Source organism: Oncorhynchus masou, chromosome 6 (genome assembly GCF_036934945.1).
Source record: "Oncorhynchus masou masou isolate Uvic2021 chromosome 6, UVic_Omas_1.1, whole genome shotgun sequence".
Classification (NCBI taxonomy): Eukaryota; Metazoa; Chordata; class Actinopteri; order Salmoniformes; family Salmonidae; genus Oncorhynchus; species Oncorhynchus masou.
In genome coordinates, this window is record NC_088217.1 from 58,133,406 (window position 1) to 58,205,494 (window position 72,089).

The 72,089-nt window shown below is 41.5% G+C and overlaps 1 protein-coding gene across 4 annotated transcripts; it reads left to right on the plus strand.

Annotated features, from left to right (window-relative positions):
- The first annotated feature begins 23,722 nt into the window (after positions 1-23,722).
- oser1 (oxidative stress responsive serine-rich 1) lies at positions 23,723-47,508 on the plus strand. Of its 4 annotated transcripts, none has more exons than XM_064969249.1 (5): positions 23,723-23,817; positions 31,374-31,545; positions 36,956-37,065; positions 37,245-37,355; positions 46,408-47,508. In XM_064969249.1, exons 2-5 carry the CDS (start codon positions 31,534-31,536, stop codon positions 47,144-47,146), a joined length of 972 nt encoding a protein of 323 aa, XP_064825321.1. In that variant the 5' UTR covers positions 23,723-23,817; positions 31,374-31,533; the 3' UTR covers positions 47,147-47,508. The 4 variants fall into 4 exon arrangements, with proteins under 4 accessions (XP_064825321.1, XP_064825320.1, XP_064825322.1 ...); XM_064969248.1 differs by having other exon boundaries at positions 23,728-24,098; XM_064969250.1 differs by lacking the exons at positions 23,723-23,817; positions 31,374-31,545; positions 36,956-37,065 and adding an exon at positions 43,367-43,497 and having other exon boundaries at positions 37,269-37,355.
- The last annotated feature ends 24,581 nt before the right edge of the window (positions 47,509-72,089 follow it).

Consider the following 72,089-nt stretch of genomic DNA (forward strand, 5'->3'; position numbering starts at 1 on the left):
ATATTTCTCCGCTATGTTGGAGTCAACAGAAACACAAAATTACAACATAAATATTCCCTTACCTTTGATGGTCTTCGATCAGAATGTAGTGGAAAGAGTCTTACTTACCCAAAACATTGTTTGGTTTCAAGTCGTGTGTCTTTGTATTACCAAATGCGACAAGTTCCAGCTGAAATGCATCCAAAATGACTTCTGGTCCTGAGGGGTTGCACTTCAAAATTTCAAAATTACATATTATATGTCGACTAAATTGGTCAAACTAAGTGCAGAATCAAGCTTTAGGATTTTATTAACGTACAAAACAATTGGCGATTCAACCGGACAAAAGCAATTCCTCTCAGACAATCTGGAACGGAGGAATGACTGTACAATTCGCGCCAGTACGTGCATCTATTTTCTCGCGACACCCAGTATTTTGCCTGCCAAAGGGTCAAAGCTCGCGGGATTTGCACAATTAAACACTCTACTGATAGAAGACATCTCGCGGAAGACATAGAAACTGTTCCCAGATCCATAGCTGGTTGGGAAGGGTGGGGGCGATGACGTCAAAGTTGGCCCAACTTTCCTGATGAGAAAACTAGTTTGGGAGATTGGCTGCCCTGTGAGTTCTGCTATACATACAGACATAATTCAAACGGTTTTAGAAGCTTTAGAGTTTTCTATTCAATAATAATTATTATATGCATATATTAGCAATTTTGGACAGATTTTTTTTTTACTATGGGCACGCAATTCATCCAAAGGGGGCAGTATTGTCCGAGCCTTAACAGGCTAAGTCCCGCGGCATAAGGTCGCAACTTTTAATGGAGGAACCACTGTAAGGTAATAAGATAGTAAATGTATGACGGTTATAGCGTACAAGTCTTAACTCACCTGTAAGATGCATTCACTTTTGAAATGACCTGTTTTTGATTTCAATCCAAGAACCTAAAGGAAGTCAGATGTTTAGAATCAACACAAACTATTTTCCAATGTCGTGGTAATTATGACTGTATAATGTCCATGTCCCAAAGTGATGCTGTGTTCTCCAAACTCCACCATCTTAAAGGTTAAATAAATAAATATAGCCGGATCAATTCTGATTTGAACAATTACATACAGTATTTTAATGTCAATTAATGGCCTTTAGTCTCTCAGATCTCAATATCAAGGGGCTCAAATGATTGTTTATTTGGGATTGGAGGAAACTAAAAACCAAATCCTGAAGAATGGATGGTGATTTAGGCAGCAATAGTAATATAGTCAGGGAAAGGAACTTCCTTCCTTGAGGAACTGCCATAGCATTTTTAGCAGATGTAAGAAGACTGTCAGACGTCCTCATCTACATTGTAGAGTGGTACTGGTATTACTGTAAATGTTGAACATGCTTTATTTGTTTTGTTTTACCTTTATTTTTACAATTCGAGCCTTAAATATATTACATTCAATAGAAAATACATGCTGTAATAGTCAAAAAAATAATAATAATTGTCCTCAAAAGCCCTAGGAATTTCTGGGTAATACACTAAATATATTGTCCTCAATCATTTAAGTAACCACAAAAAAGTCGTTAGTGTTAGAATGTGATTTTACTTATTTCAGTTCCAATGCCTGGTTTTCTCAAATCCATACATCCATATACACCATGCCTTGAGAGATTTAAAGGGTAGGCAGAGAAGAAAAGTTTGACATTGTCTTAAAGAATAGAGAACTGTGTATAGTGTGTTGCCATCTCTATAAATTGAGTAATGGCACACCATGAAGTGTGGGTTTGTTTTTGCAGGACTTTCCAGTCTGCAGATATGTGGAACCCCTCAGAGGTTTGGAGACTGCCAATGCACCAAGTGTCCTTGGCTGGCCTAGAGGATGTTAATAACAGGCCAACACACATACAAACATGCACACCTTATGCACACATTATTTGCAAAAACAGTCATCTTTTGTAAAGTATTTACTATTTTTAATAGATTTCTACTTGATATCCATTCTCACGTGTCCCTTCTGGACGAGCTCACAGCAACCAGGTGAACTGATGAGGCCTCATATTCAGAACAGTGGCGCCACCACTGTCTGGTAATGGGTGGTAGGAACTCTCTTTCTTACTACCCTATTAAAACTCCATCCCACCAAAAACAGGTGAATATTTTAAAAAGTTTGAAATATCCAATAGATGTCGTTCCACTTCATGATTGTGTCCCACTTGTTGTTGATTCTTCACAAAAAAATACAGTTTTATATCTTTATGTTTGAAGCCTGAAATGTGTCAAAAGGTCGCAAAGTTCAAGGGGGCCGAATACTTTCGCAAGGCACTGTATATCATAGGCTTTTTGCAGGTGGAAATCTGCAGTTCATCCGATTAGTCTCAACTCATCCAGAACAGACATGTGAGACAGTCTAATTTATAAGATATTCCACAATTAATTAAGGTGTTTGATTTAATATACGAATTCCGATATTTCATGTGCCATCTTAAATCTTTATTAAAAGTATTATCTTAGATTTGACACAAAACAGACTCCAATTAGTGATTTTGGAAATTATTATGGAAAGTCTACTGTGCCTTTTATGCCACACAGATACAGGTACGTCTGTCAAGGTCAAACAACGCAACCCACATACTCATGCCACATGTAATGTTGTAATCAGGGGCGAAAATCTGTTATCAACTTTGGAGGGGACAAATACATTACATTTTCTCAACTGAAATTCCTGAAGGGGACACCAAAGCTATTGCTGTAACACAGTCTACGATGTAATATGTTAAATGTATATTGAGGATCCATAATTACTACTACTGGATAATTTATAGGTAGTTAACTGAAGGTTTGTCCAAACTTGTTAAAAATTTTAAATCATTATAATACTACTATGACTATTATAATACTACTGCTAATAGTTAGCAGTGTTCCTTATCAGTCCAGTATGTATGCAGGTATTTTGTATTTACAACCAGCAACACCAAGATAGGTCAATTGGTGGCAATGATACTGTCCACTGTGTAAGGGTGCAGTTTTCGTAAATAGTATGAGCATGGTGCGATCTCACCTCAAAGAATCTCCATTGAGAACCATCACAAAGTTGGTCTCAGTATTGAATTTACCTTTTTATTTGACTTTTATATAGTCATTAAATATGTGCCACTATCCTGAGTCTACCACAATAGCTGTATAAGAACAAAAAGCTCAAAATAAGTATGGTTCTAAAAGTGAAAGAACTACTTAATTGAATAACCCAAATATATCAACCAAAATATCCTTCAAAAATATTTATTATTTATTGTTCAGTCACTGTCTCAACTCTTCAAACAACAGCTATGGACAAGTATGTCACACAAAGTATGCAATTTTAAATAAAATAACATAAAATAAATAATTAGTATCCTGTCATGTACTAAAAACTGAAAATTACTAAACAAATATCATACTATACACCAGAGGTTCTCAAATAGTGGTCTGAGGACCCCTAGGGGTCCTTGGTGCAATTGCAAGGGGTCTGTGGAAAACAAAACATGTCATGAATGTATTTAGTACCACAAGGTTTCCAGTAACTTTACATATAACATAGAGGGGATTGGGGTCTCTGAAGACCGATCAAAACCTTGCCTGTCTTGCCTCAAAATATGCAGTGGTTCCAGTACCCAAAAAGGTTGAGAACCACTGCTATATACACTACTGAACAAAAGAACCAAACATATGTTTGCTGTTTTCAATGGATCCAACAATTTTCTGGCCGATATTTTCCCTCGAGACTGTCCATCTGTCTTTAAGTACATTACAGACAACTCCACCATTCAGTCTCTCTTGGCCCATGCTAGCCTGTAGCCAAGTCTTCAACCTGCGAAGTGCACTGAAACTCCTCTCAGCCTCACATGAAGACACTGGCACCACATGAAAAATTCTGATCAGCACCTCAACTTGGTTAAACAACCCTAGCACCTCCACTGGAAGTCTCCTGAGAACTGTCGTGGAAACATTGGTTCAATAATATCTCTCAGATACCGGAGCCTGTGAATTCAAATAGACTTTATTACAAAGTAACAGGCCGAGTTGGTCCATTGTGCAACTGACGGACTCCGTCTCAGTCCACTCCTTTTTATACAGTTTCATGCTTATACAAGTTTCATCGTCCCTCCACTTTATGCAATTAACCATATCTCCTCAGATTTACTCCACCATTGTTTCCAAATCTAAGTTCCTTACTCTAGGTGGGGTTTCCCCCCTCTCTAGTTTCTTGGATCAATTATATTGGTGTATTGGTGGCGCGTCTATACATTATTTCCAACAAATAATAAGTACAGATTACTATAGGCAATTATAAGACTGCTACATGCCATTATCGGACTATAATATTACTATGGGCTATTATAGGATTAAGTACAGATTACTATAGGCCATAATAGAATTATACCAATAAATACACTTAATCACAGGATTACACATAGTGCCCTTGCTTACTCCCTTTAGTGCTATTCAACCTTTAACCTCTTACACCTATGGTGGCGCTATTTCATTTTTGGAAGAAAAACGTTCCCGTTTTAAACAAGATATTTTGTCACAAAAAGATGCTCGACTATGCATATAATTGCTACTGTTCGAAAGAAAACACTCTGACGTGTCCAGAAATACAAATATCTTCTCTGTGCGTGCCCTTTAACGTGAGCTTCAGGCAAAACCAAGATGACTTGGCATCCAGGAAATGACAAGGATTTTTGAGGCTCTGTCTTTCATGATCTCCTTATATGGCTGTGAACGCAAGAGGAATGAGTCTGCCCTTTCTGTCGTTTCCCCAAGGTGTCTGCAGCATTGTGACGTATTTGTAGGCAGATCATTGGAAGATTGACCATAAGAGACCACATTTACCACGTGTCCGCCCGGTGTCCTGCGCCGAAATTGGTGCGCAAAAGTCACCTGCCAGTATTTTTCCATGGGGCACAGAGAGAGAAGCAAGCTTCCACGAACTGCATGTCAATGAAGAGATATGTGAAAAAACACCTTGAGGATTGATTCCAAACAACGTTTGCCATGTTTCGGTCGATATTATGTAGTTAATCCGGAAAAAGTTTGACGTTGTAGGTGACTGCATTTTCGGTTCGTTTCGGTAGCCAGGCGCAATGTAGAAAACGGAACGATTTCTCCTACACACAGACGCTTTCAGGAAACACTGCGCATCTGGTATGTGGCTGGGAGTCTCCTCATTGAAAACATCAGAAGCTCTTCAAAGGTAAATGATTTTATTTATTTGGTTATCTGGCTTTTGTGAAAATGTTGCGTGCTACATGCTACACAAAATGCTATGCTAGCTTAGCATACTCTTACACAAATTAGTCAATTTCTATGGTTCAAAAGCATATTTTGAAAATCTGAGATGACAGTGTTGTTAAGAAAAGGCTAAGCTTGAGAGCAAACGCATTATTTTAATTTTATTTGCGATTTTCAGAAATCGTTAACGTTGCGTTATGCTAATGAGCCTGAGGCTTAGTCACAATCCCGGATCCGGGATGGGGAGTTTCAAGAGTTAAAAAGAAAAACATTCTCTTAACAGAAAGCACCCATATATTCCCCCCTTAAACCCTTAAATTTGATCCAGTACAAGTGAGAAGGAGAAGCACCTTCTGTATGTATTGCTATGGATGCAATCTGCCTCTCTTTCTCCTGATCAACCATTGCTCCTCTTCCTCATCCATACTGGCGAATCAGGACCAAACATCTCCTTTCACATATAGCTAGAAAGAAGTAAAAGATCCATCCTCCAGCCAATTGTCCTTTAACACACTGTGTATAAGCATGTGCATGCATTGCTTTGCCTTGCCCAAGGTTCTCAGTTATGTACAATACAATAAAAAACAATCAACTCAACCTCTTAAATCCTGATAACATAATTATCAATATGACACCTAAACATGTGGCCCTCCCTCACGGACACCTCTCCAACAACCATTTTAGCACAAGTTATAAATCTGTCAGAGGATTAAGGGCATGGTCCAAGGACTCTTGTAACTGAAAAAACCCTGTTACATGTTTAGATGAAACAAATACTCAGAAGGTCTAACATCCTTTATATTGTCATTCAACAATTGATATACTGAATATATGTATATTCACTAAACACACCCTTCATCACAACACAATGGGTAATCACCCCTTTGACACATTGCACAATCCAATGGTTCAATATGATGATAATGTCCATCTCTTTCTTTCCATCCCTTTGAGCACCACTTACAATACCCTCTTTTAGGGCACTAAACATTCTAGATTTTTGTTTGGTGCTTTCCAGAGAAATATTGATTAAAATCCTGACTTAACCTCATCTCTCTCTTTGTATTCCTTGGGGATTCCTCTAGGTTGGCCTATTGCATCCAAATAGACCTTGGGGTCAGACTTATATTCTCTCCTTACTCTATGTTTTGTAGTTTGTTGCAGTTTTCCTAGTGATACTCTAGGATTCCATTCAGTGACAGTTATCTGTTGAATCAACCTAACCCTTGCACAAAGGCCTGTCCATCCTTTTGCTAATGTTGCCCTTAATCTTTTCACTCCACATATCCAGAAAAATCTGCCTCGACCACAGTCTGTTTTTCATATGGTGCAATTAATGGTAGTGCTAGAGTTTGATTTTGACAACTATCGTGAGTAATTACTTTTCCCACCCAACTTCCGGCTGCTTGATTACGTAGCCATTTTTGGTGTGTCTGCATTTCATTTGGTGTTATTAGTTAAGTGCCATGTGGTCTCACATGTGCCTCTAAACTTCCTCATCTCATGCTGTCCTTCTGTGCTGTTAAAACATTCATATGGTTGTTTGTAATCTATTAAATATTTATGTGGGGTCTCTAACTTATTTGCTTCCACCTGTACATCCAATTTTTAACATATTTTCCCCAGCCTGTTTGGTTGTATTATCTTTGATTGTGTGGATTACCCAAATATGACAAACATTCAGCTGGACAATAAGGCCTTTCTGATCTTCTCAAATAGCAAGAGTTTTGATTAAAGTCAGCACAATCCCTATAATCATAAGGATTAGGTACCACCATTAATTATTTCAGTGGAGAAGGCGCAATTTGTCTATCATAATTTAGACGCTGTATAATGAGCCCGTTCATACCAGTTGTTTTCTTCTGCTTCACTCCATAGTTGTTATTTTACCAGATCCCTGTTAGGGGGACCATGAGAGGGCAGAGAAATCGATGGTGGGGAAATCCCATTCATGTCCTGTTGTTTCTCCTTCTCCTGTATCATTGCCTGCGTTTGGGGTATCTGCCAAAGTAGATATCCCATCAATAACAGTGCACATGTCACTATCCCCCCTCCTCTGATTCTCTGGGTGTTCAGGAAGGAGTGCCTGTTGACTCTCGGTAATTGCAGTTTGGTCCTCTTCTCCCTCTGCTTCTTTCTGGCTCCTGTCTGGTGTATCAATATCCTCAGCTTCCTCGTGGCTCGCTGGTGTGCCGATTCCCTCCGGATCTCTGGTGTAGTGGTTTAGATGGCACCATGTAGTGCCTCCTTTCACCTGGATGGCTGTTGGTGTGGCTAGGACCACCTTGTAGGGACCCTCTCGCCTTGGCTTGTTCCACTTCCTCCGGAACACTCGGATGTAGACCCGATCTCCTGGGATCACCGGACCGGGAACCTCTGGTCCTGTTTCAGGTTCTCACTCTTTTTCCTGGAGATAAATAACTTAATGTATAGCAGTTAGTTGTCTCACATATGCTTTTAACTCAATTTCTAATAGCTCTAATGAGGGACCTTTATAGGGCCCTCTTAGACCTGGCACTGGCATGGGTCGACCCGTAAGCATTTCGTGCGGGGTTCGAAGCATATTTCTGTCAGTTTGCATGCGGTAACTCATTAGAGCAAGTGTTAGTGCATACACCCAATTAAGCTTCGTGCTAGCACAGATTGTATTCAGTTTAGCCTTGAGGGCTCCATTTATTCTGGGTATTACTACTCTGGTAAAAACAATATCACTGTTCCTGATCCCATATCTGCTGATGGTACTGCTTCTACCCATCTACTAAATCTATCTATTTTAACCAACATGTATCTTTTACCATTTACCTTATTTATCATATCCACAGAGTCGTTTACTAAGTGTCGGAACGGTCCGTCTGGGACTGGTATGTGGCCTATGGGTGTGGTTATCCCTATTTGTACATTGTTTTGCACACATACTTCACATCTCATTAGTGCATCATCTACCATTGCCTGTAAATAGATATGGTGACCAGTATCCTTGTTATTTAATTTTTCTTAGCACTTCTATCACGTCCCACCTTGCGCAATGGTCAAAACCATGTGCATCAGTAATAAGCAAATTAAGCAACATAGTAGGTGCTATTATGATTCCTTCATGGGATCTCCATAGTCCCTTGCCATCTTTGTTTGCCCCCATCTGGTGCCACATGGATTGCTCATAGGTTCCAGCTTGTTCCTGTATTCTAATTATGTCATCTGGCTGAGGTGTAGATTCAATGATAACCATTGGGTCTGTTAATATTGGAATGGTGCATTTTGATACTTTTTAAGCCACTTCATCTGACACATTATTACCTCTAATAAAATCATTACCCTTTTTATATGCTTGACACGTCACGATCACCAGTTTTGTGCTGTACATTAATGCAGTCATTCATTTAACAATCTGTTTGTGGTGTTGTATGGGTGTTCCATCACTTTTCTGAGTTAGTATATATGTTTACTGTTTTTTCTTTGTACGTAAACGCAAACAGATGCCTGCATTCCTTCGCCAGGGGCACGCAAAAAAATGCTCAACAGAAATCAATCACTGTAAGATACTTGGCATCTGAGGGAACATTGGTCAGCAGCGTATTAGTGTTTGGAACTTCCGCAAGCCAGTCCTGTGTTATGTCATTTATTTCTCTTTAGTCATGTACCAGTCTCCATATCTTTCCATCTGTTTTAAGGACTGGCAATAGAGGTGTATTACAGCAGCACTGTGTTTCTATTAATACCCCTTCTTCTATTAGCCCTTCAATAGTCATGCTTATACCTTCTTCCACTTCAGGTTTCATATAGTATCGGGCTTTCCACGGGGGGTTAGCGTCTGGTTTTACTTTAATGCACACAGGACTTGCTGATTTTACCAATCCAACATCTGTATCATGTTGTGAACATACCTCATTAGGTAAACTTTCTTCCATTCCCTGCCTTTGCTGGTTATCTGGTGCGATCTCCTAATTGTACTTGCTAGTTAGCTGTAACTTCGACCTCCTTTGGGTCCCCATTCCTTACTGTTGTGACCAGTATTTTAATAAAGGCTTCATCTGTGGAGTGATAAATCAGTGGATTGTATGTTTTGTTCCACTTGCTTATTTTTGGTTGTTTCATCATGGGACCTAAATCATTTTCTATAGCTCCCTTACTTTCTAGCAATGTAATGTGTGGAACAGAATCAGAAATAGTATACAATTTTTTCACCAAGTCTGCTTCCCCCTGTTTCCCAATAATTATGTACTGGGACATAATTGGTACTGACATTCCATTTACATTTATTATCCAAAGTTGTTCTAATAAATGATCTACTGCATTGTGCACTCTGATTTTGCTTCCGCTATCTGAACCTGGATAAACCGTCCCCATTTCTTTACATTCATCTATTTCTGTCTAAATTTCTCCTAACCAATACACATTTGCTGTTCCTTCTGTCATTACCATTTGTAGGTTTAGTCCTGTTTTATCTGTAATTGCCCCTTCAGGAGAGCACTTAATGTGTATGCCCATTTTGCATAGAGCATCCCTTCCCCGTAGATTAATTCGGGTATGTTCTGACACTAATATAGGAAGGGTCTGTTTGGGATAGGGGGCAGTATTTTCACATCCGGATGAAAAGTGTGCCCAAAGTTAACGGCCTGCTACTCTGGCCCAGAAGCTAGGATATGCATATAAAGATATTGGTAGATTTGGATAGAACATACTCTAAAGTTTCTAAAACTGTTAAAATAATGTCTGAGTATAACATAACTTATTTGGCAGGCGAAGCCCCGAGGACAAACCATCCAGGGAATTTTGTTTTAGTTCACTGTGTTTTCAATTGTTTTTCTATGGGAAACTAGAGATCTGAGGCACCTGGTTGAAATTCCTACATCCACTAGATGTCAACAGTCTTTATCAATTGGTTGATGTTTTTCTTTTGAGTAATAAAGAAGTAGTCCTGTTGTTTCCATGTGTCAAGCCAAAAGGACCATTTGTGATGTTTCTGGGACATTTTGGAGTACCAACAGAAGATCTTCAAAGGTAAGGCATGAATTATATAATTATTTCTGACTTTCGTGTCGCACCTCCCTGGTTGAAAAATATTTGTCATGCATTTGTATGATGGTGAACTATCCAGATAATCACATGGTTTGCTTCGCCGTAAAGCCTTTTTAAAATCTGACATGGTGGCTGGATTAACAAGAAGTTAAGGTTTAAGTTTATGTATTACACTTGTGATCTCATGAAAGTTAAATATTTATATTTAATTTGAATTTGGTATCCTGCCATTTCACCGGATGTTGTCAAATCGATCCCGCTAAAAGGATTTGATCCCTAAGAAATTTTAAACGGACTGGAGTTGTCATTGGAATTAGTTTGTCCCGAGAATCCAATAGTTTTGGCATATTTACTAGACATGGTGAAATGAGAAGCATAATTTGGATTTACACATGTGTACCGTAAGTGGCTCAAGTATCTATCATCATGGGTTTGCCTCTGTTCTATATTTGAACCTGCAGCATAGGTTCTTGATCAGTCAAAGATTAAATCCTTCCAATAGAAATAAAAAAAACAATTTAGTTACGAATTGAACTTTAATTAAATTATTTGATTTCACATGGGATGATTTCACTGAACAACAAAATAAAGAGAATATTGAATAATCCCTAATGATCCATCGCATCTATCAAAAACATTTCAAGCATACATCTGTAAAATGATAGTCTAGAAAAAAAAACTTTGATTGTCTTCCTCTCAGGCTTCCATGTCTTCTCCCTGGGGCTCCTCAATGTCCACCTCTTGAACATCAGACTATTTTAGTTAACAGAAAGTCCTAAAATATATTCACCCCACCCAGTATTATAATCAAAACTTACCAGAAAGCATGTAGTCCTTGGCTCAGACAGTGTAGTAGTGTGGGCTCAATAGCATCTCATTAGTGTGCAAGATCTTGAGAATCAGCTGTACATGTGATGGAAGAATGCACTGGACATGTGATGGAAGAATGAACTGTGCATGCAGAGGGTTGCAATTCCATTAAATCAGGAATAGTTTAACCAAAATATGCCACAAGACCTAGAATTGCCTTATATGTATCCCACAAAAAAAAATCAGTTATAAGCAAACTTTTTTAATGAATTTACGCAAATTCCCCAAATTCCCGGAAATATGCCAGAAATTTACCAGAAAGTTTCCGACTCCTTGCAACCCTACTGGCCATAGAGGACACCTAACTGATGGACCCAAGAAAGGGAATCACGGATCAGTGGGGAGGCTGAGTGGCCAGCCTGTGTAATCAGATTTACACAGTGTGCTCCACAATGCACAGAGGGCTAATGGCTGCTGCCTCTTCGCAATTGCCTGTGCACCTGTGTATTTTCCTGCCATGTTTGAGGCACCATCGTAACTCTGCCCACGTAAGCCAGACATGGGCAAATTCAGGCCCGTCTGAAGTTTGCTAGAGAGCATTTGGATGATCCAGAAGAAGATTGGGAGAATGTCATATGGTCAGATCAAACCAAAATATAACTTATTGGTAAAAACTCAACTCGTCATGTTTGGAAGACAAAGAATGCTGAGTTGCATCCAAAGAACACCATTCCTACTGTGAAACATGGGGGTGGAAACATCATGCTTTGGGAAGGAATGAATGGGGCCATGTATCGTGAGATTTTGAGTGAAAACCTCCTTCCATCAGCAAGGGCATTGAAGATGAAACGTGGCTGGGTCTTTCATTATGACAATGATCCCAAACACACCGCCCGGGCAACGAAGGAGTGGCCTAGCCAGTCTCAACCCCATAGAAAATCTTTGGAGGGAGTTAAAAGTCCGTCTTGCCCAGCAACAGCCCCAAAACATCACTGCTCTAGAGGAGATCTGCATGGAGGAATGGGCCAAAATACCAGCAACAGTGTGTGAAAACCTTGTGAAGACTTACAGAAAACGTTTGAACTCTGTCATTGCCAACAAAGGGTATATAACAAAATATTGAGACAAACTTTTGTTATTGACCAAATACTTATTTTCCACCATAATTTGCAAATAAATTCATTAAAAATCCTACAATGTGAGTTTCTGGATTTTTTTTCTCATTTTGTCTGTCATAGTTGAAGTGTACCTATGATATAAATGACAGGCCTCTCATATATTTAAGTGGGAGAACTTGCACAATTGGTGGCTGACTAAATACTTTTTTGCCCCACTGTAACTCAAAAAATAGAGAAGTGAAGTGTAACTTGGCTGCGTATCCTAATGCAAATCCATATGTTTACATGAGGTTACGTTTATGCTTCCTCCCCTTTAATTTATGGAAAAAGTAACTGTATATGTTTTCTAAAACTGCTATGTTTAACACAATTTTTTCTCTTTAAATATCCACCTCCTCCAAAACCCTTGCAGCTTCCTCCAGAGGTATTGGTGTAAAAGATGAAACATGCTCTGTTTAACAATACCTTTTCTCTCAACTGCAGCACAGAAAACAAAGAGAAAAGCTGCATTGGCCACCTCTGTCACACCACTCATGGTACCACCCTCAGGTACTTAATATGATTTTTTCTCACAGTTGTATCAGCTACTATTGTGGCTGTGAAACTTTAACATTTGCAACCATGTCAATCCGTTTTTGTGTGTGTGTGTGGGGGATGTTCAAATAAAAAGACACCACCTGCTGTGCTCACTGCGGGGAAAGTGATCCGCCTTTAAGCCCTCAGCAGGAGTGCGAGTCTGAGGTGTCTTGGGAGTGCCCTGATTTCTGTAAGCATTGGTTCCACTGCCGGTGTGTGCAGTGGGTTCCAGAGGTAGCAGTGGAGCTGGACTTTAATTGAGATTTTGTGATAATATAGGGATGGAGGTTGAGATTTTGGAGTTTGTTTGTTTTGATATGTATTTATTTATTAATTAATGTTCAAGTATCACTGAAACAAAAACTGCAACACTATTTTCCTGGTTCATGTTAATGCACATCACTGATTGTTTTATTGATGTAAATTATTCATAGTCATTCATATTTTAGTACTAAACAAAAAATATAAAGTCAATAAATAAAGTAATCTACTTTTGTCAAAGCATACGATTAATCTGTAAAACAAATTATGAGACATTATTTGGTTGCAACACTTTAAAAGACTGACGAAGAACCATGTTTAAAGTCCACAGGAGGGCGCACCGGGCTAAGCAATGAAAAGTTGACGGTTCGTCAGCTATCTAGTAAACACTTTGGAGACGAGGTTGGCGTCTCTGATTTGAACAAACTTAAATGGATATATCTTGTAATTTAACAAAATAGTAAGGGCTTCGATAGATTACTTTAAAATGGAAAATACATGCTGTATTAGTCTAAAGCCTTAAAATAATTTCAGTAACCACAACAAACTCATTAGCGTTAGAATGTGATTGTAGTTACTTCACTTCCAATGCTTGGTTTTCTCAAATGCACATATCCATATACACCATGCCATGAGAGATTTCAGGGTAGGCAGAGAAGAAAAGGCCTACATCGTCTTAATGAATGGTGAACTGAGTAGTGTGTTGCTGTCTCTCTAAATTGAGTAAAGGCATACTATGAAACCTGGGTTTCCACTCTGCAGATATGTGGAACCCCTCAGAGGCTTGGAGACAATGCACCAACTGTCCCTGGCTGGCCTAGAGGATGTTACATAACATGCCAACACACACATGCATGCACACACACACCACTGTAGACACACATTTATGGATGAATTGTGCACTTAATGTTCATTATCAGTTTCCATATGAAGCCGTATCATTCCAATGAGTTGAAAATATGTGGTAATTATACCATGATACCTAATCTGGGCCAGCCCAGAACCCTTGGGTTTCTCTATTTATAGCACAGCTATGCCGGTCACGGAGGATCAAGTGACATCGAGAATGAGTGGGGGACACGCTACTGTACTTCATTATTTACACCTAGTGACAAATCACCAGTGCTGTAAAGTACTTAAGCAAAAATAATTTAAAGTATGACTTAAGTATGTTTTGAGGATATCTGTACTTCATTTTACTATTAATATTTTTGACAACTTTTACTTCACTACATTCCTAAAGAAAATATTGTACTTTTTACTCCATACATTTCCCCTGACAACCCAAAGTACTTTTTACATTTTGAATGCTTAGCACGACAGGAAAGTTGTGAAATTCAGGCACTTATCAAGAGAACACGTGGTCATCCATACTGCCTATAGTCTGGCGGACTCACTAAACACAAAATGCATAATTTATAAGTAATGTCTGAGTGCTGGAGTGTGGTCTACTTCCGGCGCCGACAGAGATGGCCGCCTCGCTTCGCGTTCCTAGGAAACTATGCAGTTTTTAGTTTTTTTATGTGTTATTTCTTACATTAGTACCTCAGGTCATCTTAGGTTTCATTACATACAGCCGAGAAGAACTACTGTATATAAGATCAGCGTCAACTCACCATCAGTACGACCAAGAATATGTTTTTCGAGACGCGGATCCTGTGTTCTGCCTTACAAACAGGACAACGGAATGGATCGCATGCAGCGACCCAAAAAAACGACTCCGAAAAAGAGGGAAACGTAGCGGTCTTCTGGTTAGACTACGGAGATGGGCACATCGTGCCCCACTTCCTAGCATTCTTCTTGCCAATGTCCAGTCTCTTGACAACAAGGTTGATGAAATCCGAGCAAGGGTAGCATTCCAGAGGGACATCAGAGACTGTAACGTTCTGTGCTTCACGGAAACATGGCTCACTGGAGAGACGCTATCCGATGCGGTGCAGCCAACGGGTTTCTCCACGCATCGCGCCGACAGAAACAAACACCTTTCTGGTAAGAAGAGGGGTGGGGGTGTATGCCTTATGGCTAACGAGGCATGGTGCGATGAAAGAAACATACAGGAACTCAAATCCTTCTGTTCACCTGATTTAGAATTACTCACAATCAAATATAGACCGCATTACGTACCAAGAGAATTCTCTTCGATTATAATCATATATCCCCCCCAAGCAGACACATCGATGGCTCTGAACGAACTTTATTTAACTCTTTGCAAACTGGAAACCATTTATCCGGAGGCTGCATTCATCGTTGTTGGGGATTTTAACAAGGCTAATCTGAAAACAAGACTCCCTAAATTTTATCAGCATATCGATTGCGCAACCAAGGGCGGAAAAACCTTGGATCACTGTTACTCTAACTTCCGCAACGCATATAAGGCCCTGCCCCGCCCCCCTTTCGGAAAAGCTGACCACAACTCCATTTTGCTGATACCTGCCTACAGAAAAAAGCTAAAAAAAAGAAGCTCCCACGCTGAGGTCTGTCCAACGCTGGTCCGACCAAGCTGACTCCACACTCCAAGACTGCTTCCATCACGTGGACTGGGACATGTTTCGTATTGCGTCAAATAACAACATTGACGAATACGCTGATTCGGTGTGCAAGTTCATTAGAACGTGCATTGAAGATGTCGTTCCCATAGCAACGATTAAAACATTCCCTATCCAGAAACCTTGGATTGATGGCAGCATTCGTGTGAAACTGAAAGCACGGACCACTGCTTTCAATCAGGGCAAGGTGTCTGGTAACATGACTGAATACAAACAATGCAGCTATTCCCTCCGTAAGGCTATCAAACAAGCTAAGCGTCAGTACAGAGACAAAGTAGAATCCCAATTCAACGGCTCAGACACGAGGCATGTGGCAGGGTCTACAGTCAATCACGGACTACAGGAAGAAATCCAGCCCAGTCACGGACCAGGATGTCTTGCTCCCAGGCAGACTAAATAACTTTTTTGCCCGCTTTGAGGACAATACAGTGCCACTGACACTGCCTGCAACGGAAAAATGCGGTCTCTCCTTCACTGCAGCCGAGGTGAGTAAAACATTTCAACGTGTTAACCCTCGCAAGGCTGCAGGCCCAGACGGCATCCCCAGCCGCGCCCTCAGAGCATGCGCAGACCAGCTGGCTGGTGTGTTTACGGACATATTCAATCAATCCCTATACCAGTCTGCTGTTCCCACATGCTTCAAGAGGGCCACCATCGTTCCTGTTCCCAAGAAAGCTAAGGTAACTGAGCTAAACGACTACCGCCCCGTAGCACTCACTTCCGTCATCATGAAGTGCTTTGAGAGACTAGTCAAGGACCATATCACCTCCGCCCTACCTGACTCCCTAGACCCACTCCAATTTGCTTACCGCTCAAATAGGTCCACAGACGATGCAATCTCAACCACACTGCACACTGCCCTAACCCATCTGGACAAGAGGAATACCTATGTGAGAATGCTGTTCATTGACTACAGCTCGGCATTCAACACCATATTACCCTCCAAGCTCGTCATCAAGCTCAAGACCCTGGGTCTCGACCCCGCCCTGTGCAACTGGGTACTGGACTTCCTGACGGGCCGCCCCCAGGTGGTGAGGGTAGGTAACAACATCTCCTCCCCGCTGATCCTCAACACTGGGGCCCCACAAGGGTGCGTTCTGAGCCCTCTCCTGTACTCCCTGTTCACCCACGACTGCGTGGCCACGCACGCCTCCAACTCAATCATCAAGTTTGCGGACGACACAACAGTGGTAGGCTTGATTACCAACAACGACGAGACGGCCTACAGGGAGGAGGTGAGGGCCCTCGGAGTGTGGTGTCAGGAAAATAACCTCACACTCAACGTCAACAAAACTAAAGAGATGATTGTGGACTTCAGGAAACAGCAGAGGGAACACCCCTATCCACATCGATGGAACAGTAGTGGAGAGAGTAGCAAGTTTTAAGTTCCTCGGCATACACATCACAGACAAACTGAATTGGTCCACTCACACAGACAGCATCGTGAAGAAGGCGCAGCAGCGCCTCTTCAACCTCAGGAGGCTGAAGAAATTCGGCTTGTCACCAAAAGCACTCACAAACTTCTACAGAGGCACAATCGAGAGCATCCTGGCGGGCTGTATCACCGCCTGGTACGGCAACTGCTCCGCCCTCAACCGTAAGGCTCTCCAGAGGGTAGTGAGGTCTGCACAACGCATCATCGGGGGCAAACTACCTGCCCTCCAGGACACCTACACCACCCGATGTTACAGGAAGGCCATAAAGATCATCAAGGACATCTACCACCCGAGCCACTGCCTGTTCACCCCTTTATCATCCAGAAGGCGAGGTCAGTACAGGTGCATCAAAGCTGGGACCGAGAGACTGAAAAACAGCTTCTATCTCAAGGCCCTCAGACTGTTAAACAGCCACCACTAACATTGAGTGGCTTGAGTGGCTGCTGCCAACATACTGACTCAACTCCAGCCACTTTAATAATGGAAATGGATGGAAATTGATGTAAAAATGTCTCACTAGCCAATGCCACTTAATACACTGCTCAAAATAAAGGGAACACTTAAACAACACAATTTAACTCCAAGTCAATCACACTTCTGTGAAATCAAACTGTCCACTTAGGAAGCAACACTGATTGACAATAAATTTCACATGCTGTTGTGCAAATGGAATAGACAACAGGTGGAAATTATAGGCAATTAGCAAGACACCCCCAATAAAGGAGTTGTTCTGCAGGTGGAGACCACAGACCACTTCTCAGTTCCTATGCTTCCTGGCTGATGTTTTGGTCACTTTTGAATGCTGGCGGTGCTTTCACTCTAGTGGTAGCATGAGATGGAGTCTACAACCCACACAAGTGGCTCAGGTAGTGCAGCTCATCCAGGATGGCACATCAATGCGAGCTGTGGCAAGAATGTTTGCTGTGTCTGTCAGCGTAGTGTCCAGAGCATGGAGGCGCTACCAGGAGAAAGGACAGTACATCAGGAGACGTGGAGGAGGCCGTAGGTGGGGAACAACCCAGCAGCAGGACCGCTACCTCCGCCTTTGTGCAAGGAGGAGCAGGAGGAGCACTGCCAGATCCTTGCAAAATGACATGGGCAAATTGAACCTCAACAACACATCAGTTGCCACTTTCGCAATGCCCTCGCCTGTTGACTCTGACACCCTGTGTAGCACAATAAACTCCTTATGAGGGACAAGGACAACATAACACAGGCAGACACTCTCATGTTCAGCAGCAGAGACATCTTGAGTACCATCGACAATTATTGAAAAGTGTACAATCGAAAGAGACCTAATATAAGCTGCAATACCTTGAATGACTGTATTGGCCATGATGCTCAGAATTTCATTCTGTGCCTTGGGGCCTGTGTACATTGTGGTACGCTCTGTTAACCACTTCAGTAAAATGAGATCATCCTCTTCTGCCCTAAGTTTCAAAAGCTGGTATAAATTCCCACTGTCATCCATGTTGCCTCTAAAGGCTTGTCCATGTCTTGCTTCATGCCGCACTGAACTAACAATTTTCATCAAGCAATGCCTTGTGTCCTCCTGCTGTTTACCCCACGCACTGGATAACTGGGAAATGATTGGATTTAGCTGGTGTGCTGTTACAGTTACAAAGTGGCGGTGGGTTTGGCTGTTTTGATGTGCTGTGAATTTTACAATGGCTTTTCTCCAGTTCCTAAATTCTGCACTATTGAAGGCAGAATCCACTCTTTGGCCAAAATATGGCCAGCTTGAAAACCCTTGGCTACAGTGAAAACACTCCTTTTTTTGGAGGATTATAATATAGCCAAGGGACATCGCGATACCATTTATATAGAAACGTCAAAACTCTTTTGGCAAGAGTTTGTGGTTCTATAAATTGTTGGTGTGGCTGATATGGTTTTGTGCCATCACTGAAGTAACTGGACAATGCTGTGCCACTGTCCCCTATACTGGTCCTGCTGTGGCTGTGACACTGTCATCTGAAATTTCTCTCCCTGGCTCTTTCCCTTTCACCACCCTCACTGACTCACATTTTGCCTCCAAGAAAATAAAGAAGGTGTTTGCCACACTCCTATCTACCGGTACCCAAAACTACACAATTAATCACAGCAGCAATACCATTGCCTTAAATGAATCTTGGTTCAGTCACCAGTTTAAGTTGAGAGTGGGGGTATCCACGGAATTGTCCAATTATGTCCCTGTTTTATAGGTCTAAAAGAAAGAGGGGACCTTTCATAATGTTGTCAAACAAAGACTCAAACTTACCTGAGACTCCCTGTCTTTGCCAGTGTGTCCCTACCTATCTGTCCCCAGCTCTGCCGTCTGTGTGCCATCTGTTGCCTGCTCTGCCAAATGACATCATTATGAAACAATTCCATTAGCATTTCACTTCTTTCTTATGAACATTTTATCAACTAGTCTTTGAGATATTAGGCTACTAGGGTTCTTACTTTACATTTTAGTGTACTGAAAAATGTATTTTTTCCTTTTTCTGCCATTTTTCTGGCTGGCTGGCTACACACACACACACACACAGTGTGCAGGCTATTTACAGTAGGAGATGGGCTTCTATCATCTACAAGGGTAGCTGTATGAGTTCACCATTTACACAACATATGTTGCAACCTTTTGTAATTTCAACATTGTTTGTTTTTGTTTTATATTGGCTGGCTTCCCACAATAGCTAAATTTGCAGAGCTAGCGAGCACCAATTTCGTTTCAGTGGTGTTTGCTATAATCTTTGCTATCGTCAGTTTAATCCAAGATCGGCACATAGGTGCTTCAAAGTCCCCTAGCAGCAATTTAGCTTTTGCAACTAGACCATTAAAGATATTTAAGGCAATGGTAGAAGAGAGTGTAGTTCTGTTCAGTTTGGAGTTCAGTTTATCGCTAAGCTTATCACAGGGAAGAATTACCGCTGCATCCTGATCTTGGAATAAACTGACAATAGCAAAGATTCCATCTTTGACGACGCCACATAAATGGAATAGGTGCTAGCTAGCTATTGTTTGCTCCATTGGTTTGCTCGCTAGCTCTGAAAATGAACCCTGCCAACATAAAATGAAATCGCTATGGTGCAATTGACTGGATTAACCTCACATTAGCTACGTGCATTGAGTGTCTTCCAGATGGTAGACACGAACACTGTCACATTGCCAGCTAAGGAACACGACATTGCATTGCTAGCTTCTCTCATCGACTCAAATTCAAACAGCTGCAAAAACTGGTTGATGTTACTGTAGCTAGCTAACAAACGTCAGCTAACCACTAGCTTTTACTGAAGTATTATTTTACTGAGTGACTTCAGGTCGGAAAGTCTGAGCTCTAGAAAGATGCCAGAGTTTCCGACATGGATTTCCGAGTTGGGCGACTGTTGAAGTCGGTTGTCAGAGAATTCCGAGTTCCCAGTTGTTTGAATGTGGCATTGAAAGCACCATGACGTTGGTTTGTGTGTTTGACTGGATTCATTGGCGGTAGAGCAAAGAACGAAGACTCGCTGGGGACAGCGTTTTCGAAGAGACGTTGTGTGAACAGTTAGAATTAGCGGAAAAACAAACAATCAAATTTTACTCGTGTGGTGATGGTTCGGCTCAGCTGTGCTATAACTGGGTTAGAGATGGTAGGAGATAGTGATGGAGAAGAAAGTGAAGCAAGTATGGAGCATAGTGGTGCAAATAAAGAAGGGAGTAAGAAAGAGTAAAAGAAAGCGGGAAAGAAAGGGAGTAGGGGTTTGAAGGAGAGCAAGAGGTCTATGGAGGTGGAGAGGAAGCAGAAAAGTTTGAGGAAAGCAACAGTTTCTAATGCTAGCGGCAGTTCAGAGGTAGAAAGTGCAGAGGAAGGGCAAGATAAGATGCGAGGGGAGCATGGAGGTGAGGAGGAGCATAGTGATTTTGAAGTTTAGGGAGGAAGGGGTGTAGGGGTGATGAGTACGATAAGGTTGATGGCTGAGATAAAATAGTTGATTGGGAAAGTTGTCAATGCTAATGTGTTAAAAGGTGGGAGTTGGGAGCACCCGGGACTGCTGGATAGGAGGGAGGATGTACTGGGCTAACTTCACCTGGGAAAGATGAGGTGTGCTATGTTATGTTGGACCATCTTAGTGATGAGGCACTGGATAAGGTATTGGTGTTGTACAACAGTGTGGAAGGAGGGGACACTACCAGGCAGCTGGAAGGAAGCAGTAGTGGTACCAATCCGGAGGCCAGGGAAGGACCCAATGAGGCCAACAAGGTCAATAGCCTTAACATCACATGTATGTAAGATTATGGAGCGTATGATAATGGAGGCTAACTTATTTCCTGGAGAGCAGGGGGTTAGTATTGCCACATCAGAGTGGATTCAGGAAGGGTAGGGGAACAATGGACCCAGTGCTCTGCTTTGAAGCAGAGGTCAGGAAGGCTCAGGTGAACAAGGAGACTGTTGTTAACTGTATCTTTTGATGTGGAGAAGGCATATGATATGATATGGAAGGAGGGGTTGTTAATCAAGCTTGATATTATGGGGGTAGGAGGAAGAATGTACAACTGTATAAGGATTTCCTGTTTGGGTGGGGAAGTCTCCCTCAGACAGCTACACGGTGGATAATGGTACACCACAGGGAAGCGTGATTAGTCCTCTGTTGTTCTCAGTCATGATCAATGATTTACTCTCAAGTACAGACAGATATTGGGAGGTTGTTATTTGCAAATGATGGGGCCTTATGGAAGAGAGTAAGAAATGTGCCAGATAGTGTTACAGGCCAGCTCATAGCCTGTGGCAAAAATGAGAGGGCACGAACAACAGGTATAGGCCAATCAAAAAGGTTATTTATTGTAAACCAAAACTATTAACTTTAAACAAAGAAAAAGGAATGAGGTGTGAAAGTATCATAATGTAAAGTGTATGTAAAGTGCAGGGATGCATGAATCTGTGTGTGTGAATATGACTGAGTAAAAACTAAGTAAAACTACAAAGGAACAAACAAACAGGATATTGATGAGGTAGAGCGGTGGGTTTTAATGTGAGGATTCAGGTTCTCTGTAGAGAACTCAGACAGTGTTCTTTACCAGGAGGAAGGTGGGAGATGAGGTATGCTTGAGGTTATATGGAGATGGTTGGGGCCTTCAAGTACCTTGGGGATACTTTGATGCTAGAATGACCTGGGCAGAACACATTGAGAGAGTGATGGGACAGTGTAAGAAGGTACTAAATGTGATGCGTTGTCTGATAGGGAAGGACTGGGTGTGCCTCATTGAAGACCATATATGTTGCATTGATCCGATCTGTAATAGGCTATGGAAGTATAGCGTATGGTTCGGCAGCCCGTACATCACTGGAAAGGCTAGACGTCATACAGGGACAAGACTCAGAATATGTAGTGGGACGCTTCGGATGTCCCCAGTGGCTGCACTTCAGGTGGAGATGGGGGAAATACCATTGCAGATTAGGAGACAGATTAGGAGACAGCAGCTGGCAATGATTTATTGGGTCAGCCTGCAGGGACATGGGGTACCTCATCCTGCGAAAGGGATTTTACAGGCATGCTGGGAACATGAGTGAAGACAGAACACGAGCTTTGGGTGGGTGGGTAACACCCAGGCGAAGGAGATGGGACTGTATGGAAGGGAGTTTAGTCCAATGGTAGCTATCCCTATGAAGCCATCATGGCTAATCCCACCTCCAGTAGTAGATCTAGATGTATTGGAGAGACTACAGAAAGATAGGGAGGGTGCTGATCCATCTGATTTGTTTAAGAGACATCTGGATGCTGTGTATCAAAATTTTGTTGCCATATTCACAGATGGTTCAAAAGATCCAAGGAGAGGGTCAGCATTTGTACTGCAGGAATGTGAGGTGAGAGTCAGGAAACGTATTACAGATCATCTGGCTGTATATATGGCGGAGATAATGGCCATACTGTTGGCCTTGCAGTGGGTGGAGGAAGTTAAGTCATAAAGAGTAGTTATTTGCTCTGATCCAGGTGCTGTGCTGAAGAGTCTCCAGTCCTTTATATCACAAAGCAGACAGGACCTGCTTTATGAGGTGCTACAAACCCATGGCAGGAGTAAACAAATGGGTATACAGAAAATATTTAATTGGATCCGAGCTCATGTGGGAGTGGAGGGGAACGAGGCAGTTGATGTGCTGGCTACACAAGCACTAAGTAGTGGGGATGTTGATGTGGTAGTATCAATGAGCAAGGTAGAGGCAAAAAGTATGATATGGACAGTGATGGTGGAGAAATAGGAGGAGCAGTGGAATAGAGATACTAGGGGCAGGCATTTATTTCAAGTACAGAGGAAAGTTGGGGAGGGTAGAACGGCAGGAAAAGGACAGAAGAGAGGAGGCTGTATTTCCAAGATTAAGGGTGCGACACAGCCAGTTGAATAAGACCTTACAGGTCTTGATAGATAGGAAAGCATCCAACAGGAAAATGTGAGTATTGCTAGGAAACAGAGACAGTGGAGCATGTATTGATACAATGTGGGCATTATTGGAGGGAAAGAGAGAGGATGAGATCTAGTTTGAGGGAGAAGGGGATACAGGAAATTAGTTTAAAGAGTATATTGAGTAGAACGTCATTAGATATAGTCACAAATATTTAATATTTTTTAAGAGCAATGGGGCTGGCAGGTAGGATTTAGTTTATCCCTATCTCCGGCCTACACCCCAGTACAGTAGGTGGCGGTAATGCACCTTAACGTTGGATGCCAACCGCCGATAAACCACACCGAAGAAGAAGCGTCTGTGTTCTACGTCAGGGCAGAGTGGGTTGTTGCAGAGTCACTGTGAAGTGGTTCGTGTGTAAACAAGATGTTGGAGAAAGAAAAGTCTGGAACTAGCCAAGTAAATACTGCTTTTGAAAATAATAATAGAATAGAATGAAACTGAATTGATTGTAGTGTGATGCTTGTGGAACGCTAAACCTAATCGAAAAATGCAATAGCTCGCGTCTGTCGCGTCTCATCAATCGATGAGACATTGCTAACAGAGTTAGCTAATTTAGCTAGCCACCTCACTGTTGCTTAATAGCTTGCTGCATTTGAGGCCCGTTTGTCGCAGCGCCTGATAGACCCTGCATGTCCAGGCCATCCTAAATCTGGACTGTGGACAGGAGATCCTGAGTTGTGAGTACCCCAATTCTCACACGATGTCAAACTTCGATATTGCCTGGCTAGCTAGTATCCACGTTGATTATTATGGAACTGATGCGCAACTTCATCCACACACGGTAGGCTAGATAGGAGCAATTCCACGATTTTCACTTTAAAATGTACAAAACAAATACCATTGATTTAAAAGCTTAATAAACCGTACAACTCTATTCACTAGCAGTACGTTGAACAATTTACAACATTTAAGAAAAACGAAGTTACTGGAAGAACTGGATGCAAAGTTTGGTGGCGAGCTAACATTTAGAATCTTTATGCTAAAATCTCACTTTTTATGCAACGTTTACCAAAAACTCTTAAATATCTGCACCGAATTAAGATTTAAAGTTGTCTACAGAAAGAATGGGCTGTCCGCAATGATATGACACCTTGAGTTTGAAAAAATATACTGTTGTTGTTGAACTAGGCTACAGGGAGTGAAGTGTATTTACACCTGGTATCAGATTACGGTAACGGAATTACATAATCCACAATATTTTGTTAAAGTAATTTCTTAACTGCCATTTTTTCCTTAACTGTAGATTTATATAAATTTAAGCAAAGTTGCTATTCCTCAACAAAGTTATTGGAAGTGTTATTACCTATTCTCCTAGGAAGAAACAGGGGGGAAATTAAGAAATGGGATTCTTGAAAATAATGTTTTAGGATTTCTTCTTGGAGATGTATTTTAATTTTAGGGCAGCTAAACCCTTGTCTTGACTTGAATGGATACTTTTGTAAACATGAATGTTTTCTTGCACCACAGTTGGCTACCTGATATTTCATTACAGCAAGAAAACAAATTAAACGTGCATTATCTAGCTAGCTAGTAATTAACAATATATTACAATATTCTAGAATGCAGAGTCAGACTCGGCCAATCTCGTCCATCCTCTCCACGCAGTTATCAAGTCTCCCCAACAGCAACCTGTTCCTGGCTGCTATTTCCTCCACCGTCACTTCAAGCTCTTGTTTGCTGAAGTTTTTATTGCTCTTTCCTTGGTCATTATTTTTGGTTTTGCTATAGCTAGTCTGATGGCTATAATGTGTGAGTAATAACCAAATCCTGTCACACAGGCTTATTTATTGGTTTCAAGCACGTCACTAATGTCAATGCCAGATAAGATATTTGAGGAATTACATTTACAAACTATCTTATGAACTTTTTATTTTTTCCCAAAAACTTCTTACTTTTTTTGTAAGCAATGTTTTGTGAATCCGGCCCCTGATCTGTACCACACAGAAATGCATAATTACGGATATGAATGTCATTATCTTCATGATGACTTATCCTGAATAGGTTCACCATGGAAGAAATATGCAATATCATTATTTGCATATATGGGTATTATTCTACACACTGACTATTATTCTAATCAGCTCTGCACCAAAACAAGACCAAATTTGGTTGGACCGGACCAAATCTGAACCAATCATAGACATTTCTGTTTCACAAGTTTGGACTGTACAGCCGCAGAACAATGAGCCAGATATTTCACGGATGTATACCTGTAAAGCATCCGGTTGACGTTTTCAGATATGGTGATGAGAAGAAGCCCAGTGGCTGGCAGTGGGAGATAGTGATATGGCTTTTGGCTGACATTCTTCTTATCAATGGAACATTTGATCTCAATACAGTTTGTTGTTTCAAAACTAAGAGTGGACTAAGTTTTGTAGATTTTACCCTCTGCGAAAAAGGAGTGCAAGGGGTGAATTTAGTTATTGGAAACTGGTGTAATTGCAGCCTGCAATTTGGGGTGTTCCTGCATGTGGGCATTCCTATGTCTGCAGGAACCCCTCTTTATACTTCTATTGGTAAATGTTTTAGCTAGGACAGGCGGGGGTGCTAATGCACAATAATGTTGGATGCCAGCTGCCAATAAACCCCCCAGAAGAAGGGGCGGGGCGACAACGATAGCTAGCTAGCTGTACAGCGGTAGACGGTGTCCTTCGTCCCTGCCTATCGGTTACTGTTTTCCCACAGTTATGTTAATGATGGCGAGGGCAGGCGGGAGAGAAGGACACTGTGTGCTAGCTTAATCGGCAGCGTAGCCTAGTGGTTAGAGCGTTGGACTAGTAACCGAAGGTTGCAAGTTCGAATCCCCGAGCAGACAATTTACAAATCTGTCGTTCTGCCCCTGAACAAGGCAGTTAACCCACTGTTCCTAGACCGTCATTGAAAATAAGAATTTGTTCTTAACTGACTTGCCTAGTTAAATAAAAGTAAAATAAAAAAATAATCTAGTCCGGTGAACAGCAGGCGGGAGGCGAGGGAGACTCCACAGATAGAACAATGAAACATTTGATCTCAAAACAGTTCTCTTCCCAAAACTAAAATCTGTTATGAACAGAGTGGACAACAGTTTGTAGACTTTATCCTTTGACAAAGTTTTTTTAAATTGCGTTGTTAAGGAGTGCAAAGGCGAATTGACTTATTGCACACGTGCACTTCACGGGCTGTGGTCTCTCGGTTTAGTTATAAAAATCTTTGGTTCAGCACAGTAGAGTACAATACAGTTATACTCTAGCGTGCTCTAGTGTACTGTATTGAACTCTACTGAACTATATTCTACTACTGAACTATATTCTAGGGTACTGCGTCTCCTGCAGACATAGTTGGATTAGTTTATTTCTTGAGTCAGTTGTTCGTTTCGTTCGTGTTCATGTTTCCAAGTTTCGAACATGTTCTCACGTGCCATTGAAATGGCAGCAGCGGTATCAGAACCAGCACATTCTTGAGCATACAATAATGCTTTCCTCAGTACCAAATCCTCATTGACCCACTGTGCTGTCAGTCAGCATGCTCATGGGGCTGACATCGCTGGTCCAAATGTCAGTCGTGAAGCAAATAGCAGTGATGCCCATAACAAGTAGCTCAGGGATGTGCGTTTCAACAATACTTTGTAACTCCGGTAGGGCAACATCTGAAAAATAGCACCTATTTGGTGGTGTGTACCGGGGCCCGAGGTGCTCAACCAGTCGGGGAAAGCCAACATCATCCACGACAGAGAACGGTTGATTGTCAAGGGCAATGAATTCCATTATCTTGGAGTTAATGGATTTCACCTTTGAGTTGTCTCTCTGAAAGTTTCTTACTCTTTCAAATGACGGCTCAACTTGAACTTGTTTAGTTGTTGGAAGTGTGCGCTTAGTATTTTTCTGTTTTTGTTCTGTGTAGCGCTGTATTTTCCGTGGCGTCATTACTTCATCTACCTACATTATATAGGTATGCACGTCAGCGTTGACATCGGTTTGCATATCGGCTTTAAACTAGACATTGGACCGATGTTGGCATTTTTAACTAATATTGGCCGATTCCGATATGCTTACCGATATATCGTGCATCCCTAACGTCTATGTTTGGGCCAAATCAAGGCTGTTTTGGACCGGCCCAAAAATAGACGTTTGTGGATGTTGAAATCAAGGCCAGGGTGGACTGACCAAACTTCAACCACTTCAACGTCCATGTTCAGTGGGTGTGGATGCTGGTTACAGTAAGTGGAAAGAGGGGGGGTCATGGGTAGGTGTCAGTAAGAGCCGGTAGAGGTATCATTAACTTCTTGACGCTACCTATCCCGTTAGTGGGATAATTGTCATCAACAACCGCTGAATTGCAGAGCGTCACATTCAAATAATATTACAAAAAATATTTATATTCATGAAATCACAAGTGCAATATAGCAAAACACAGCTTAGCATTTGTTAATCCACCTGTCGTGTCAGATTTTGAAAATATACTTTACAGCGAAAGCAATCGCAGTGTTTGTAAGTTTATTGATCACTAGACAAAACATTATGAACACCTAGCATCAAAGTAGTTTTTTCACAAATCAGAAAAGCAATCAAATGAATTGCTTACCTTTGAACTTCGGATGTTTTCACTCACGAGACTCCCAGTTACACAATAAATGTTACTTTTGTTCCATAAAGATTATTTTCGATCCAAAATACCTCCGTTTGTTTGGCGCGTTATGTTCAGAAATCCACAGGCTCGAGCCGTCACGCCAACGCAGACGAAAATTCCAAATAGTATCCGTAATGTCCCCAGAAACATGTCAAAGGTTTTTTATAATCAATCCTCAGGTTGTTTTTAAAATATGTAATTGATAATATAGCAACCAGCACTGTCTTATTCAGTAGGAGAGGGAGAGACGATGGCTGTCCAAGCTCTGTTGCGCAAGCAAAACTCATGCGAACACCTGACGCGATGTTATCTTTCTCGCTAATTTTTCAAAATAAAAGCCTGAAACTGTCTAAAGACTTGAGGAAGCGATAGGAAAAGGAATCTGGTGGATATTCCTTTAAATGGAGCGAAGGCAGGCTATGGAACATGGAGCTTTCAAAATAGAAGCCACTTCCTGGTTTGATTTTCCTCAGGTCCTGCCTGCAATATCGGTTCTGTTATACTCACAGACAATATTTTGACAGTTTTGGAAACTTTGTTGTTTTCTATCCTAATCTGTCAATTATATACATATTCTAGCATATTGGCCTGAGAAATAGGCCATTTACATTGGGAAAGTTATTTTTCCAAACATAAAAATAGTGCCCCCTAGCTGAAAGACCATTTTCAGACTGTTCACACTCGCTTTGACCACCATATGACTAAAAGAGAAAGAAAACCGTTATGAGCTAAACATGTAAAAAAAAAAAAAATGTAACCTTTATTTAACTAGGCAAGTCAGTTAAGAACAAATTCTTATTTACATAGACGGCTTAACCCTGACGACGTCTGGGCCAATTGTGCGCCACCCTATAGGACTCCCTATTACGGCCGGTTGTGATATAGCCTGGAATCAAACCAGGGTCTGTAGTGACTCCTCTAGCACTGAGATGCAGTGTCTAACAGTATGCCAGTGGAAGGAAGAACAGTAAAAGGTGACCCAACTGTGGTTTGTGACTACTATGATTTTCCATTGTAGCCAAATCAATTGCAGTGTTAGCGTATTTTAAAAAGGGAATAAAATGTATAGGTAATTTTATTACCGATTTGGTAACAAAATTACGAGTTTTGATCACTTAACAAAAAATTATATTAGTACAAACACAAACTAATTGGTAGGTTTACCTTGTTACTTCTGTTAACTTTCATTGTCCTTCCTCATGAGGTAAAACATTTTGGTAACAGAATTACAAGACACACGGCAATGTTTTTTAAACTTAGAAGGCAAATCATTTCTACAAAACCAATTTTTTGTTGATATTAGTTGGCAGGGGTCTTTACATGTATTTCTAATACCTTTTAAGACTTTTTCTGGTAGAGGTTTTGTAAGACCCCTTTTCGATCAATTTGACCAGAAATCAAAGCCAATACTTACGCCTAATTTTTAAGGGTGCCTGTTGTCTGGAATCCTTGGGACATCCCAATTCTGACGTTACCCAATTGAAGTTTGCATTTAAAATGGTAAGGATTAAGTTTAGGCTTAATTTCTTACAGCTGAAATCACGTTAACGGGATCGATTTGACAGCCAGTGAAAGTGCAGGGTGCCAAATTAAAACAACAGAAATCTCATAATAAAAATTCCTGAAACATGCAAGTATTATACACCATTTTAAAGATACATTTGTTGTTAATCCCACCACAGTGTCTGATTTCAAAAAGGCTTTACAACAAAAGCATACCATGCGATTGTTAGTTCAGCGCCTAGTCACAGAAATCAGCAATTTTTCCAGCCAAAGAGAGGAGTCGCAAAAAGCAGAAAGAGATAAAATGAATCACTAACCTTTGATGCTCTTCATCAGATGACACTCATAGGACTTCTTCATGTTACACAATACATGTGTGTTTTGTTCGATAAAGTTCATATTTATATCCAAAAATCTCAGTTTACATTGGCGCGTTATGTTCAGTAATGTTTTGCTTCCAAAACATCCGGTGATTTTGCAGAGAGCCACATCAATTTACAGAAATACTCATCATAAATGTTGATGAAAATACAAGTGTTATGCATGGAATTAAAGATATACTTCTCCTTAATGCAACTGCTGCGTCAGATTTAAAAAATGCTTTACAGCGATAGCACACCATGGAATAATCTGAGTACAGCGCTCAGAGACCAAAACAAGCCATACAGATACCCGCCATGTTGTGGAGTCAACAGAAGTCAGAAATAGCATTATAAATATTCACCTACCTTTGATGATATTCATCCGAATGCACTCCCAGGAATTCCAGTTCCACAATAAATGTTTGTTTTGTTCGATAAAGTCCATAATTTATGTCCAAATACCTACTTTCTGTTCGCGTTTAGTTCACAAATCCAAGTTCACAAGGCGCGTTCACTAGGTCTGACAAAGTCAAAAAAGTTACAATACAGTTCATAGAAACATGTCAATCGATGTAAGTAATCAATCTTTAGGATGTTTTTATCATAAATCTTCAATAATGTTTCAACCGGACAATTTCTTTGTCTTTAGAAGTGAAAGGGAACACAGGTTCTAAAGACTTGACATCTAGTGGAAGCCTTGGGAATTGCAATCGGACCAAATTTTACACTGAATATTGGATAGGCAAAGACTTGAATACCTACAAACCTCAGATTTCCCACTTCCGGGTTGGATTTTTTTCTCCGGTTTTTGCCTGCCATATGCGTTCTGTTATACTCACAGACATCATTCAAACTGTTTTAGAAACTTCAGTGTTTTCTATCCAAATCTACTAATATTTGTATATTCTAGCTTCTGGGCCTGAGTAGCAGGCAGTTTACTCTGGGCACCTTATTCATCCAAGCTACTCAACTGCCCACCAGCCATAAGAAGTTAAGGGTTAGGTTAGGGACTTCCCAAGGATCCCAGATCCAATTTTTAAGATCGAAAATAGTTGAAAAATGTATCTATGCCTTCATTTCCCCAAAATATACTCTTCGCTTTCATTTGACACCCAATTTGATATGAACCTATGAACTTCACATGGTGGTGCTCATGGGTTCATTTTAAATAGAAATGAACCTAGCTATCCGCTAGCTGTGGTTATTGTGATAGCTAGCTAATGAAATCAGTTTTTCTAAACTGGTCTGTGTTTAAGGTCTGCACGCTGCTGTTTTGAAAGGGGTTTTCTCACAGTAGCAGAGCCTATTTGTAAAGCCTATTCACCATATTATGGCCAGAGAGAGTTCATATTATTCATACAAAATCTGATTAGGCTATTGCTAATTAGGCTATTCCTAAATCTGATTAGGCTATTGCTACCAGCTACAGGAATGCAAACGCGTCACTTTTCGATGATATTTGCTGTTTTGATTTCAAAATAGGTCATCCACGTGAAAAGTAAACAGACGCAGAGTGCATCACCCATGGAGCTATAAAAGAACGCAGCGATCAGATCTTCTCCCTGTGTGATCACATTACCTTCTCTGTCGGCTGTGTCATCACACACTCCACGCAACATTGTCCCTGACTGGGATATTTGGAATGCAACTCGAGGTAAGCAACCTATGGTCAAAATAATGCTGTGGTTATCGTTGATAAGAAGTCAATTATAGTTGCATGTATGTTTTCAATAGAGCAAATTATTACACTCAAAGTAAACTTTAGCTAGCTGGCGTTAGCTAGCCATGTCAGCAACTAAGATGGCCAGCTAACATTACCACGCGTCAATGAATAATGATGTATGTTACTCATATTGAAATTGAGTGAGCACTGAATGCATTCCTACGTGTCCTACAAATAGAATATCAGAGTTCAGATCGTAATATCAGAATGAGTCCTCCATCCAATATCACATGTGACAGCTGAGTAGCCAGCCGCATCTCCAGCCATTAGCCTACTCAGCTGCTTCTGTCTGTTGTTTCTGTGCATCTCCATCTGTTTTAAAATGTTTTAAAACAGAGCACTGTGACACGTGCTTGTGCCTTTGTCGCAGAAAAACGCAAGTTTCTAGCCCAAACCCTTGGCGCACATGTTTTATAATATAGAAGATAAAAAGCTTTTAAAACTTGTTAGGGATAGGTGTCCTGTCAACGGGACAGTTGTAAATCATGCAGTGCCTTGTGTCACGATCGCAGATTAGAGAAACAACAAATGTTGGTACATATAAGTGTCTTATATCGTCTGAAAGCTGAAGTTGTTGTTAATATATCTGCACTGTCCAATTCACAGTAGCTATTACTAAAAATTAACTACTCATGGGCAGAGTTTTTGGTTTGATATCAAACAACCTTGTTTAGTCTTGTTACCTGGCTAGCTAGCTAACAACTTGTTAACTCGGCTATGCACACATTTGAATGGCACAGGGAAACGGGATAGATAGCCTACTTAAAGAGATACTTCAAAGGTAGGATGCATATGCCAATGTAATTTTAAGCTAAATCTGAATCAAAAGTCAATCTATTTTTTTGGTGTTAATTAAATTCTGTTTGGTGCCTAACTTTTGGGAGCAGTGTGTGAGAAAGAGTAGTGTGGGTGGGGGAGAATGTATGCTGTGTGTAAAGGTGTCTGAAGAGTAGGCTAAAGATGGTTTTATGTAGGGCTAGTGTGTTTTCCCCTTATTGCCAAAATGAAAATGCAGATTGTGTTTATATTCCTTACTATGTCTGTCCTGCCCAATCACAAGTAGACCTTTTGGATATGTGCAAATCAGCTATTTTCTGCAGTAGCCTTTTCTATTATACAGTAGAAAGTGTGGAGTTAAATTCAATCTGTTGTATTGAGAAGAGGTGTGAATATCAGGGACAGGTTTTTCTCCGCAGCACCTACATGCAGAACGTATAAAGCGTTCGATACTGCGACAAAAACAGTCACATTTGAAGCTATTTGACTTGGCAGTACGACACACATTTTGAATTGGCCAGTGAAAATAAATTACATGGTCACATTAGTTTTTGGTTCACAATTTGCAATATTTTTGCCATTATGATGTGCAATTGACCATAATAAACCAACTTTATGAAGAGGCAACAACGGCACGGGAGTGCCCCTGTCTGTGTGTCAGGACTCAACATACAGGAGAGGTTTTGGAAACCCTTCGATCATCCCCATCAGTGACCCGCTTGGGCCAGTTAAACAAAATGTTGTAATAATGGTATTTTTAATCTAGGCTATATAAATTATAAAAAACAGATGGATTCCTTAAGCTGTTCCTTATGTCGATTTATTTATCACACACGGGCAACTCTCAAACAGCTGGTTGTTGCATTTTGTGATTTTTCTTTAGTGGTCTCTGGGGGGATAAATCTAGCTAGCTAAATCAGCCATTGGCTAGGCCATCAAAAACTAGATAGAAGGCATCTGCTGTTCAACTGTATTAGGGCAGAACTTTGGAGTGACAGTGGAATCAACCAATTACATTTTAACCTGTAATGGGTGGGACCGTTTTTACCAAAATGGTTCAATTTAAGGGTGTAACTATTCTGTTGCGGTAAAACCATGTCCATTTATTATTACCAAGACAATGTTGAATGTTTGCCTCAACTTGGTTTTTACATACAATGCGTTCCATTAGAAAGGGAACCCAGTTTTTGGTCGCTTTCTCGTTTTAGGACGTGATACAATAACTCATCAATAACTCTTTAAACATCTCAAACGGCATGACTGACTAGCTACCACACGTATATTCTTCATTAGTGTGTTTGTGTCGGGAGCATGCTTTCTATGTTGTCAGGCAATGCCCACGTTATTGTGACATTGTATAATGTAATTACTTTATAATGTCATTTTGCCGTGCGGTAGCAGAGAGAACAGTCTGACTAGGGTGGCTGGAGTCTTTGACCATTTTTAGGGCCTTCCTCTGACACTGCCTGGTATAGAGGTCCTGGATGGCAGGAAGCTTGGCCCCAGTGGGCCGTATGCATTACCCTCTCCCCGTAGTGCCATACCTGGCAGTGATGCAACCCTCCGGATGCTCTCAATGGTGCAGCTGTAGAATCTTTTGAGGATCTGAGGACCCATGCCAAATATTTTCAGTCTCCTGAGGGGGAATAGGCTTTGTCTTGCCTTCTTCATGACTGTCTTAGTGTGTTTGGACCATGATAGTTTGTTGGTAGTGTGGACGCCAAGGAACTTGAAGCTCTCAACCTGCTCCTCTACAGCCCCGTCAATGAGAATGGGGGCATGCTCGGTACTCCTTTTCCTGTAGTCTACAATCATCTCCTTTGTCTTGATCATGTTGTGGGAGAGGTTGTTGTCCTTGCACCACACGGTCATGTCTCTGACCTCCTCCCTATAGGCCGTTTCATCGTTGTCGGTGATCAGGCCGTACGCTGTTGTCATTGGCTAACTTGTTGATTGTTATGGTGTCGTGCCTGGCCATGCGGTCATGAGTGAACAGGGAGTACAGGAGGGGACTGAGCACGCACCCGAGGGCCCCCGTGTTGAGGATCAGTGTGGTGGATGTGTTGTTATCTACCCTTACCACATAGGGTTGGCCCATCATGAAGTCCAGGATCCAGTTGCAGAGGGAGGTGTTTAGTCCTAGGGTCCTTAGTTTAGTGATGCGCTTTGAGGGCACTATGGTGTTGAACGCTGAGCTGTAATCAATGAATACCATTCTCACATAGGTGTTCCTTTTGTTCAGGTGGGAAAGGGCAGTGTGGGGTGCAATAGAGGTTGCATTATCTGTTGGGGCGGTATGCAAATTGGAGTGGTTCTAGGGTTTCTGGGAGAATGGTGTTGTGAGCCATGACCAGCCTTTCAAAGAACTTTATGGCTACAGACATGAGGGCTGTGGGTAGGTAGTCATTTAGGCAGGTAAACTTAGTATTCTTGGGCACAGGGACTATGGTGGTCTGCTTGAAACATGTTGGTGTTACACAGTCAGGGACAGGTTGAAAATGTCAGTGAGACACTTGCCAGTTGGTCAGCGCAGTACATGTCCTGGTAATCCATCTGGCCCCGCAGCCTTGTGAATGTTGACCTATTTAAAGGTCTTACACACATCGGCTGCGGAGAGTGTGATGACAAAGACATCCGAAACAGCTGGTGCTCTCATGCATGTTTCTGTGTTACTTGCCTCGACGCGAGCATAGAAGTAATTTAGTTTGTCTGGAAGGCTTGTGTCACTGGGCAGCTCGCGGCTGTGCTTCCTTTTTTTGTAGTCTAATAGTGTGCAAGCCGTGCCACATCCGACGAGTGTCGGAGCCGGTGTAGTACGATTCAATCTTAGTCTTGTATTGACTCTTTGCCTGTTTGATGGTTCGTATGAGTGTGTAGCGGGATTTCTTATAAGCTTCCGGGTTAGATTCCCGTTCCTTGAAAGTGGCAGCTTTTTTAGCTCAGTGCGGATGTTGCCTGTAATCCATGGCTTCTGGTTGGAGTATGTACGTATGGTTACTGTGGGGATGATGTAATCGAGGCACTTATTGATGAAGCCAGTGACTGATGTGGTGTACTCCTCAATGCCATCAGAAGAATCCCAGAACATATTCCAGTCTGCTAGCAAAATAGTCCTGTAGTTTAGCATCTGCTTCATCTGACCACTTTCTTATTGACCGAGTCACTGGTGCTTCCTGCTTAAATTTTTGCTTGTAATTATGGTCAGATTTGTGAAATTTAGGGAGAGCTTTGTATGTGATTCTGTGTGTGGAGTAAAGGGGGTCTAGAGTTTTTTTTAAATTTTCTTTCTTCCCTCTAGGTGTACATTTAACATGCGGTTAGAAATTATGTTAAACAGGTTTGTTTCCCTGCATTAAAGTCACCGGCCACTAGGAGCGCCGCCCCTGGATAAGTGTTTTCTTGTTTGCTTATGGCCGTATATAGCTCATTGAGTGCGTTCTTAGTGCCAGCATCGGTCTGTGGTGGTAAATAGACAGCTACGAAGAATATAGATGAAATGCTCTACCTCGGGTGAGCAAAACCTTGAGACTTCCTTAGATTTCGTGCACCAGCTGTTGTTTACCCCATGTCTTCCCAGAGGCCGCTGTTCTACCCTGCCGAAAAAGCTTAAAACCAGCCCAGCTGTATGTTATGCATGTCGTTATTCAGCTACGACTCGGTGAAACAGAAGATATTACAGTTTTTAATGTCCCTTTGGTAAGATATACGTGCTTGTAGCTCATCTATTTTATTATCCAATTGGATACATTGGCTAATAAGACTGATGGATAAAGGCAGATTACCCACTCGGCGTTTGATCCTTACAAGCCACCCAGACCTTCGTCCCCAATATCTCTGTCTATTTGTCCAGCGAATGAGGTGGATGAGGGCCTTGTTGGGCATCTGAAATAAATCCTTCCCGTCTGACTAGTTAAAGAAAAACTATTCCTCCAGTACGGGATGAGTAATCGCTGTCATGATATCTAGAAGATCTTTTCAGTCATAAGACACAGTGGCAGAAACATTATGTACAAAATAAGTTGCAAAAAAAACACACACATAATTGGTTAGGGGATAGTAAAATGGCAGCCATCTCCAAACGGCATTACAAATGTGTTTGATTTAAATGGATAGTGCGAGATTCAGTCAGGTGAAGGTAGTTTAGCGAGTGAATGGATGCTAATTGACCTCATAGACTTCGTCATTGTGCAAACCTAGTTAGCAACTTCCTTCAAACTGCTCGCAGAGACAAAAATGGTATCCGTGAGTTCATCTGACTCTGGGTAAGTAGAAAAAATGCTTAATTTCCAACATCTCGCACTATCCCTTTAAGTCTGTACCTGTTTAGCGACATCCCACTTCGGAAGGAATATCCGTAGTCGGTAGATAGTTTTAATTAAATCTGCATCCCTTACATCATCACCGAGCAGTTCACAAAGTATTTAAGCCAGTTGTTAGATGCTATAGTGTGAGAACATGACAACTTTAGCCAGCATGTCTATAACCAACCTTACACTAGCAAGTCAGTCACTCACATCTTGAGTCAGCAGTAATAACTCGCTAATGAAGTGTTCTTGTTTTATAGCTGGGTGGCTGGTCACTACAACCTCCTCCCACTATGGAGGCAGGAGGAAAAGACTGTGAGGACGAGACCTTACAAACTGCCTTTAAAAAGCTCCGGGTAGATGCTGAAAGGTTCGTAGTACTGTTAATGGCTATTACATTTAATTCTTTCACGTTTTAGGTCCTTCCTTACTGGTTGATCTAGGGTCAGTTTCCAGGATTAATGTAATATTTCTTGAAAATTTGAAGTCTCAGTTAAGTTCTTCTGCTGTTCAGTATATTGTGGTCTGAGTTTTTGTTGGTTTCTTTAGCTTGCCTGCTACGCTGCACGTCTGTGAGACCATTACTCCAAGAGTGGTTAGCCGAGCCTTTCTAGAGGGTGCCAAGCCCAAACTTAGCTGCCCCAAGGAGAACTGGCATGGGTAAGGAAAGGCCCTCTTACAATAATTTGTCCACTGTTTTATAAGTATCTTCTTGCTATGCTTCTCTATTGTCTGTTCCTTTTTTGTTATTTAAGTATAATAACTTGTTAGAACCCCTAGGGCCAGATTCAGACGATCTTACCCAGAGCGACTTACAGTAGTGAGTGCATACATTTTCATACTTTTATTTTTGTTGTTGCTGGAGTTGGCTAGTAATTTATATAAAACCTACCTTACGCATCCAGTTTTTCCATTTGTAACCCATCCACCAAAATCACAATATGCTGTTTTACATGTATTATTTGTGCTGGCCTAATTCGTAAAAATGGGAAACATAGAAGATTCTGTTCGCTCTCAGATTGTAATAAAAGTTCATATGTTGCTCTTTGATGTCCCAGGTGTGTGGCATTGATGAGTAAATCATTGAATGTTTACTTAACATAATTTATACGAATATGTATGCATTGTTAACTATTTTTTTTATTTAAAACAATGTGATTGTTGGAGTTTGGGTGTCTGTGATTCATGGGTGACACTAAACTATTTTTGTCAAATATGTTTATTCATTCATGATTATGGATATATTCTGCAATGAGTTAATTGGGCTTTGAATCTGCAAACAGAACATGTCAAGTTAGATCAGAACTGCTTTAATACAGCAGTGCATTCTGACAGCATTAATTGAAGTAGATTTGACCTTGTTCATATAGTTGGCAGAAATGATAAAGACCTCTGTCTGAAGGAGAAGAGTATCTGGTAAAATAAGGTATGTTGCTAATATCATCTAGCTAACTAGAGACCGTGCCTTGCGAAAGTATTTGGCCCCCTTGAACTTTGCAACCTTTTGCCACATTTCAGGCTTCAAACATAAAGATATAAAACTGTATTTTTTTTGTGAAGAATCAACAACAAGTGGGACACAATCACGAAGTGGAACGATATTTATTGGATATTTCAAACTTTTTTAACAAATCAAAAACTGAAAAATTAGGCGTGCAAAATTATTCAGCCCCCTTAAGTTAATACTTTGTAGCCTTTTGCTGTGATTACAGCTGTAAGTCGCTTGGGGTAAGTCTCTCTCAGTTTTGCACATTGAGAGACCGAATTTTTTTCCCATTCCACCTTGCAAAACAGCTCGAGCTCAGTGAGGTTGGATGGAGAGCATTTGTGAACAGCAGTTTTCAGTTCTTTCCACAGATTCTCGATTGGATTCAGGTCTGGACTTTGACTTGGCCATTCTAACACCTGGATATGTTTATTTTTGAACCATTCCATTGTAGATTTTGCTTTATGTTTTGGATCATTGTCTTGTTGGAAGACAAATCTCCGTCCCAGTCTCAGGTCTTTTGCAGACTCCATCAGGTTTTCTTCCAGAATGGTCCTGTATTTGGCTCCATCCATCTTCCCATCAATTTTAACCATCTTCCCTTTCCCTGCTGAAGAAAAGCAGGCCCAAACCATGATGCTGTCGCCACCATGTTTGACAGTGGGGATGGTGTGGTCAGGGTGATGAGCTGTGTTGCTTTTACGCCAAACATAACGTTTTGCATTGTTGCCAAAAGGTTCAATTTTGGTTTCATCTGACCAGAGCACCTTCTTCCACATGTTTGGTGTGTCTCCCAGGTGGCTTGTGGCAAACTTTAAACGACACTTTTTATGGATATCTTTAAGAAATGGCTTTCTTCTTGCCACATAAAGGCCAGATTTGTGCAATATACGACTGATTGTTGTCCTATGGACAGAGTCTCCCACCTCAGCTGTAGATCTCTGCAGTTCATCCAGAGTGATCATGGGCCTCTTGGCTGCATCTCTGATCAGTCTTCTCCTTGTATGAGCTGAAAGTTTAGAGGGACGGCCAGGTCTTGGTAGATTTGCAGTGGTCTGATACTCCTTCCATTTCAATATTATCGCTTGCACAGTGCTCCTTGGGATGTTTAAAGCTTGGGAAATCTTTTTGTATCCAAATCCGGCTTTAAAATTCTTCACAACAGTATCTCGGACCTGCCTGGTGTGTTCCTTGTTCTTCATGATGCTCTCTGCGCTTTTAACGGACCTCTGAGACTATAACCGTGCAGGTGCATTTATACGGAGACTTGATTACACACAGGTGGATTGTATTTATCATCACGCCCAATTTTTCAGTTTTTGATTTGTTAAAAAAGTTTGAAATATCCAATAAATGTCGTTCCACTTCATGATTGTGTCCCACTTGTTGATTCTTCACAAAAAAATACAGTTTTATATCTTTATGTTTGAAGCCTGAAATGTGGCAAAAGGTCGCAAAGTTCAAGGGGGGCGAATACTTTGGCAAGGCACTGTATATAGCTTCTTTGCAAAAACCAGGTAGTATTCATGGAACATTATAAATATCTGACTGCTACTAGAATAGTATTCTGTACAAGACCAAATGCATACCGTAATTTCTGGACTATTAAGCGCACCTGAATATAAACCGCACCCACTGAATAAAAAAAAAAATGTGTATTTTGTACATAAATAAGCCGCAACATGTCTATAAGCCACAGGTGCCTACCGGTACATTGAAACAAATTAACTTTACACAGCCTTTAAACGAAACACGGCGTGTAACAAAAATAGGCTTTTAAACGAAACACGGCTTGTAACAAAAATAGCAGTGAACAGTAGCCTACCAAGAAAGTCATTGGTCACTATCTTCCTCCTCCTGTGCACTGAAACCACTGAAGTCATCTCCTTCGGTGTCGGAGTTGAATAGCCTCAGAATTGCTTCATCCGATGTTGGATCGTTTTCATTGTCGCTCTCGTCACTTTTATCCGGAGGCAAATTCCCCGCTGAGCTCATGCTGCCCTATTCAACACGCAGCAGTCCAGCCTTTCGAAACCCGTTGATGATAGTGGATTTTTTGACAATGCTCCACGCTGTCAGGACCCACTGGCAGACTTGACCATAAGTTGCTCTTCGCATGCGGCCCGTTTTAGTGAAGGATTTCTCCCCAATTGTCATCCAAGCCTCTCACTGAACACGGAGCGCCACCTTAAATGCACGATTTACACTGATGTCAAGTGGCTGCAAATACTTTGTGCCCCCAGGAATCACAGCTGGAATTGAGTTTGTCCTCTTGATGGCTTCTTTCACAGAATCTGTTATGTGGGCCATCATATGCTGTCCAACACGAGCAATGCCTTGTTCTTGTGAAAGAATCCTCCCGGTTGCTTGCTGTAACACTCTGTATGCCATTCATGCATTAGGCCTTCCGTCATCCATCCTTTCTTGTTGACTTTCACAACAATGAATTTCTCTGTGTCTTTGCCATGATGAGGATGACAAAATGACTACCGTAATCAGAATGATGGGAAGTTTGAGCACGCTCGATTTACGTCACATTGTGACGGTGCTCAGTTTTTTTGGCGGAAGGAATCTTGTGAAAGCGGGAAAAATCCATAAATTAGCCGCGTCATTGTATAAGCCGCGAGGTTCAAAGCGTGGGAAAAAAGTAGCGGCTTTTAGTCCGGAAATTACAGTAAATAAAACAACAAATATTAGTTAAATAAAATATATTGAACATTTTAATTTACAGTTCCATATCTTTCATTTTGGATCAAGGTAGCACGTCGTCTATGCTTGGACACGCATACCCGTGATATATTTCCCCCTCTTCTCGCGGGGGGGGGGCAAATAAAAGTAGGTCTTGTACTTTAACATATTCAAGAGTACAATACGAAGTTTCACGACTCTACATGCATTTTTAGTGATGTAAAGATGGCCTCATTTCTACATTTGACCAAATGTACAGTTTAAGCTCTTAAATATTTGGGGCGGCAGGTAGCCTAGTGGTTAGAGCGTTTGGCCAGTAATCGAAAAGTTGCTGGATTGAATGGATTAGCTGACAAGGTAAAAATCTGTTCTGCCCCTGAACAACGCAGTTAACCCACTGATCCCCGGTAGGCTGTCATTGTAAATAAGAATTTGTTCTTAACTGACTTGCCTGGTTAAATAAATAAAAAATAATACTTATGGTTACTTGCCAGTTCCTCACTCGTCGCCTCAAATCTATCATTTTATGTCATGGATGCTATCAGTTGTTGATTTAGTTGCCATACCTACGAGGATCAAATGAAGAAATATGTTTTCCTGCTTGTAGACGGAGATCCTTAGTGGAATGAGAAAATGCGTTTATAAGAGTTTTTTTATCGGCCAAAAGTAGTATTTGTAATCCTATGCAGACATTTGCCCTTGTAACCAGGAACACGTTTCGTTAATAAAACAAAGAAAACTAGAGACCGCTGCAAGCATCCAAGATCAGATAACTGTTTGTGTCCAGCGGCCGACCACGCGTCATGTTTATACAGAAAGAAAATACCACAACAGAGAACATTGGCACAGTTTTATAGGACACCTACACGAAACACTGGTTTTAAAATCCATGGTGGAAAAACAATTGGAACCATTTTTGGGTTTGACCGCTAGGTTTTTATGGGTGTTATGACTCCTCCACTGTGGGGCTCAATTGATAACTCTGTTTCCTACTATAGGTAGTTGACTGCCTTGTGATTGCAACATTGTCACTGACATGAATAGTTGGCAACGATGTTTTGTTTCCAGGTTCTGCTGAACTGAAAGTCACCAATTGCACATGATACATATCATTAGTCTCTACTCTAGTGTAGCAATCAATTCCAAATCTTTATACTATACATGAGACGGGCGGCATATCTTAGTCTTGCCTAGGGCGGCAGCAGAAGTGCTAGGACCAGGCCTGACGAACACAATAAATGGCCTCTAATTTACTTGCGTTTGCGGTGGATCTGGGCCTGCTCAAAGTGAGCCGCTGCTGTTGGGAAGTCAAAACTGTCCAACTCTTCAGAGCAGCTTGCGTTGCGCATCAGCCTTGTTGCTTTTTCCTCAAGATGGTGCGATTTGAGGCCGTCTTTACTCTGTTTTGGAGGAAAAATCCCCTCTCGGCGGGCACACTGGAAGTTAACACAATCTTTGCCAATTTTGCCCAGTTGGGGTACACTTTGCTGAAGTCCCTTAAGAGGACCTTGCGTGAAAACTGAAACACGCATTCGACACTAATTTCCAAGCAGCTTGAGGATTTATTAGCCCATGAAGTATATTTGCCTTTGAAGTTGGAGCACATCGACTGGTCATTATTTTGCTATGGATTTTTTTTCTTTCTGCCGTGGACAATTTGACCAGCAATTCTTTTTTTATCGGCCAAAAGTAGTATTTCACCTTTTAAAGTAAACCCTGGTGTGTGTGTGTGTGTGTACACACTCACTCACTCACCGGTCGAAAGTTTTAGAACAACTCATTCAAGGGTTTCTTTTCTTTTCTTTCTATTTTCTACATTGTAGAATAGTGAAAACAAACTATTAAATAACACACATGGAATCATTTAGTAACCAAAAAAGTGTTAAACAGATTAGATTTGAGATTCTTCAAAGTAGCCACCCTTTGCCTTGATGACAGCTTTGTACACTCTTGGCATTCTCTCAAACTGCTTCATGATGCAGTACTCTATCCCTCTCCTTGGTCAACATCCCACTAAGTGCAAACGAGATGGAATGGCGTATCGCTGAAGAATGAGGTGGTAGCCATGCTGGTTAATAAGTGTCCCTTGAATTGTAAATAAATCACTGACAGTGTCACCAGCAAAGCACCATTGCACCTCTTCCTCCATGCTTCACGGTGTGAACCACACATGCGGAGATAATCCATTCACCTACTCTGCGTCTCACAAAGACACGGTGGTTGGAACCAAAAATCTTAAATTTGGACTCATCAGAACAAAGGACAGATTTCCACCAGTATAATGTCCATTGCTCGTGATTGTTGGCCCAAGTAAGTCTCCTTATTATTGGTGTCCTTTAGTAGTGGTTTCTTTGCAGCAATTTGACCATGAAGTCCTGATTCATGCAGTCCCCTCTGAACAGTTGATGTTGAAATGTGCCTGTTACTTGAACTCTGATTCATTTATTTGGGCTGCAATCTGAGGTGCAGTTAACTCAAATGATCTAATCCTCTGCAGCAGAGGTAACGGAGTCTTCCTTTCCTGTGGCGGTCCTCATGAGCGCCAGCTTCATCATAGTGCTTGATGGTTTTTGCGACTGCACTTGAAGAAACATTCTTAACATTTTCTGGATTGACTGACATCTTAAGGTAATGGACTGTTTTTTTCTCTGCTTATTTGAGCAGTTCTTCCCATATAATGGACCTGGTCTTTGCCAAATAGGGCTATCTTCTGTACAACACAACTGATTGGCTCAAAAAAAATAGCAAATGAACTTTTAACAAGGCACACCTGTTAATTGAAATGCATTTCAGGTGACTACCTGAGAGAATGCCAAGGGTGTGCAAAGTTGTCAAGGCAAAGGGTGGCTACGTTGAAGAATCTCAAATATATTTTGATTTGTTTTGGTTACTACATGATTCCATGTGTTATTTCATAGTTTTGATGTCTTCACTATTATTCTACAATGTAGAAAATAGTAAAAAATAAAGGGAAACCCTGGTATGAGGTGTGTCCAAACTTTTTACTAGTTCCGTATACAGTTGAAGTCGGAAGTTTACATACACCTTAGCCAAATACATTGCAACTGTTATTCACAATTCCTGACCTTTTAATCCAAGTAAATATTCCCTGTTTTAGGTCATTTAGGATCACCGCCTTATTTTAAGAATGTGAAATGTCAGAATAATAGGAGATTTATTTCTTTCATCACATTCCCAGTGGGTCCGAAGTTTACATACGCTCAATTAGTATTTGGTAGCATTGCCTTTAAATTGTTTAACTTGGGTCAAATGTTTCAGGTAGCCTTCCACAAGCTTCCTACAATAAGTTGGGTGAATTTTGGTCTATTCCTCCTGACAGAGCTGGTGTAACTGAGTCAGGTTTGTCGGCCTCCTTGCTCGCACACGCTTTTTCAGTTCTGCCCACAAATGTTCTATAGGATTGAGGTCGGGGCTTTGTGATGGCGACCCATTTGCCACCAAGCTTTAACTTCCTGACTGATGTCTTGAGATGTAGCTTCAATATATCCACATAAATTTCATCTCTCATGATGCCATCTATTTTGTGAAGCTCACCAGTCCCTCCTGAAGCAAAGCACCCCCACAACATGATGCTGCCACCCCGTGCTTCACTGTTGGGACGGTGTTCTTCGGCTTGCAAACCTCCCCCCTTTCCCTCCAAACATGACAATGGTCATTATGGCCTAACAGTTCTATTTTTGTTTCATCAGACCAGCGGACATTTCTCCAAAAAAGTATGATCTTTGTCCCCATGTGCAGTTGCCAACCGTAGTCTGGCTTTTTTATGGCGGTTTTGGAGCAGTGGCTTCTACCTTGCTGAGTGGCCTTTCGGGTTATGTCGATATAGGACTCGTTTTACTGTGGATATACAGTGGGAAGAAGTATTTGATAACCTGCAAAATCGGCAGTGTTTCCTACTTACTTACAAAGCATGTAGAGGTCTGTAATTTTATATCATAGTTACACTTCAACTGTGAAAGACGGAATCTAAAACAAAAATCCAGAAAATCACATTGTATGATTTTTAAGTAATTCATTTCCATTTTATTGCATGTATTTTCATGCATTTGTTTTTTGTTGCCATGTAGAATGTCCTTTCAAAAAGTCACCAGAAGTGACCTCAGTCAACTTGTCAATTTATAACTTCTTTGTTTATCGAGGTAATTTTTGGCTAACCACAAAGATCCAAATATATTCTGATTCCACTCCTTCACTCTGATTCAAATCATTTTTGCTGATTTTGAATATTCGCAAAATAACATTTTGCCACGAGCAACGGGTGCAAATCTTTGACAAATATTCTTAAGGAATGACTAATCTGATTCTAATCACAAAATTGTGATACATGGACAGCCCTAATGTCATTACACAAGTAAACAATGGCTCATACCAAACTATAGATTCAGCTAATAAGACATGACCACCAGTGGCAGTGTGAACCAAAGATATTGCAGAGTGAGAGCAATGCAAAAGGCAGCACTTTGAAGCACCCACACAGAGCATCTGCGCATGTGCAGGAAAGTATGGTCCATTCTTCTGCAGCTTGTAAGCTGCATGACAAGAACTGCAAAGGAGATTAGCATCTTGCTACGTGCTCTTTGTTGCTGCGGAAGTCAACCAAGTACAGTTAATGTTTACTTTGTACCATTTTAAAGACTCATCAACATTCAAAATCATGTTTTTCATTCAATCTTATGATATTTGGATGACACCAAATCAAACTATGATGACCAAAGTGTGAAAAATTGCTGTTGCTTCTACATTGATAAAGTTTGATCATAAAGTTACAATTCCACCCCCAATGTAAAACACTTGGGTTCACGAGGTGGTATTATTAATACACCAATGGTAACATTATCTTTATAAGTACTGCCTTGTAACCAACATCCGCAAAGTGTGTTTGCAAAGGGGTGGGGTTTATATAGCAAGATAGCTATACTACTGGTCCCAAAATTTGACTGTAGAGTGTCGGCAAATATATTTAAAAATGTCCACCATTCAGCTAGATACTAATGTTTCCCTTTTCATTTGTGTATGGTGTTAACTAGTTACTGGCTAGCTCGGTATTCAGCCAGCATGGAACAAAAGGGCGAAAGGGTAGTTCCGATGCAGTTGTCAGTGCTGCTATGAACCGCATCACAAGAGACATGCCAAACAAGTGTTGGATAATAAAAATTGACATCATTGATGCATTTTCGGTGTTTGAGTTGCATTGTGTATCACAACATTTGCTTGATGATTTTACTGCAACTGTTCACTGCAAGTTTCTTGACATGGGCATTTCAAAGAACTGTCACTCAAGGCGAGACCATGACTGTAAGCTCCCCGCCCACTCAGCCTATCTTTTCAAACTTCCTGGTAGTTAGCCACACGAGAGAGTGCTTTTTCTAATTTACAGCATTTCTATTCCCCCAAAATATGATGTTTTATTTTAGTCACTAAAATGGTATGGTAAATCAGAATGACTATTTGGGTCCATTTTTATTTTACCATCATAGTTATGTTTGGTTTTAACATTTTTGTTTTTCTATGTAATAGTTGTATGAGGAAGACGTCAAGAGGAGCCGTGAGAAGCCAAAGACGCCGGAGATCCAAGTCTCCCATTCTCCATCCTCCAAAGTTCACCTACTGTGGTTCCAAGATGTCGCCCTTACCTGGCCATCTGAAACACAAGAGCCTGCTAGAGGCTGAAGGTTGCAGCTCCTCCCTGGAGATCCCCGCCAAGAAGGAACTGCTCTCATCGGGCCACTCCTCCCCTGTGTTTGGCGGTGCTGGCTATGAGCCCCACATCCCCGCTGCCTCTGGGGAAGGTCCCACAGCCAAGCTGGAGCGCAGCCCCAGACAGCCCCTGTCTGACGACAAGGATGTCCCAGAGGCAGCTCACTGCGTAGGGGCTGAAGCCAAAACCGGAGCTGTGCCCTCTGACTTCAGGTCCCTGTCAAAGCTCCACGAGGGTGGGGGCTCGTGCCCCTGCGCTCAGAGCGAGTGCCAGTGCACAGGCTGGCAGGGCATAGAGGTCTACTCCTTCACGGGCCTCCGTAACATCCTCTCAGAGTGCGAGAGGAACCTGGCGAGCCCAGAGGATACGTCCCAGACCTCCCTGCAACAGAGAACTCAGACCGATGGGTCCACCACATCAACCTCCCCGCGTTCCTGTTCCGAACAGGCTCGGGCCTATGTTGATGACATCACAATAGAGGATCTTTCTGGTTACATGGAGTACTATCTTTATATTCCCAAGAAAATGTCACATATGGCAGAGATGATGTATACTTAAATAAGTAATTGAAAAAATATATACATTTGGGGGTGGCTTAAGGAATGGTTAGGCATGAAGTAATTTAAATATAAGGTTTAAATGTTTATTACCGCAGTTTCACCATTCTCTTCTTTGCAACTCCAGTACCAGAGCTGAAAGACACATTGTATTTTTCTTATTACTTTTATTTGTTTTCTTTTAATTTTTTATGATTGTCCTTATTTCTGGTTGACAAATGAAGTTGCCAAAGCTCTATCGCAAAAAGTGCAGGTGGGATTTGTTGGTATATGCAAAGCAAACTTGTAATGCCAAGTGTGATTGTTTTCCACGGCCAAAGAGGTTTCCATTTCACTCAATAAAACATTTTTGTTGAAAACAAATGTTTGCCTTTGTCACACTATTTTTATCACTGTTTTACCCTTTGTGTTTATTGTTTGATTCATATGCTGTAGTTCGAAGCATATTGTTTGTGCTGCAATAATGGAGAAGCTAGAGCAAAGAATTGTGCCCTTTTGTGATAAAGCACCACATTTCACCCAACCAGATCCATGGGCTCAAATTGGACAGGTTCCACATGTATTTGTTTCTAAGAACTCTAGGGAATAACCAGTAATTTGATCAGATGTTTGATTTCAAAAGGGTGAGTGAGAAAATGTGTTAATTTGACCACATTCACTCAAATTATGTCTGAATTATGTCTTACAAAATTGGACACAAAATATACCACTGGAGCCTGAGCTTCACTGCAACACGGGAGGAGTAGCACAAGGAGAACAGTTCCTTCATGGCGGGAGCCCCAGAGAGGAGCTGCAGCCCTCAGCCTCTGGCAGGCTCTTGTTTCAGGTGGCCAGGCGGGGCGACATCTTGGAGCCACAGTAAGAATGTCTTACAAACACAACTTTTCAGAAATATAATTTGACATTTACTACTATAAAGCCTGAACTTTAATGCAAATAAATAATGAAGGGGCTTGAAAAAACCTGGCACACTGAAATGCTAGAGCACATTAAGACCATTAATAAGAAATTGGTTCTAATTATATCTACAGTAAATGACAGGAAACTATTTATTGAAATCAATGCAGTTATGATATTTTATCAGTAATATTGTAGGCTGGAATTTGAAGTTATTAGGAACCCCATTAACTGATGTCATGATGCCAGCTAATCTTGTTGGGTCCAACACATCAATAAAAATGCTTACATTTTACATTGAAGACATTACAAATGTTAACAAATAGATATTACAGACATAAAATACCTGACAGGTAACAAACACATTTAACATTTAAACCTAAGCATTAGGTGTTTTCTTCTTATTTTCTTGAAGGTGAATTAACTTGTTGTAGGCTGTGATGAGCCTCTGGTGTCCAAGGAGATACAGGGCCAATTGTAACCATCGAAAGCCACCAGATTATCGCCAGCTGATCTCTCAAACCATCAATATGCTCTAAAATCTCCTGCACAGTTGATCTCGTTTGCCACCAACATTTGCCAGCAATTTACCACTCCCTAATGTGGATGTTGAGGTTATCTTTTCGTCTTGATTGCAGCCAACATTTTTTTTTTCAAAACATCTAAGTCATACTTTATGAGCAGACTACAGGCGATTTATCTGTTTGACAATCATTCCGAACAACTCGAATAAAGTATTTCCTCGTTTACCATGGCAAATTTACTGTGGAAATTTACCAGACACGTTGTATGAATGGAAAACTGTTTATGGTGTAGCCAACTCTTATTATTTTATGAAATACAGGACAACTACTTCTATACTTATACTCCGGTAAGTATTTTTACATTCACCAGCCTTACAGTTTCCAATGCTCCTGATAGCTTGATATTTCATTGGGGGCAGGAGAAGAGCACAACACATCTCCCGTTTAAACCTAGATAGTTTGTGTGTCTATATGTAGGCTACATGTGCCTTTTTTAAATGGATGTAGTTCTGTCCTTGAGCTGTTCTTGTCTATTCATGTTTTGTATTATTTCATGTTTTGTGAACCCCAGAAAGAGTAGCTGCTGCTTTCGCAACAGCTAACGGGGATCCTAATAAAATACCAGGTACTGGTATCTCAATGAATTGACACATTAACAATGACTGTATTCAGTACGCCGATTCTGTTGCAAAATGTTTCTTAACCCGGAAGCAAACGGAATGAAACATTAGAAACTCGTTTTAGTTTGGACTAATGATTACACCCCAGGGGCCTCATTTATAAACCGTGCATACTTACAACATACACCCCAAAATGTGTGTGCGCCAAAAGTTGGCATTTATAAAAATAAAAATAAATACTCAGCTCCCCACAAACTTTAGACCATGCGTACGCACATCTAGCCTCGTACGAACCATTCTGATCTAGCGAGCTAACATTGTTTCGTTGCACGGATACAGTCTGGCTGATGCGCCAACCATGTATATACACGGCGAGCTGTGACCAATGATTTATATATACAGCATTGGTTGTGACTCACTGTTCTGAGGTGTGCTCAGTTCGCTTGAACATTTGCTACATTGCGGAACGGTTTGTACTGAACTAAACACTTCCCAAAAACGTTCATGTACGTTATTGAATAGACTTTGAGGTACAGTGGGGCAAAAAAGTATTTAGTCAGCCACCAATTGTGCAAGTTCTCCCACTTAAAAAGATGAGAGAGGCCTGTAATTTTCATCATAGGTACACTTCAACTATGACAGACAAAATGAGAAAAAAATCCAGAAAATCACATTGTAGGATTTTTAATGAATTTATTTGCAAATTATGGTGGAAAATAAGTATTTGGTCAATAACAAAAGTTTGTCTCAATACTTTGTTATATACCCTTTGTTGGCAATGAGAGAGGTCAAACGTTTTCTCTAAGTCTTCACAAGGTTTTCACACACTGTTGCTGGTATTTTGGCCCATTCCTCCATGCCGATCTCCTCTAGAGCAGTGATGTTTTGGGGCTGTTGCTGGGCAACACAGACTTTCAATTCCTTCCAAAGATTTTCTATGGGGTTGAGATCTGGAGACTGGCTAGGCCACTCCAGAACCTTGAAATGCTTCTTACAAAGCCACTCATTCGTTACCCGGGCGGTGTGTTTGGGATCATTGTCATGCTGAAAGACCCAGCCACGTTTCATCTTCAATGCCCTTGCTGATAGTAGGCTTTGTTAGTTTGGTCCCAGCTCTCTGCAGCTCATTCACTAGGTCCCCCCGTGTGGTTCTGGGATTTTTGCTCACCATTCTTGTGATCATTTTGACCCCACGGGGTGAGATCTTGCGTGGAGTCCCAGATCGAGGGAGATTATCAGTGGTCTTGTCTTCCATTTCCTAATAATTGCTCCCACAGTTGATTTCTTCAAACCAAGCTGCTTACCTATTGCAGATTCAGTCTTCCCAGCCTGGTGCAGGTCTACAATTTTGTTTCTGTTGTCCTTTGAAAGCTCTTTGGTCTTGGCCATAGTGGAGTTTGGAGTGTGACTGTTTGAGGTTGTGTACAGGTGTCTTTTATAATGATAACAAGTTCAAACAGGTGTCATTAATACAGGTAACGAGTGGAAGACAGAGGAGCCTCTTAACGAAGAAGTTACAGGTCTGTGAGAGCCAGAAATCTTGCTTGTTTGTAGGTGACCAAATACTTATTTTCCACCATAATTTGCAAATATATTCATTAAAAATCCTACAATGTGATTTTCTGGATTTTTTTTTCTCATTTTGTCTATCATAGTAGAAGTGTACCTATGATGAAAATTACAGGCCTCTCTCATCTTTTTAAGTGGGAGAACTTGCACAATTGGTGGCTGACTAAATACTTTTTTGCCCCACTACGTTTGCTCCTGTTTGGTGGGTATAGCTTGAAGCAATGAGTTTGTGTGTTTTAAAGGCAAGGGTCATGCTGGCAGCATTCCCCAACCAGAGTATGTGACAATGACGGTGTAGGCTAGCATTGTAAATAAGAATTTGTGAGGAGATGCTCAATATGCCCCATTTGAGCGAGATTCCCAAAGGCTGGACCGTCGGCCTTTTCGCCCATTCCAATTTCACTGCAGTCGCGCTCGCTTCACGGGGCAGCAGGTAGCCTAGTGGTTAGAGCATTGGACTAGTAACCGAAAGGTTGCTGGATAGAATCCCCGAGCTGACAAGGTAAGAATTTGTCACTCTGCCCCTGAACAAGGCAGATAACCCACTGTGGGCCGTCATTGTAAATAGGAATTTGTTCTTAACTGACTTACATAGTTAAATAAATAAAAATGTTAAATGTTAAATTCACCAGCTCAGGGCATGCCTGGCCCAGCATGCATTGTAGTGTACTTGTGTGCTGCTTTAGCTACTGTCATGGAGTTAGCAAAATATTTAAATTTTCATAAAGAAACTGATAAACACACAGGAACAAGAGCAAAAGAGTGGGGTGATGTAGTGTCCATAACTAAATAATCATTGTGGAATCTGAAAAGACACGTACCCTAAAGCATGATGTTGTACTTACTATGTGCACATGATAAAAGAAAGGAATGAGTTGGGTAGATAACTGTGTCATTATAGCAAAGTATTTATAAACAAAAAACCCTGATCTCTTAAATGTTTAGTTCATTTTTGTTGCATTATCTTTACAATAGGTCATAATTGAGTTTGGCCCAATACGCCTGGTATATTCCCACATTCAAAGAGTTTTACGTTTTGCCTAATAACCTTTAGGCCTACCTATAGAAAACAACAACAAAAGACTGTATCTCTGCCTAGGGTGGCCAAAAGAGTGTTTAGCATCCCCAGTGGCTCTGCAAGTGTGGAGAGGGTATTCTCCACTGCTGGCCTGCTCTCCAGGCACCATTGCATGAGCTTGAAGCCACAGACCGGCCAAACTTGTGTTTCAAAAAAATTCATTTAAATGTACCAGTAAGTCATTTTTCACTTAATTTGTAAATGACAGCTTATATTTGCAATTTATAGACTATAATGATTTAATACAACAAAATGTTGTTTAAATACTGAGCGCTTCATGTTCCTACCAGCCAATTGTGTAGCACTCGGACATGCTTCACAATGTAGCTTATAGCCTTGAAATAATATAGCCTAAATAATTTATTTTTGTTCCTTACGCTCCCTGTCTGGCTCCTGACCTGTTTAGAGTGTGTTTATGCTGTTTAATATGATGTAGCCTATTTCAATATAACTTCTAACATTCACCTTTTCATGTTTATTCAAATACTTTTCATTCAAATCCATATGGTTTGGTTTCAATACTTCAAAACCAAGCGGTCGGTCCAGGTCGTCACAAAAATAGATGTGTGTTGGTTAAAGTGTGATTTTAATGAATGACTTTATGATTGGTTGTCATATGCATACTATTTGCAGGCACATGCTTCCTCGTAAATTTGAGATGACCCCACTAGAGAAGTAAACAAGCCAAGCTAAAGTTAGGCTACCTGCCTAGCTAAATAAACTTGGGAGAAAAACTCAGCGATGGACCTTTCTGAAAAGAAGAGAGAACACTGCCACATAGTAATAACCAACCTGAAGCATTTCAAGCCTTTTGTGCGAGGTGAGTATGTATTGGCAGTCTTGCCAATGAGCTTTGGGGAAAAGTCTAATTTACCAGTTAGCTAGTTGTAATCTTCAAGAAGCTAGTAAAACAGCCTCCAATTCTGACAGTCGTGTCCCCGTTAAAGGCTTTGGTGGACAGATGATCAAATCTGCAAGGCGACAGTCCTTGGTCTCAGAGCGGTAGTGATAGTAGCTCGCCTAGCATAGTAGCGACTACTGAACGGCTCCCTGATTAACCTATTGCTACTCATTGGACCCTATGATCACTCGGCTACACATGCCTCTCCCTAATGTCAATATGCCTGTTTTGGTTAGTGATTATTGTCTTATTTCACTGTAGAGCCCCCAGCCCTGCCCAATATGCCTTAACCTGTTATGGCTGCATCCCTTTGTTCTCAATTTCCGCCTGAAGACATACCCAAATCTAACTGCCTGTAGCTCAGCCCCAGAGGCAAGGATATGCATATTCTTGGTATCATTTGAATGGAAACATTCGGAAATGTTAATTGAATGTAGGAGAATATAACACAGTAGATCTGGTTGAAGAAAAGAGAAAGAAAGAGGTGTTCCATTCAACTCCGGCCATTGTTGTGTATACATACACATATATATACTGAAGAGAGCTTAGTCGCGCAAATTTACATCTAACTAAGATGTTTGATGCAGTATTTTTCTGTGAAAAAACTTGCATGAAAACAAGTAATCGCTCCTTCTTCTATGGTATAATGACGTTCGTAACAATTATATGTGCATTCCGCCACCTACTGTGCAGGTGGATAAGAAGGATCCCAAAAAGGAAAACCATTTGGGTAAAAATAAATAAGATATCATACAAACTATCAAAAAATATATTAACTAAACAAAATCAACCTGCTTTCAGTAAAAACCTCATTCTAATCAGGTCCCAACACAGGCTCAGAAGCCTCCTGTGAGGGCAGGACAATTCGTAGCCCTTGTAATGCTTCTGTCGTGAAGTCTTTGAGCCCCAAAAACTTCTCGGCTGCAGATATAATACCCAGATTCTTGTACTTCTTAGACACGTGTGCTGTACAATGAATCACTGTGGCTATGTCCCAAAATCCACCTTCTTCAAAATGAGTGTATCCAGATCACCCAATTTGACTTGAAACACTAGCAACAGGTTGCAATGCATCCACCGCTATATCTTCAACAATGCTGCCTCTTGTTCCTTCGATTCTCTTCACCGGCCTCCACATAGGAGATCCGCTGCGCAACCTTCAAGGAAGTCCATAGTATGATCCCCACCACAGTTGCAACATTTTCCATTCACAGATTCTTCAATATAATACCTCTCCCGTCAGCAAACATTTGACATGTGACCATATCCTTTACATTTTCCATACTGTAATGGTTTGGACACACATGCTTTCACCACATTCCTCACATATCCAGTCTCCTCAACTAACAATGTTGACAGGCTTCTCCTTCCTTCCATTTACCATACGGGTCAGGCGACGTGCACTCACCACTCCTGGGATTTTCTGACGAAGTTGTACTCATCATCTATATCCAACAACACTCCAGCTATAACTCCTTTGGCACGCACCCTGCTCCGAAGATCAACACATGGAATATTTTGCCAGATCCAGCGCATACTTCTGTTCTTCATCCACCTTTCCCACTGGTTTATTCACAGTCGTCGATATTACAAATGGATTTCCCAAATGAATCTCCTTGTTCAAAAAACATAGTCCATTAAAGAAATTTGACCGGTCCTTGTCTTCTACTACAACTTTTGCTCATTTTGTTCCATTCTTTGATTGAAATACTTTCCATTCCTTATCACACACTTCCATTGCTGCACTTTTAGATACATGCACAGTCGCCATTACATTACAACTTTGCCTTACTTCCAGAAAACATTTAGTGTGCTCTAACAGCAAAAAAAAGAAAAAATAACAAATGCAAAACAAAAACTTCAAAATGTAGTCATAATATACAGTGGGCAAAAAAGTATTTAGTCAGCCACCAATTGTGCAAGTTATCCCACTTAAAAAGATGAGGCCTGTAATTTTCATCATAGGTAGACTTCAACTATGACAGACAAAATGAAAAAAAAAATATCCAGAAAATCACATTGAGATGCTGTGCCACAACAAAATCAGAAACAGAGTACTGGCTAATAAATCCTTAGTTTTGGGGTCATGCTCAGGGAAAACATTTTGGCTTATCTATACTTCCATATTTCCAAGTCCTATTGTTGAAGATCAAGGGGTGTAACATTTATTGGAATGCCTGGAATTCTGATATCTTTACATTAAAAAACAAAGTCTATCATTTAATCGTAATATGTAGTAGAAAGCGATGAAGAATTTTATCCTTCAATAGATGTCGTTCAATTGGTAACATACATTTGTCTTCTTCTAATGCCCCTTATTAAGGTGAAAGTAATCTAAAAGTAACAGAATGTTATCAGATTACATTACTGAGTTTGGGTAATCCAAAAGTTAAGTTACTGATTACAATTTGACAGGTAACTTGTAACTAATTACATTTAGAAAGTAACCTACCCATCCCTGGTTATTATGAGTGATAACTGTTGTGTTACACATAAGCTAGCTAGCGTAGCTAACTGACTGTTTGCAAACTAGCTATGTTAACTGGTGAGTACTTCACTAGTCTTTAGCTAGACTACGGATGTTTTACAAACAGAAACACTAGCTATCACATAGGCTAGGCCCTAAACGTATTGACTTAGCTAGCTTGCTACATCTTTTCTCACAGTCGGCTAACAAACTTTGACAACAATGACCAGTCCAGAAATTAAGCTAGCTACAATGTCAAACTAATTAGCAACTGTGATGAAATACACTACTACAAATACAATAGCAACAATTAGCTATTTTGAACTTGTTGGTTAACAGTCGAGGCCCGCCAGAAAACCACCGTTGAAAAGTCAGGCTCAAGCTGCAAGGCAGGCGGCTCGAGTAGCAGAGGCCACCGCTGCTGGATCATCTGTTTGTGGTTCCTTTAGAGAATGTTAGCTCCCTATTAAGGATACTTCAGCAATCATTGATGATGGCAATTGACAATACATGTATGCTGCCATTTGCTATGAATCACAGGTTTGTAAAAGAGACAATATATATGAGCCTATTGTTGACTTGGTGATGTGAGGTCTGAATCTTGTCTATATTCAGGTTCATCAAAGATTTGGCATGCAACCTTGGGTTATGACAAAGAAACACTATGGCAAAATTACACAGTTGGTGATATAACTAATCTGGTTAAGATGTGGTTTTATTTTCTTGTGTCTTCTCAGAATGGACAGGCAGCCCATAGCCACTGTCAAAAGTTTCATGCAGCGAAATGTTCGATGTATCACAAATATGAGGTGTGCTAAAATAATAAGTGACATTAAGCAGGTGCTTTCATCCAAAACACTGTGCATGCATTAATTTTCTGTTCGTGGCTCTGGGAATCGAACCCATTGACTGTCATGGTCGTTATTTATTTAGCTATTTTAAATTCTCTATAGACTTCATTTAACAGTTTAATAGGCTATTGCAATAACTCAATATGCATGGTTGTAGGCTGCATCACTTCTTCAGCCTATGTAGCAGATTATCCGGTGGAAGATATAGGCCTTCATTTTTTATTTTATTTTTATAAATGTATTCTATGTCCTCGGCTACAACGCAGTGCAATGACGAATGTATTATTGTTAGTACACAATGATTGTCTAGGCAGTGATGTGGGCTAATCAAACATCCTATTGTGTTTCATGCCAAATAAAGCCCTGATTATACAACCATTTGGATCAGTTATGGGTTTATTCTCGACAGTTTACAAGGTCCAGAAAATTACATTAGGCCACTCATATCGTATTTTGTCAGGATGTATCAGCGTTTACAGATAAGTCTACCACAGAACAATAGGCTATGACACAGATGTGCTGTTAGTCATGGATAATGTATCTCAAGTCGTCCTATAATTAACATGACCACCAGCATATGCCTAAACATCGCTAATGCCATTATTGGCCGAATGACTGAAATTAATAGAATTAATGTGACTGGGCCCGAGTACCATTAGCCAGAACCCAGAGTAATATGATTCTGCCGGACTCGGGAAGAGCTCGGCCTGTATGAAGCCCCGAGTCTCAAATGGAATAGGCCCGAACCCACGGTGTTGACTGGGCTAGCTTGTGAACAAAATAATGTAAATAGCCAAGAAACACAAGAACAAAGTCTCACTTCAGTAGACTTTAGTTTCAAGTAAATTATACCAACTTTTATGCCTGTGCGCAGCGCATCAAAAATGTAATCTTTCACTTAGATCTCACGTGTGCACAGCCCCCAGCCAGGCAGTGTTGCAGCGCGAGATGAGATAGGCTATGCAGGATTTGTGCTTCTTTTACCATGTGCTATTAAATTTACCAGCTATGGAACAAAACAGCAGAAATATAGCTACTGCAACATTTATTTTACTATAAATGTGATCATATTTTACTATTTTTATTCACGAATGCGAGTTAAATGCTTGCACTGTGGAGCCCTGACCACCTGCCAAAGTGGCTAGTGGAAAATACATCTTACCCGCCAATGCCAACATCTACCCGCATGTGTGTTAATTTTATGCCCTGAACATATTCCATTCTTATTTAGAATAAAAGTGACCAACTTCCTAAAACCAAAGATGCGACCCTGGTTCCAAATACCAAAACTGAAGTTCACGTCAATTATTTCAGGGTTTCATGTAAGTGACCATCTACATCCAGACTCTGCCATTTATTTTTCACCACCAATAGGAATCTTGCTGTGAAAGAAAAGGCAGCCGTTTTGGCAATGCAACAAAACGAGCGATAGGAGTTCCTCAATTGACACCACCCAAAAGAAAGAGGCTCCCCAGGACATCCAATGACAATGGTACTTCCATCTTTTGTGAGCCAAATGATGCGTTGCCCTTTTTAAGGGCAAGTCAGTTATTAAGAACAAATTATTTTTTACAATGACAGCCTAGGAACATTGGGTTAACTGCCTTGTTCAGGGGCAGAACAGATATTTTGCCTTGTCAGCTCAGGGATTCGATTTAGCAACCTTTCGTTTACTGGCCCAATGCTCTAACCACTAGGCTGCCTGCCGCCCCGATAATGCTTCCCTAACTGACAGTTGAGCTAGTTAAAGCACAACATGATCCAGAAGATATCTCAATGGGTTCCCTAAGGCCTGTTGCAGAAAGTGAAAGGGCTAAGATGACAGTTGAAATGGAAATTCTTAGAAGAGAGAGATGAAGCAAGAAGAGAAAGGTGTAGTGGGCAGCAATATGTGTTGTGTATATACAGTATAATATATATACATCACATGTGACTCATAATAAGACTGAAATTAGCCTTTTAAAATTCTGACTCCATAAGATAAATGGCAATATGCAAGAACACTATGGCTGAGTTATAGTAATAGGCAATGTCTGAGATGGATTGACATACAAGGCATAAAGCTTAAGTTACAAAGCATTAACAAGCATTACAAGGAATTATTCTAAGCATGGTAAGAGAGGGAGAAATCATAGCCTGAAAGACCATGCCGAACCTCACCACAACAGTTCAGGAACAAAAAGGAGAAACAATGAATCCAATGCCTTTTTATAAGCTGTTGAACAATAGTGTTACTGTAAAATTAACCTCGAATCAGACCTACAGGATATAACCTCTGCTTCTCAGAGGTGAGACAATGGGGGTTGGAGAGAGCAACACAGAGAATGCTGAATTCCTAAGACAAAGGGGAAATATAGGGGAGGTAATAAACCGGTGATTGAGTCCAGGTGAGTCCAATAGTCGCTGATGCGTGTGACAGGGGGAAGGCAGGTGTGCGTTAATGATGGTGACAGAGTGCGCAGCAGGCGGGAAACAAAGCTATGACTGGGCTCAGTTGGGCAGTGTTTGTGCCTGCATGAATATCCTGTACAGTTTATCAAGTCACCACACAGACCTCCAATTTCATAACCAACCTTTCCTCTGCCTATTGAAGCTACACCAGAATCCACCCTTAGCCTTAGTGATGTTCAATAAGAACAGGTTGGGGGATGGGTAGTGTCCAGCCTCCTAATTGAAGAGCTCAATTGAAAGTAAAACCTGAACTTGAAAAGCAAAGGAGTATACCTGGTCAACCTAGTCAATTAAGCTAAATAATCTATTGTTAGCTCCTTAGACATTCATTTGTGTGATATGATTGATAATGCATGTACTCAGCATCTTACTGAGCTGCTCTCCACCCTGCATTTAAAATCATGTTTTGACTAACACATTATCTATTTATTCTGAATAGTGTTTTAACCACAATTTGTTTTACCAGAACCTCCTGGTCCAGCTCTCGGGCTGAAGTTACTACTAGCGAAGGTAAGTGTGCCTTGTCCAGAATCTGCTGATGATGGCCACTGCCTTGATCAATTCCTCATTTCGAGATACGGAAGATGACACTTTGTTGGGGGGGAGGGGGGGGGGAGTCAATAAGATTTCAACCCATGGACTCACTGTGTGCCAGTGAATGACTACCTCGTCGCTGTACCCCACACATACAGATAATTGTAAGGTCTGAGCCCCAGAGTCAATGAGCACCCAGAGAGACTTAGACTCAGCTGGAGTGGAAGGAAACCACCAGTGATGACTTTAAAACAGTTTATTGTGTTTAATGGCTGTGAAAGGAGAAAACTGAAGCTTGATCAACAACATTGTAGTTACTCCCCAATACTAACCTAAATGACAGAGTGAAAAGGAGGAAGCCTGTCCATACTGTACATAATATAAATATTCCAAAACATGCATTCTGTTTGCAATAAGAAACTAAATTATAACTGCAAAATAATGGGGCAAAAAAAATCAACTTTATGTCCTGATTACAAAGCGTTATGTTTGAGGCAAATCCAACGCAACACATAACTGGGTACTGTACCACTCTTCGTATTTTCAAGCTAGCATGGGGGTGGCTGTCTTTGGCAAAGACTAGGGAGTTTTTTTAAATAAAAAGAAATGGAATATGATAGGGTTTTTCAACTATATTCTTTTTGTCACACTCCAATCCCTTCTAACATGTCCTACACAGCCTGTGAGCATCATAGAGGGGAGCAGAACACACATCCATGTTCCAGAGAGTCTTAGCTTTCAGGAATGGGGTCATAATAAACCCATAGGAATAAAATAGATTTTACATGCCACATTTGCTTCAGAAACCGCTCCTTTGGTACCTCTAGCTTGTTTACCGCAGAGAGCATTTGACATGTTCTCCTCTACCTTTACTGGCTGGCAAAGTACCAAGAAATTGTTTTGGAATCTGAATTTAGAGAACTGAATTTGAAAACTGAATCCATTTTAGAAGTTTAATACTGTACATGAAACTTTGGTCAACTTGAAATTATAGTTTGTAAACTTGATGCACAGACAATGAGTGCAATATTTGTCTTTTTTTTCTACTGTGTTATTGACTTGTTAATTGTTTACTCCATGTGTAACTGTGTTGTTTTCTGTTCACACTGCTATGCTTTATCTTGGCCAGGTTGCAGTTGCAAATGAGAACTTGTTCTCAACTAGCCTACCTGGTTAAATAAAGGTGAAATAAATAAAACAAATAATAAAAATGTGGAAACTAATATAAATATTGAAGTTGAATATTCATTCAATTTCATTTCAAATAAGAACATACAAGGTCAATGTATGAATTCTCTGTTTTTCCCCACATTCCTCATCTATCCATTCTCTTCTGTTCCTCTATCAGTCTCCTCATCTTTTTCTGATGTTGAGCCTCAAACTGTCGCTCCATCTCATTCTGTCTGTTATTCCATTGAAGTGTTAAATAAAAATGAAGTGGTTGAAGTGTTTCCATCACCCATTACGCATTAATAAATTGATGACCGCTTGTATCCCCTCCGACCTGTTTCATGTCTCAGGTAGCCCGCAAAAGCCAGCATGGATAGAATGCAAGAAATGACTAGATCTGAAATGTATATTTTTTATATACAGTATTTCTGGGGAAGGGTATAAAATATAAAATAATTTGTTGAAATAATTTGTTGAAAGTTTCCATATGGAATATGACAGCACACCTGGAGTCTGCCAAAGGCACATGAAAGACTCCAAGACCGGCCTCCTGGGTGGCGCAGTGGTTAGGGGCGCTGTACTGCAGCGCCAGCTGTGCCATCAGAGTCCCTGGGTTCGCGCCCAGGCTCGTAACCGGCCGCGACCGGGAGGTCTGTGGGGCGATGCACAATTGGCCTAGCGTCGTCCGGGATTGGTCGGAAGGAATGTCCTTGTCTCATCACGCACCAGCGACTCCTGTGGCGGGGTTGCCAGGTGCACGGTGTATCTTCCGACACATTGGTGCGGCTGGCTTCCGGGTTGGATGCGCGCTGTGTTAAGAAGCAGTACGGCTGGTTGGGTTGTGTATCGGAGGACGCATGACTTTCAACCTTCGTCTCTCCCGAGCCCGTACGGGAGTTGTAGCGATGAGACAAGATAGTAGCTACTACAGCAATTGGATACCATGAAATTGGGGAGAAAAGGGGGTAAAAAAAAAAAAGACTCCAAGACCAAGATTCTGTGGTTTGATGAGACAAAAATGTAACCCTGAATGCAAAGTGGTATGTCTGTCGAAAACCAGTCACAGCTTGTCACCCGTCTAACACCATCCCTACCTTGAAGCATGATGGTGGCAGCATCATCCCTCCCGGAAATAGGTCAATTCAAACAATGTATTTGTTGTATGAGGTAAATGCTGTAAATTTAGAGGACTCTATGTAATTTGAAAGATGAGACATTGAGGATTATAATTAATACCACTTTGATGTCATTTTGATTTGATTTGATTTATTAGGATCTCCATTAGCAATGGCAACAGCTAGTCTTACTGGGGTCCGACACAGAACAAAAAAGACATTACAGACAGAAGACGTTGCAGTTTACATACATTTATAAACATTAACATGTAGTGTGTGCATGCATCTACTGTATCAGTTATACATGTCAGTACATACACATAACAAGTAGGTCACATGGGGGAGAGGTGTTTTGACGTGAGGTGTTGCTTTATTAGCTATTTCTGAAACCAGGTTTGCTGTTCACTTGAGCAATATAAGATGGAAGGGAGTTCCATGCACTCATGGCTCTGTATAATACTGTACATTTCCTTGAATTCGGACCTGGAGACTGTGAAAAGATTCTTGGTGGCACATCTGGTGGGGTAAGTGTGTATCAGTAATGTATGTATGTATGTAACAATTTGGAATTTCCAACACCGTCATGTGTGCTCCATCTCTGGTCATCAGGCTGCTCATTATGGCGCACATCTGTCACCATTGTTACACGCACCTGCACGTCATCAGGCTCGCCTGGACTCCATCACTTCCCTGATTACCTTCCCTATATATGTTACTCCCTTTGGTTCCTTCCCCAGGCATTATTGTTTCTGTTTCAGTTTCATGTCTGTGCGTTGTTTGTGGTGTTTGTGTTTCTTGTTGTGTTTATTTATTTATTTTTCCTCAACTCTGAGCCAAGAGACTTGCAGGCATAGTATTAATATTAGCCCTCTGATTACATTGAAGAGCAAGACCTACCGCTCTGTTATGGGCCAGCTGCAGCCTAACTAGGGCTTTCTTTGCAGTACTTGACCATATGCATGAACAATAATCAAGATAAGATCAAACTAGAGCCTGCAGGACTTTGTGGATTGTGATGTCAAAAAAGCAGAGCATTTCTGTTAAGATAAGGTAATACCCAGATGCAGACTGTGTCAAAGTAGCAATGTTTATTACAGTGACAGAGGCAAAGGTACATGATGTCAGGCAGTCTCAAGGTCAGGTCAGGTAGAGGTTGGAAATCCAGATAGGGGTAAAGGACGGCAGGGAGGCTCAGGGGCAGGCAAGGGTCAAAAACCAGGTTGGTGAGAAAGTGAGGCTGGGAAAAGACAGGAGCTGACAGGACAAACGCTGGTAAGCTTGACAAACAAGATGAACTGGCAACAGACAAACAGAAAACACAGGTGTAAGTACACAGGATAATGGGGAAGATGGGCGACACCTGGAGGGGTGTGGAAACGAGCACAAAGATAGGTGAATCAGATCAGGGCGAGACAATCTCTATTACGGACAGACATCTCCCTATCTTTATAAACATTGAATACACAGTACCAGTCAAAGGTTTGGACACATCTACTCATTCAAGGGTTTTTCTTTATTTTGACCACCAAAACTATGAAATAACACATATGGAAGTAGCCAAAAAAGTGTTAAACAATCAAATATATTTCATATTTTAGATTCTTCAAAGTAGCCACCCTTTGCCTTGATGACAGCTTTGCACACTCTTGGCATTCTCTCAACCAGCTTCACCTGGAATGCTTTTTCAACAGTCTTGAAGTCGTTCCCACATATGCTGAGCACTTGCTGGCTGCTTTTCCTTCACTTTTCCTGTTGAAAAACAAATGATCGTCCCACTAAGTGCAAACCAGATGGGGCGTATCGTTGCAGAATGCTGTGGTAGCCATGCTGCCTTGTAATGCCTGTCTTGGGAAGAAGGTGAGGACCAATGCGCAGCGTGGTACGTGTTCATCTTATTTAATGAAAACGGAACACTGAATAACAAAACAACAAAAACAACCGAAACAGTTCTATCTGGTGCAGACACACAAAGACAGAAAACAACCACCCACAAAACACAATAGAAACCAGGCTCCCTAAATATGGTTCTCAATCAGGGACAACGATTGACAGCTGCCTCTGATTGAGAACCATACCAGGCTAAACACAGAAATAGCAAATCATAGAAAACGAACATAGACAACCCACCCAACTCATGCCCTGACCATACTAAAACAAAAGACAAAATAAGGGAACTAAGGTCAGAACGTGGGGAGGGTCTGGGTGGGCGTCTGTCCGCGGTGGCGGCTCTGGCGCGACTCCACCATTGTTTTTCTCCGCCTCTTTATCCACCTCCGTGGCCTCTTAAGAACAGCGACCCTCGCCGCCGACCTCGGACTGAAGACCCAAGCCACGGGTCCCGAATGGACGGGAGATTCCGGCAGCACCGGACGGACGGGAGACTCCGGCAGCTCCGGAGTGAAGGGCGATTCCGGCAGCGCCGGCGTGACTGACTGCTCTTGCAGCTCCTGGCTGACTGACGGAACTGGCAGCTCCTGGCTGACTGATGGCTCTGGCAGCTCCTGGCTGGCTGACTGCTCTGGGAGCTCCTGGCTGGCGGGCGACTCTGGCAGCTCAGGACAGACGGGTGACTCTGGCAGCTCAGGACAGACTGGGAGACTCTGGCAGCTCAGGACAGACGGGAGACTCTGGCAGCTCAGGACAGACGGGGGACTCTGGCAGCGCTGGGCAGGAGGAAGACTCTGGCAGCGCTGGAAAGGCGGGAGCACCTGTAGGAAGGAGACGGAGAGACAGCCTGGTGCAGGGGGCTACCACCGGAGGGCTGGTGCGTGGACGTGGCACTGGATAGACTGGACCGTGAAGGCGCACTGGAGGTCTCGAGCACCGAGCCTGCCCAACTCTACCTGGCTGAATGCTCCCCGTAGCCAGGCCAGTGTGGCGAGGTGGAATAGCCCTCACTGAGCATTGCTGGCGAATCAGGGACAACGATTGAGAACCAAACCAGGCCAAACACAGAAATAGCAAGTCATAGAAAACTAACATAGACAACCCACCCAACTCACGCCCTGGGAATCACACATAAGGAGATCATCCGTTCACCTATTCTGCGTCTCACAAAGAAATGGCATTAGAAACAAAAATCTAAAATTTGGCCATCTAGTCCCCCACCGCAAGTGGAGTAGGCGCTCACCTCCATCTCTGCCCTCCGGTGGATAATCAAAGATATATTGGAACAGAGCCATGAACCTCTCATATGAATCCTCTCCTCTCTCCCAAAATGCCGTGGCCCATTCCAACGTCCGCCCAGTCAGCAGAAAAATAACCGTGGCAACCTTGGAGATGGAGCACTGAAGTAGGAAGCCACGGCATTTAGATGGGGTCCCGTCATATTTATCCAGAAGGGACAAACGGGCCTAGCTGACCTGAGCAGGTTGCTGAATGGGTTGTTTTGCTGGCTCGCTGGGTTGACTGGTTGTAGACTATTCTTCGCTAGTTGATGGCAACACCTCCCGGGTATGTTCAAGACATGGCACACTGCGAAGAACCTATAGCCGTCCCCAGGTGTGCCAGCTGGTCGTGGTGAACCTATAGCCGTCCCCAGGTGTGCCAGCTGGTCGTGGTGTTAACGAAGAAGGTATCCCTGCTCGTCGACTGTCAGAGATATTCTGTTTTCCTGCTGCTTCCATTGTTTGAGTCAGTGTTCTGTAAAGAAGACGCTGAGAGTCGAGAAGCAGGTGGTACTTTTTATATAACAACAAACATGGAAGGAGACAACATAGCAGTGGCGTCTTCACATAAACACATAAACAATACTGACTGGGGAAAGAACTTAAGGGATTAATAAGTGGTAATAAGTGAGGTAAAGAACCTAAGGGAGTAATAAGTGGTAATAGTATAGTGAGGTAATTGGAGTCCAGGTGTGCCTCATGATGATTAAGTGCAGGTGCACGTAATGATTGGTGCCAGGTGTGTGTAATGACGGATGCTAGGACTGGTGGTTACTATACCGGCGACGTCGAACGCCCAAGGGGTGGAGCACAATTCTTCAGCCATTCCTGAACCTGAGACCAAAAACAACCTACATATAGACAATACCAAAACAAATAATCTCGTGATCATTTCTCTTCGCAGCAAAATCTGCAGAGTTGGGATGGTTGTATCCCCCATATATATAACATTCTGTTGGTTGCAAAAGGTTGTATAATAATGTATAGAGAAGGGCACTCAACGTGTACTGCACTGACACAAATGACTGATGATTGGTTGAAAGAAATTGATAATAAGATGATTGTGGGAGCTGTTAGACTGTACTGTTAGATTTCAGTGCAGCCTTTGATATTATTGATCATAACCTGTTGTTGAAAAAACCTGTGTGTTATAGCTTTTCAACCTCTGCCATATTGTGGATTCAGAGCTATCTATCAAATAGAACTCAAAGGGTTTTCTTTAAAGGAAGCTTCTCTAATGTCAAACAAGTAAAGTGTGGTGTACTGCAGGGCAGCTAGGCCCTCTACTCTTTTCTATTTTTTCCAATGACCTGCCACTGGCATTAAACAAAGCATGTGTGTCCATGTATGCTGATGATTCAACTATATATGCATCAGCAAGCACAGCTAATCTGTTTTGGAATGGGTGACCAGTAATAAACTGGTCCTGAACATCTCTAAAACTAATTCTGCAGGCTCTAGTTTTGTCTAATCTTGATTATTGTCCAGTCGTGTGGTCCAGTGCTGCAGGAAAAGACCTAGTTCAGCTGCAGCTGGCCCAGAACAGAGTGACATGCCTTGCTCTTCATTGTAATCGGATGGATAATATAATTACAATGCATGCCAGTCTCTCTTGGCTAAGTGTTGAGGAGTGAGTGACTGAGAGTGGAGGCCATTTCTAGAGGCCATTTCGTATACATAAGAAAGGTAAAGTATCTGACATAATTGCAATGACCTTTAAATGGATTTCCAAAGACCATGAGGACAATGTCATGACCCCAAAATAACTCTTTCAGAAAATGAGAATATGACTCAAATTTAACACCACTTGCAATTCAGGTGTGTGCAAGGGTCGTTTGCTACAGTTGAATACGCTTCAACATTGGAAAATATGAGTGTCTTTAATGAGAGTTTCCAACTGTTTGACATCTACTAAGGAACACTGAGAACATTTGTTACTTGAGACATACAGTACAAAGTTTACAACAACCTTACAACAGTTTGGGGAAAGACCATATATTAAGCACCATGTTTTTATTTATTTAAGCAGGGAGTCATGCTGAGAGCACAGTCTCGTTCCCTGATGAACTTTGAATGAACACATCAATAAACAATAATTACACTATACATATCTACAGTGGGGCAAAAAAGTATTTAGTCAGCCACCAATTGTGCAAGTTCTCCCACTTAAAAAGATGAGAGAGGCCTGTAATTTTCATCATAGTACACTTCAACTATGACAGACAAAATGAGAAAAAAAATCCAGAAAATAACATTGTACGATTTTTTATGAATTTATTTGCAAATAATGGTGGAAAATAAGTATTTGGTCAATAACAAAAGTTTATACTTTGTTATATACCCTTTGTTGGCAATGACAGAGGTCAAACGTTTTCTGTAAGTCTTCACAAGGTTTTCACACACTGTTGCTGGTATTTTGGCCCATTACTCCATGCAGATCTCAGTGATGTTTTGGGGCTGTTGCTGGGCAACACAGACTTTCAACTCCCTCCAAAGATTTTCTATGGGATTGAGATCTGGAAACTGGAAACTGGCTAGGCCACTCCAGGACCTTGAAAGGCTTCTTACGAAGCCACTCCTTCGTTGCCAGGGCGATGTGTTTGGGATCATTGTCATGCTGAAAGACCCAGCCATGTTTCATCTTCAATGCCCTTGCTGATGGAAGGAGGTTTTCACTCAAAATCTCACGATACATGGCCCCATTCATTCTTTCCTTTACACGGATCAGTCGTCCTGGTCCCTTTGCAGAAAAACAGCCCCAAAGCATGATGTTTCCACCCCCATGCTTCACAGTTGGTATGGTGTTCATTGGATGCAACTCGGCATTCTTTGTCCTCCAAACATGACGAGTTGAGTTTTTACCACAAAGTTATATTTTGTTTTCATCTGACCATATGCATTCTCCCAATCTTTTTCTGGATCATCCAAATGCTCTCTAGCAAACTTCAGACGGGCCTGGGCATTTACTGGCTTAAGCAGGGGGACACCACTGGCACTGCAGGATTTGAGTCCCTGGCGGCGTAGTATGTTACTAATGGTAGGCTTTGTTACTTTGGTCCCAGCTCTCTGCAGGTCATTCACTAGGTCCCCCCGTGTGGTTCTTGGATTTTTGCTCACCGTTCTTGTGATCATTTTGACCCCACGGGTTGAGATCTTGCATGGAGCCCCAGATTGAGGGAGATTATCAGTGGTCTTGTATGTCTTCCATTTCCTAATATTTGTTCCCACAGTTGATTTCTTCAAACCAAGCTGCTTACCTATTGCATATTCAGTCTTCCCAGCCTGGTGCAGGTCTACAATTTTGTTTCTGTTGTCCTTTGACAGCTCTTTGGTCTTGGCCATAGTGGAGTTTGGAGTGTGACTGTTTGAGGTTGTGGACAGGTGTCTTTTATACTGATAACAAGTTCAAACAGGAGCCATTAATAGAGGTGTAACTAGTGGAGAACCTGCACAATTGGTGGCTGACTAAATACTTTTTTTGCCCCACTGTATATACACATCAATTACACAAGACATGAAAAGCAAACACAAAACACGAAAATCAAAACACAGTCTTTTGAATCCAAAAGGCCCTCTAACATCTGCTTGAATTGCCCTAGAGGCACCAACTCCATCAACTTTAAGGAGTTTTGGAGATCAATCCACAAGAGACACAAAAAATCTGAAAGTAGATTTATCCAACCCGGTGGAGATTGAAGGGATGTTCACTCATTCTAAAGAGTAAATCATAGTCCACATACGATGAGACAGCGATAGTCCGGCATCCCATTGTGACATAGTTACAGGCTCTGAGACCACCATCCTCGGGGGAAACACAGGCCGAACACGCACCTCCCCACAATTCACAAACAATGCAGCTCCGGTATTCATTTGAATGTGTTGACAGTTGGAGAAATTGTTTGAGCTGTGCTGAGACTTTGAAAAGTATGAAAGCCAACAGCCCAATATTCTAGAACACATCTGTGGCACGTGAATACATTTTGGATTATGGTAGAAGTTAAATGATTTTAAGCTTAAGCTTATCAATGATACTCAGAGCTCTTAAGATATACACTGAGTGTACAAAACATTAAGAAAACCTCCTCTTTCCATGACATAGACTGACCAGGTGAATCCAGGGAAACGCTATGATCACTTATTTATGTCACTTGTTAAATTGAACAATACATTTTGAATCTGGTGTTGTTTTGTGTATCAGTTCATAAACCATGTGCTATTGAATCGGTACATCAAAAATCTCTTCCCAACTATTTTGCAATCTATATGGCACAACTGTCAATTTATTGGTCCTTAAATTAAATGAGTATATTTTTTATTTATCACAATTTTCTTTAACCAAATCAAATCAAAATCAAATGTAAATATATATATAGCCCTTCTTACATCAGCTGATATCTCAAAGTGCTGTACAGAAACCCAGCCTAAAACCCCAAACAGCAAGCAATGCAGGTGTAGAAGCACGGTGGCTTTGAACACATTAAAAAACTCCCCAGAAAGGCCAAAACCTAGGAAGAAACCTAGAGAGGAACCAGGCTATGTGGGGTCAGTCCTCTTCTGGCTGTGCCGGGTGGAGATAATAATAATAATCAATGTAGTTGTCGAGGGTGCAGCAAGTAAGCACCTCCGCTTTTCATAGCCAATCATTAAGAGTATCTCTACCGCTCCTGCTGTCTCTAGAGATTTGAAAACAGCAGGTCTGGGACAGGTAGCACGTCCGGTGAACAGGTCAGGGTTCCATAGCCACAGGCAGAACAGTTGAAACTGGAGCAGCAGCACAGCCAGGTCAACTGGGGACAGCAAGGAGTCATCATTCCAGGTAGTCCTGAGGCATGGTCCTCGGGCTCAGGTCCTCCAAGAGAGAGAAAGAAAGAGAGAAAGAGAATTAGAGAGAGCATAGTTAAATTCACACAGGGCACTGGATAAGACAGGAGAAGTACTCCAGATATAACAGACTGACCCTAGCCCCCCGACACATAAACTATTGCAGCATAAATACTGGAGGCTGAGACAGAAGGAGTCAGGAGACACTGTGGCCCCATCCGATGATACCCCCGGACAGGGCACAAACAGGAAGGATATAACCCCACCAACTTTGCCAAAACACAGCCCCCACACCACTAGAGGGATATCTTCAACCACCAACTTACCATTCTGAGACAAGCCCGAGTATAGCCCACAAATATCTCCGCCTTGGCACAACTCAAGGGGGGGGGGGGGGGGGGGGCGCCAACCCAGACAGGAAGATCACGTCAGTGACTCAACCCACTCAAGTGACTCATCCCTCCTAGGGACGGCATGAAAGAGCACTAGTAAGCCAGTGACTCAGCCCCTGTGATAGGGTTAGAGGCAGAGAATCCCAGTGGAGAGAGGGGAACCGGCCAGGCAGAGACAGCAAGGGCGGTTCATTGCTCCAGAGCCTTTCCACTCACCTTCACACTCATGGGCCAGACAACACTCAATCATAGGACCCACTGAAGAGATGAATCTTCAGTAAAAGCCTTAAAAGTTGCGCCCGAGTCTGCGTCTCTCACATAGGTAGGCAGACCATTCCATAAAAATGGAGCTCTGTAGGAGAAAGCCCTGCCTCCAGTGTTTGCTTAGAAATTCTAGGGACAATTAGGAGGCCTGTGTCTTGTGACCGTCGCTTACGTGTAGGTATGTACGGCAGGACCAAATTGGAAAGATAGGTAGAAGCAAGCCCATATAATACTTTGTAGGTTAGCAGTAAAAACCTTGAAATCAGCCCTTGCCTTAACAGGAAGCCTGTTTTGGGAGGCTAGCACTGGAGTAATATGATCAAATTGTTTGTTCTAGCCAGGATTCTAGCAGCCGTATTTAGCGTTAACTGAAGTTTATTTAGTGCTTTATCTGAGTAGCCAGAAAGTATAGCATTGCAGTAGTCTAAGTAACAAAAGCATGGATTCATTTTTCTGCATAATTTTTGGACAGAAAGTTTATGATTCTTGCAATGTTAAATAGATGGAAAAAAAGCTGTCCTTGAAACAGTCTTGATATGTTCGTCAAAAGAGAGATCAGGGTCCAGAATAACGCCGAGGTCCTTCACAGTTTTATTTGAGACGACTGTACAACTGTCAAGATTAATTGTCAGATTCAACAGAAGATCTCTTTGTTTCCTGGGGCCTAGAACAAGCATCTCTGTTTTGTCCGAGTTTAAAAGTAGAACGTTTGCAGCCATCCACTTCCTTATGTCTGAAACACAGGTTTTTAGCGAGGGCAATTTTGGGGCTTCACCATGTTTCATTAAAATGTACAGCTGAGTGTCATCGGCATAGCAGTGAAAGTTAACATTATGTTTTTGAATGACATCCCCAAGAGGTAAAATATATAGTGAAAACAATAGTGGTCCTAAAACGGAACCTTGAGGAACACCGAAATTTACAGTTGATTTGTCAGAGGACAAACCATTCACAGAGACAAAACTGATATCTTTCCGACAGATCTAAACCAGGCCAGAACTTGTCCATGTAGACCAATTTGGGTTCCCAATCTCTCCAAAAGAATGTGGTGATCGATGGTATCAAAAGCAGAACTAAGGACTAGGAGCACGAGGACAGATGCAGAGCGTCGGTCTGACGACCATTAAAAGGTCATTTACCACCTTCACAAGTGACGTCTAAGTGCTATGATGGGGTCTAAAACCAGACTGAAGCATTTCGTATACAATTGTTTGTTTTCAGAAAGGCAGTGAGTTGCTGCGCAACAGCTTTTTCTAACATTTTTGAGAGGAACGGAAGATTCGATATAGGCCAATAGTTTAAAAAAATATTTTCTGGGTCAAGGTTTGGCTTTTTCAAGAGAGGCTTTATTACTGTCACTTTTAGTGAGTTTGGTACACATCCGGTGGATAGAGAGCCGTTTATTATGTTCAACATAGAAGGGCCAGTAGTGTAGTTGGTATAGGGTCCAGTATGCAGCTTGAAGGTTTTGAGGCCATGATTATTTTCATCATTGTGTCAAGAGATATAGTACTAAAACACTTGAGTGTCTCTCTTTATCCTAGGTCCTGGCAGAGTTGTGCAGACTCAAGACAACTGAGCTTTGGAGGAATACGCAGATTTAAAGAGGAGTTCATAATTTGCTTTCTCATGATCATGATCTTTTCCTCAAAGAAGTTAATGAATGTATTACTACTGAAGTGAAAGCCATCCTCTCTTGGGGAATGCTGCTTTTTTTGGTTAGCTTTGCGACAGTATCAAAAATACATTTTGGATTGTTCTAATTTTCCTCAATTAAGTTGGAAAAATAGGATGATCGAGCAGCAGTGAGGGCTCTTCAAAACTGCACGGTACTGTCTTTCCAAGCTCGTCGGAAGACTTCCAGTTTGGTGTGGCGCCATTTCCGTGACCAATATCGGTCTTTAATGCAGGGCAGACAGACAAGTTCCTTACTTTTGCCCTGCGATTAGTTGGTTGTTTGTCCTACATAATAGTTTACATTTCTATCTGAAATGTGGCCAACTTTGTGTCGTCCTCCTGTTGAACCCGGCCCTGGTACCCACTTCTCCCTACCTAATGTGAAGCTAGCCACAATAATGATTAACCACAATAGTAGAATTTGTGGCTTGCCTTCAAAATAAAAA

Coding starts and splice junctions, on each gene's coding strand:
- oser1 (XM_064969249.1), top strand. Junction 37,066..37,244: donor CTCCGGGTAGATGCTGAAAG/GTTCGTAGTACT, acceptor TGGTTTCTTTAG/CTTGCCTGCTACGCTGCACG. Junction 37,356..46,407: donor CCCAAGGAGAACTGGCATGG/GTAAGGAAAGGC, acceptor TCTATGTAATAG/TTGTATGAGGAAGACGTCAA.